Raw genomic sequence first — 72,089 nt, 5'->3', positions numbered from 1 at the left:
CGTGTATACGAGCCAGTTTCCCTTAGAAAGTCCTCCACGAAGGCATCCCTCCCTTAAGGCAGATAGCCCTCGAGTGCTTTGCCGTAATCTAATAAACCAAACCAAATCTTTCCGGGGGAAGAAATCTTTTGCTTCGCGGCAATAATGTGTTTTTCTTTAGGCATCTAGTTTTGTAAATTATGCCCTGCGGGGTATTTGTGAATATGACTGAAGAAAAATACTATACTTATGCTTATGGTGTATGTATGTGTTTATGCATCATAATACTTTAAAAACTCAGTATAATACTTTAAAACCCGCTATATGTATGTATATGTATTGTTATATTCAAGGAATATATTTTTAAAATTTTTAATTAGATCTATTTTAAAATCAAGAAAAATAAAGGAATTTATCTGCTATTATAGTTGACAGATGTTGGTGAGTATAGCAAACTTAAAGAAAATGTAATTCACCATATAAAGGCTAGCTTTTGGATAATTTTGGTGGAACTAAAAGGATTAAGAAACTAATAATATTTACCTATAGAAGATCTTCTTTTCTTCTCTCTCTCTCTCTATATATATATATATGTATATATATATATATGTGTGTGTGTGTGTGTGTTATTTTCAAGACTTGAATTTTTGTTTGAAATTTTTTTCCGGAATTATAATCAAATTTTAAATTTAAAAAAGTAAATTTTTTATCGTTTTAATTTTTCTTGAAAGGGCTCATTAAGAATTTGGAAATTTCTCTTCAAGGACATTAAAGAGATACTTTTGTTCGACTGAATAGTTTTTATTTGACTGCAATCAATGTATCGAAAATTTCTCAAATTGTTTACAAAGCTCATACCCTTAGCCTCAGTTTTATTTAAATGTTACTTAAATCTATGCAAAAAAATTGGTTTAGATTAGCTTTACTAATTAGATCTGAATCTTTTGAGCAGGCCTGTTCATGCGAATTACTCAATACATCATTATTAAGTTTGTAGTTCATATTTTCTTTTTAATGTAGCTTGTCAAGTAGCTGTACATAAAAAGTGCCATGACAAATTCCTCGGGAAATGCACCGGGTCTAGTTTAGAGTCTCAAGCTACATTAGTAAGTATGCTTATAACAAAATGCACCATTGGTTGATATATTAAAAAAACTCACGTTTTAAAATTATTCCTCTTCGTTTAAAAAACTTTACTTCAAAGCATGTACCTCTTTATTTACAGAAATTCACCTAAAGATATGTACTGCTATTTAGTCTTATGAAAGTAGCTAATATATTTCTTTTCATTGCTCAGAAAAAACTGTTTTAGCATAAACTGAAATTGTATATGCTATGATGTATGTATATGCTATGATTATATGACTTTTTTTAAATTCATTGAGTTATCTGCTTTTATTATTGTCATAATTGTCAATTAAGTATAAGTGAAATTGATTTAAAATTAATTTTATTTGTACATAAACCACGAATGCTTTCAGTTTGTTTGTGTATTACGTATAGATTAATCTATCTTTGCATTTTAGTTAAGATTTAGTGTAGAGGCAGGTGTTACCGAGTTCTGCTTACATTTATTTTTGATACGTATTTGATTTTTACCAGAAATCTTGTTATATTTCATTTAAAATGATCGAAAACTTAAGTAAGTTTATTTTTAGGTCAAGAAATGAAATGAAATAGGCGAATTTTAGGTGAAAAATTAAATGAAAAAATGTTATAAAATGAAAAATATGCAAAATTCTTTAATTGATTCGCTACGTTTACTTTTTTTTATTCTTTTCATATGAACTGTAATTATTGTTTCATAGTTTTACTGAAAAAAATGAATCAAATATTTTTTATTCTGTAAAAAGCCACTTTTTTCTGTTTAATTTCTTTTTTGGGCTTTTCCCCATGTGTAACGTGAATATGAGCCGATTTCCTTGAAAACGTCCTCCCCGAAGACATCTCTTCCCCTATCAGATAGCCCTCGAGTGTTTTGCCATAATCTAAATGCCCAGATTTCCTTATTTCCTTTACCGTTCTCTAAAAAAGATTATTGAGTAAAGAACATGTGTAACGAAATTTTATTTGCAAGGCATTTTGAATTGTAAATGGGTCATCTTCCATAAAAAACCGATTTGCTTTTTATTATTACGGACATTATATGTTCAGTATAATATGCGTTTGCTTCTATATGTCAGAAACCACATTTCAATTTGAGAACTATAATATGGGCAAAGGAAGTTCTCTTTTGTGTATTTTAAACGCCGAATGAAAGATCGGTGATATTTATTCCGGCTAAACGTTTAATAGCTATCTGCTAGGAGAGGGATACATTCATGGAGCGCTTTCTGTGGAAAACTTTGTCGTATTTACTTTACATGTGGGAAAAACCTTCCAGAAAATGAAGGCTTATGTATAGAGAACCCTGTTGTGACTACTGCCTCTGAAAATGCCCCTGCTATTTGAGAACATAAATATCAGTGTCAATAATTGTAATATATTTCTCTAAGAAGACCAGAAGCTATCAAATATCTTCAAATATGAATACTAAAATGTCTTAATTTCAGATATTTATACCCATTTCTAATATGTAATATTTCCAGATTTTACACTATTTAAGAAATCTTTCTCCAAACAAGAAAAGAGGGTTTCTGGTTTTTCATTTGTTTTAAGTGGGAAAAAGGTTTTTTATGTACTTTTGAAACGTAGATTTTTGTCCTTATTTTAACATAAAGTAATACATCTTGCAGTCTCATTTACGACATGCATTCTAAATAGTTAATTATATGCCTGAAATTTTATATTAATTTTTCCACATTCTGTTTGGGCAAATGACAAACTATAGCAAATCAATATTCACTGATTACCATGGCAGTTATTTGCTTTGAAAATCATTCCAATAATTCGCCTTTACTTTGAAGATGTAGCTTATCTGTTGCATATACTAGGTAAATTTCATAAATCCTAAGCGAGTAACTTTATATTAAGACGCTTGTAAAACAAAAAGTTAAAGCATGAAATTCAAGAACAAGATTTAAAAAAAAAAAAAAAAAAAAAAAAAAAACCCCTCTTTCGTAATGTTTACTGCCAAAGAAAGGTGGCTGAAAATTGCCAGTGTGGTATACATAAAACCCACATTTAAAAGATTTTAAAAGAAAAGAAAGCAATCAAATAAGCAAAGTTAATAAAGCTAATAAACAGCGTGTTTAGATTATTAAATAAACTGTAAAATCAAGCTTATAGTTTGATACAGTAATTCTGTTCCATTTTCCCTTTATAAACAAGACTCTTTTTCTATACTTCAAAGTATTATTCTCAAACTGTATTTGAGAAAACTAAAGATAAAATAAATCATTTCTGAATGTATTGTGCTATATTTTTGTAATTCATTTATAATTTTATTAATATAATTAATCTCTACATATAATAAAAGGAAAAGTCTGCCTGTCTATGTGTGCAGCTTTCGCTCGTGCTGCGCGTAAGCAAATAGATCCAGGCTACCAAAGTTGGTACATAGGTGCATCTAGACAAGAGCCAGTGCACCTCGAAGCGATTTTTTCAAAAGTCGAATGAAATTTTTTTTATTTTATGTTTTTTGATGAAATCTCATCAGACATAATGGGCATACCAGCAACAATGGCACGCAGCCATTGTTGCTGATATAGCACTGTTACTCACCTATTCCTGCATATTATTAATACATTTAAGACATTACGTCAATTGTTGGCCAAGACAGAATTATTGATAAGTGATGTAATTAAGCTTTGAAAAAATTATAGTTGCGTCCTGGCTTGGAAAACTTAACCGTGCTAATCAAACTATTAGAAAAATGTTCTTGCAAACGTAAATTAAATGTGAACCAGTTCGTCTGAAAAAACTTTTCCAGGAATGTATCCTTTCCTAGGTAAGTAGTGTCCATATATTTTATTGAAATAAATTGTTAGCCTAAGGAATATAGCGAGTTCAAAAGATTTTAGATGTTCCTTCCATTCGACCCTCATTACCGATTTGTAATTATTAAAGCAACGCATATAAAATATTAAAACGATTGCTTCTTTCTTGATATATTGTTTTATTTTTTGCTTCAGTGCTAAAACATTTGACTGTGTTATGGATATTTAAGATTTCGTAGCATGAGTCGGGGAAAAGTTTGATGAAATGCTCAAAGAATAATTCTTGTACTGCTGACCAGTTAATAAAGCAGTCGTTTATATTATAGCGATATTAATATTTGAGAACATAAGCATCTTTAAATAAACATTTGCCTCAAATATAATTTATCTTTTTATTCGTTAGTATCTTAGAGAAAGATTTAAGATCGATGTGCCTCATCGTTTTCGAGTATACAACTTTAGAAGCCCAACTTTCTGCGACCACTGTGGATCTCTTCTTTACGGACTTCGAAAACAGGGTCTAAAATGCAAACGTAAGTTCTTCGAAACTTTATTTATAACTTTTATTTTCTGAAATGCTTAACAACTGTTTCTCCTGTTTGCATTCTAATAATGAGAAAGTCATTCAGTTGCTGAGAAAATGTTCATTTTTCAGCTGAATGTCAGCATATTTCATAGTTTTAAGAAATTATGTGTTTAGAAATAATTTAAATAATTTTAGTGCAAGTTTCGACTTGGTTAATTTTTTATTTTTTTTATTATTTATTCTTGTTTTAATTTTGTTAACTGCCTTTAATGTACAATATAATTTTCTTATATTAATTCTTTCCAAAACTTTTGATGCTAGGAACATATTTCTCCAGTTCAATTGCTTTGTAACGACCGTAGTTTATTATATTTGATTTCTGACATGCAAGGCATTAATCAAGATGGATTTACTCTGAACTATGGTCTCAAATATCTACATTCGTAGAGTTAAAACTAGGATTTATTTGTGAAAAATCTCCATGAAGGGAGGATGTTCAAATTTATTTTTCTTTCATGGCTGAAGACTTTGTTGATACATTTCAGATTATAGACTTTTTAACACATGTATTTCATAGTGGGTGAACAAAACTCAGAACATCAAAATAAAACTCTGTCAAAATATGAAACTTTTAGGATTATTACAGATTTCAGTATATTTCAACTCCCAGATTAATAAATTTATCTGGTTTTACGATCATTATATACATATATGCATTCTGAGTATGTAAGTTATTGATATATAAACATTCAAATAACCTGACATTAGCGCTCTTAAAAGAATTTAACTATCTTTGTTACACATAGATTTCAATTCCAGTCTATGTTCTTATGAGTTATTCAAAATTGTATATAATTATATTTATAATTAAGAACCAAATAATCTTGTATTTTAAGTCTCTATCGTTGATCAGATTTTTATCCACGATTCTCTAAAATAAATTTAGAGGACAAAGGGAAAGTTGACATGTCAATGGGCTCTTTTGCTTCATAATATGCAACTTTTATTTTAACTTTGTTGTGTTTATTGATTTGAACTAAAACGGAAGAAATGTTTTTATCAAATATAGTCTTGACTGAAACTTGAACAAAATGTTCACATCACCTGCTCTGTTTCTGACATCAATAGCTTCATTCGAACACATCTGCCAACCTTTACGTCATTGCAATTTTTAGCGCACCTTAATCTTTCCCGGCGACGTAATGCTTAAATTTACTCACAAAGCTGCATGACATCACAATTACTTCGAGCTAATACTTTAACAAGTTTTAAGGCTAAATTGAGTGTTTATTGCAGTAATCTAATTCCTGTATGCGTGCAGCTCTTGATTGTTAACTGTAATAGCGTTTATTAATCGTTGATTAGATTAGTCTATTCTTATCATATTGCTGTAAAACACAGCGCGGGAATTTAGTAAGAGATCACCTTTTCCATTTTGTGTGAACATGGAAAAAATTCAGATATTACAAGATTAATTTTCGTGTTTACTAGGAACCTGGAGGATAGAACCTCTGAGATCTGCTAATTCATCCTAGATTCATCTCCTCTTAAACTTCTGGGTTTTCATGACTTTTACTGTAAGTGAACACATACGTAAACTTTCCGTTTCTAAGGCAGATAGTTTTCGAGTGCTTTACCAAGTTCAATAGTTAACAGAGATTAATTTTCAGAATTATAACATAAACAACTCTTGATAAGAAGCAGTGTATAGTGGAGTGCAAAAATTAAGAACAAAGTCGAGAAATTAACATAACATGGATGAAGAGACCAAACCGACTGAAAGGCCAGTCAAGAGATTTGATGAGATCCGATTAGATAGAACATGTGTCTGGGCGCAGTATGACGCACTGTGGTCACGGGGAAGGGTATAAAATAGAGGGTTGTATATCTTCAATGTTTCAATAGAAGCTTATGTTCAGTGTACATCAGTTTGAATGACATCCAGGTGCTATCGCAGTGTGATATGTCCAACCAATAGTCTTGGAGGAAACATCTGGGGGAATAAGATTGAATCATTAGGAAGTTAGAAAAAGTCATAGCGTGATTTCGTGTGACTAAGGAACTCGAAATCGCCTTTAGCACCATGTCACGAGAGAACTTGGTCTACATTTCGAAAGATAGGAATAGCCGTTCGAAGGTTAGTATTCATGAGCAGCCACGTTAACACAGCACTGGTATCTTGTTCAGCTGGAGAGGATAGCGTTAGGTAAAATCGCAACTGTAGATAACGGATGCAATCGCAAGACCTTTGTGATGCACTGCTAGACGCTCAAATCCCGTTTTATCGTGAATAAGAGACCACACGTAGATAGTTGATCTACATGGCCTCTAGTACGGTAATGTAATATATGAGAGAATCGACCTCATGGTTAACCCAGCACACCCAACACAGACCAAAATATGGCTAAAAGTTTAAAACACAGATTAAAACAGGATATTAAAACAGGCCTCTAGTACGGTGTGTGTCATTGAAGCTGCCCTTCGGAGACTAAGTTACTCGGAACACTAGGACTGAGGACCTGAGCAGCGGGTCGAGTGCTGTTTACGGATGGCAGGCTAGTTAGTTATCTGCATTATAACATCGAAATTCACTTACTTAGAGGTGGCTTGCTTGGTGGCCGTACCGAGTTCTACATCCTCCAAGACGGTTCATTCAAAAGTCACGGCTAATGCAGCGACGTTCTCCTTCTTTACGTGTGTCTTTTCAGAGGAGTGTTCTGAGCTTTAAATTCCTTTTCGGGGACAACAACGCTCTAAGGAATCATCTTATAATGATCTCGTTGTCCCAGCTGATGTTTCGAGGTCCTTAGAAGTAATTTTTTAATCGATTGAAGCTATTTGCACATTTTCACCAATGTTTTTCATCATTGTAAGCAATTTCATTCTTCTATCGCATTTCCTTACCGCCCCTCCTTCCGATTTTAAATCTCGGCCAGCGGGCTGACTGTATGCATATTTTAACTTTTTCCCATGTGTAACGTGTATACGAGCCGGTTTCCTTCAGAATGTGTTCCACGAAGACATTCTTTTTAGACAGATAACCCTTACGTGCTTTGCCATAATCATAAATAAAACCAAAACTTATCCCAATTTTTTTCTAGTTTAAATATAATTCACGCTCTTGAAAACATCTTTATAAAAAAATACTCAAATTTTTGACTAATATTTACATTTTTTAGCAACTTCCCTCTGGTAATACTTATTTTCATTTTAGAGTTTTAAAACCTGCAGTTTTGAAGTTAAAGATTTTTCCTCCTACCCATTAAAAAACTGGTGATAAAAATTAAACGTAAATGAGTAAAATTCATAGACAAAATGAAATTAAAAATTTGTAATAATGGCGATTTAAAAGAAGAGAAATGTATGAAATGGCTCTATCGCGGTTCCTAGTACAATTACCTTGCATTAAAAATATCAAAATGTAAGAAAAATATAATTAAATATAGTGGTAGGTAAATTGTTATATTAAATAATACTAGAGGTATTTTTCAAATATTATTAAAATATAGTTATTAAACATTTTTATTTACTTTAAGAAATGTTATAAGGAAAAAGCATGCTTTAAAATAACTTTTATTTAATTATAATAATTTTATACATAAACTAATTATTGTAAAAACTTTTCAATTTTTATTTTAACACTAATAATTTATCCACATCTGTAAATCCATTTGACCATCTGTAGGATGTTCTCGAAAGATGTCTGTCAACAGCTCGCCAGCCAACAGCAACGAATGCGCAGCTGTGATTAACGCTACAAAAAAGCAAGAAGGGATAACTATGCAATAGAAATGTTCAAGGAGACAATTTCTGTCATAGTAAGTGGATGCAGACGTCGGAAAATATCTAATCGATTAATTAAAACTTATTATTATTCGCAAGCACAAACAGAAAATCACGATTACTAATGAAGTTACCCTATTTTGGGGAACCGGGACCACTAGCGGGTGAGCGGTAAAATCGCTGAACGCTATAGTTGCAACCTGGGTTCTAATCCAAGCGAACGGACTGGCTGCATGTGTAAACCCAAGTAGCACATGACGTAGCAAAGACGTTGCAAACTGGTCCGGGAGGTTGTAAAATGGTCGTAGTAACGTCTTTGCTACGTCATGTGCTACTTGGGACGTGTATACGATCCAGATTCCGTTAGAAAGTCCTCCACGAAGGCAACCCTTCCCTTAGGCAGGTAGTCCTAGTGTGCTTCGCCATTATAAACTAAACCAAACTAAACCTTTTTTGGGGAACCTGTGCCACTCATAAACAAGGTTAGAGGTGACCATCAATAAGTATACTCGTGGAAATATCACATCATCAATGTGAAAGGCAAGGCTTATGGAAAAATTACCAAGCATTAATCACTGGTTGATGCGAATTTCTAGCGGCTAACACTGGTTGTAGATGATTTGGCGAATTATAGATGTGGATTCGCCCAGTAAGGAACTTTGCAGTCCCAGAGACGTGGAAGTGGAATATCTTATAAATCATTTTTAGGGAATCAATAAAAATTTTTCATGAGGCAAGAAATAGCGGTACACTAAATTAGAGATAAATTCAGTATCAGGAAGTAATTCTTCAATATTTTCATTTAAGATCATATGCAATACACCCGCTCAAATGTCCCATAGTAGTGTGATCTCCATCAGTTTCTATGCACTTCCTCTCAGATCTTCTAAGCTTCTGATTAATCGTGGACAGTCTGGATGAGTTTTTGCTCTTTTACCAGCTACTCTAGCGCAGAGTTCACATCTCGTTGTGATATCACTGCCAGGGCTTTTACGGCTAGACACTTGTTTAAGCTCTTTTAGTGGAATATTAGTGTAACAAATGTGTTACAGAGCCTCATAAGCTCGTTGCCGTAATATGCGTGCACAGACAATACACGGCTTCCTTCACAGTTAGGAGTTTTCATATGCCCTATCTTCTGAATGCATATTTCTTACTTGGCGCCTGTTTGGACGTTTGTCTTCTGATCTGTTGTCTCGGAACCTACTTTTAAGGTTCTCTTGGCATTCTTTTGTTGCTTCGTTGTTTTTCATTTTCCCCTTAATCCTGACAATGTTGTGATATACTTTGTACCTATTTGAAAGATTAGTGCTCGACGTTATATGTATCTCGTACTTAATTCTTTGCAGTTCTAGGGCGTGAAGCTTAAACATTGAGATCAGTAATTAAGTTTTTTTATTGTTTACATAGAGGTGAGGGTTTATGAAGTGTAATAAATAAAATTAAATATTCTGTTTTTCATCGCTTTGCTATTTTAAATATTAAAAAATATATTTTAATATTTTCTTTAAATCTTGACTAAATCTTTAACATATTATTGCATTTTACAAGGTATTTTCAGCCACATATTCTATAAGAAAATTCGCAAACGCTTGTAGTTTATCTCTAGAACTTTTTAAAATTAATTTGGATGCTTTAATTTCAGCATTACTAGCAAATGTATGATTTCACAAGTGCACGGTTAAGAGTAGAATATTTTCTGAGACCACCGTCAAAATCTGCATTTTATTTAAAATAGTTATTTAAGAATCAGGAATTCTTGAAAGTTCAAAAGTTAACCTTGAGAAGCACTTGTATATAAGATAGACTGTTGATGATTAAATTAAAGTTCTACTTAAAGTAAATTAGTAGTAAGTCTTAGCACATCCGGATAATATTGGAAGATCCAAAATTCGAATCCTCGTTTCATAAACTGATAGGTTTTTCAATAACATGCGCATTTTCCTTTAGGCTCATATTTTCTGCCCGTTAATCTGACACTTAATCTGTGAAGGAAATAAAGTAGATGATAATTTTGACATTATTCTTTTTTTATTTGTAATTACAGAGGTTCAAAATATCCCTAGGAACTTTAAATTACTAAGTACTATACATATACAGCTGCAAAACTACATTTCAATCCTAAAAGTAATGTAGCATATTTATTCACAAAGTTCTAGATATACTAGCAAGTAAGTAACTGATTTAAGCATGCAATATTTATCTGCCTCGCTTTTTCGTTGCCAAAATTTACTGTGCTATGCATTTAAAACTGACTATCTGCAAATATGCTCGCACTGCCGGAACAAGCTGGCTTTAATATGTTCTTACTTGATGTTCCTATGCGTAACATTAATACAAAACAGTTTCTCTTAGAAAATCCTCCATGAAGGCATCCGTCTAAAGTAGATAACTCTCATGTGCTTCTCTGTAATGAATGAACTAATTACTCGAATGAAACGTAAATTCAAGCCCCTTACTTTAGACATTTTTTTCACTTCATAAAGATTTCCTTACTAGACAAAGATCCCCCTCCCCGAGTTAACCCTTTCGTTCCCAGTTTTTTCTTTTCCAAAAATAAGGTAAATTAGGGTTTTAGTAAGTCAAAGTAAAAATACCAAGATTATGTCGAAATAAAAACAAATACTAACTATAGAGGAATTGTGGAGGTGGGACATACATGTCCGTCCGTTTTAGATAGGGGTCCACCAGCGGCCGAGCGGTAAAATCGCTGAACACTGGTAGTTCGGTTCGAGGTTCGAATCCCGCGAACGGGCTGGCTGCATGGGCGTTTTCGTTGTTTTCCCCATGTGTAACGTGTATACGAGCCAGTTTCCCTTAGAAAGTCCTCCACGAAGACATCCCTCCCCTTAGGCAGATAGCCCTAGTGTGCTTTGCCGTATTCTCAATACACCAACACCTTTTTAGATAGCACACATACGAGTATATCCCATTGATGTTAAGATGATGATATGGAATACAGTGAAAAGTTCACTTTCCTAGTTCTAAATTAATTTTACTATAGTTTTGAAACAATTTTAGTGCAAGACGCTTATACAACATTATTCATGACATATGTATGTATGGTCTATTGCAAAACAGTGGGTGATTTTAAAATATCTAGTCGACATAAATATCCCAGTGGGGCCAAAAGGTTTAAACACCAGCCAAATATGTAAATTTCTGTGTGACATCTATTTTACTTTGTATAATATACAAATGCTCTTAAAAATTAGAATGAAAATGAAAAAAAAAGGGGGGAAGTAAATGAATGAAGAATTGTGATATTGTTAGCCTAAATAATTTTAATATTTGCGTAAAATCATCATGCTGTTGCCTGTAAATAACTGTATAAATCGTAAATATTCTATAAGTTACCTTTCATGCAATGCAGTTTTAAAGCTGTAATGTTACAGTTTCATGTGAATGCAAGCCAGTGTCCCTTAGAAAGATCCCCAAGAGATTATCCCTTTCTTTAGGCAGATCTAAACTAACAACATTGGGCTTCATAAAATAATTTTAATTTTAATGGTATCCACATTTTTAGCGTCGTATTTATTGTTATTGCTGATTATACTGTATTTTCATTACAAAACATTTGATGACTTTGAAAAACATTTTAAATTGAAGAAATTTATGCCTATGGAAATGCTTATTTTTATGGCGTTTGCTTATTTTATATTTACCTACATTTATGGCATTAATATTTTCTGCATGTATACTTCAGTGTTTACGTTTACTTTTAAAATGCAGTTTTTCATATAGGAAGGGGGAGCGGTTGTTGATTTTTCTGTCGGATATTTCTGGAATGAATGGAAAACCAGAGTAAGGGAGGGATGAGAGGTAACGCGAAAAAATAAAAACAAAAAGAAATCCCCCTCTCAAAATTTATTCCTGGCAACATTTTCCCAGTGACGCTTTGGTTTAAAAAGCGACCTCTTTTATTCAGTAGACTCTCTTGTCTCCGGGAGATAGTCTGCTTCCTCTGTTGTCACTGTTAGAGAATTGGCATCTTCTTGGCTTGCGTGTTTCTTTGCACATGATGTGACTCGGTGTTTATTTTTGCACGTGCAAAAGGAATTTCCCACCTGCCTACTGAAGTGGGTGTTTTATATTTCATAAAAGCAGATCGCAGAGTAATTTATTCACTTGAATAATAATTCGAGAAGAACTGTTTTTATTTTGCGTTACTTTATTCCTATTCTTGTGCACTGCTTGTGAGAAATTTTCATTTCCAATTTTAAATGTCACACGTGCTTCATGCAGGAGGATTTCAACTCCTTTGGCACACATCTAGTTTTGGACAACGGACCCTAAGTCAGAGGTACATTTTTATTTCTTTATATACTTAATATAAGTTATTTCGATTAGTATAAATTAATGCATGAGACTCTCGTAATTAATTAAAATTTCTATTTTGATCGAAGTGCACTAAATGTTGGTTTTTTGAAAGTTTTATATTCTTCAAAATGTATTATAACAGAAGTCATTCACCTGGCCCCTTCTTTGAGGGAAGATGTAGTTCCGGAAGAGGGCATTCCTATAACAATTACATAAGCGATATAATAAGTTCTTTGCCACCTAGAAATCCAACATTTCAGAGAGTTATAAATTCTGATTTCGGGAGACAGGAACGTTCCAGAAGCCCAGTAAGGGATTACACAGGAACAAGATTGTCAAATTTTAGGCCGATATCAGCAGCACTATCTGGTGACACTTCGCCGGTTCTTCGGCGTAGAGATTTTTCAACCGTCTCTTCGCAGGCGTTAAGCGAATCTCGTTCTTCGCCCATAAATTGGCTAAATTCTGATGATTACAGTTATAATAATTCGAAACCAAGAAGTTATTATGATTTCCCAAGTAGCAATTCTCGATATAGTTCATACACTTCCCCAATTAGAAGGCCACAGAGGACTGATTATTCGGATTACTTGCGACCTGTTTTACAGGCCAGACCCATGTTAAAGAGCAATTTTGTTCCTAGATCCCGTGCTGAGCGAGAAAATGCAGGTATGCCAATTGTACGTGAAAGAAAGCTAATAAAATTTCGTGAAATTACCAACGATATTTTGAATAAAGTTCGGCGAAAAATATCGTGGGACTTAGATGAGGAAATTGACTCGCCTTTAATTAATGAAATGAGGAAATTAAATCCTGAACTATCTGATGACAAAATAGTAAATGAGAAAACTAGAAGTCGGGAAAGCAGTTTAACCAGATTTGGTTCCCGAGACTATTTATCGAACACTCGTGGTTCATCTCCTGCAGCTGGATCTCCTAGAGCATCAGCTTCTCGACGTTTATCTGATGATCATACTTTAGAGCCTAGGTCTCCTAGTTGTTCAAGACGCTTTTCTTCGCCGAAGACTACTATAGCAAGAAGAGCATCAAGGGAAAACAGTTTTGATGCTTTAAATTCTGCTAAAACAGCTCCGGAATTTAGAGATCCTCCCATACCTCCCCCAAGAAAAAAATCCTTTAGCTCAGCTCATAAAGTTAAGAAGTCTCGAAAATCATCTCTTGATGATCTGGATGAAAAGAGTTTGAATCATAGCATAATTGCAGATGAAATTAAAAGGCAACAGGGTGCTTCGAACCTCCAAAGGCTTCTTAGTTTGGCAGATTCATCGAAGGCCTTAGAACGTCCTGAATCGATAACACAAAACGAAGTAACATGTTTAGAGCATAGGCGGAGCAGTGAAGATCAAAAAAGCAATGAAGTTTCTCCCAGTGTTAATTCCAATTTAGTTTCTGCTGATAGCACCGTCGATAATATTCTAACTCATCCTCGTAGACGTCGTCGTCTTCACTGCATTTCCAATGATAGTTCCGATCAGAACGTTGAAGAAAGCAGATCTCGTTGTCGAAGTCGTGCTCGCAGTAGAGTTAGAGATGACTCTTTACCACAAACTGTATCAGCAGAAGTGACTGTGAATGATGTTTCTTACCCCATAAATAGAATGCACAGGAAATCTGTGAAATATAAAGCAGATAATTTAACACCTGTTCCTATATCCAATGAATCCGTGACCCCCTCCATTCAGAATTGTGAAGTTTCTCCTGTGATAAAAGATATAAAATCATCTATAACTAATAAAAAAGACAACAGTCGTCATCCAGGGTTAGAGGATCTTAAACTTAAAACTAATATAATTACTATCTCAAATAAGATGGATACAAATTTAAAAAGCCCTGTATCTCCTTTAAATAACAAAATGAACGCTGGTAAGGAACATAAATCGAATGATAAAATTTTAGATGTAAAGTCAACTGTAGATAAGAATCAAAAGGTAATTAATAAATATGATTCACCGTTGAATAGCACTTCTAACTTACACAAAATAAAAAATAAAAAGATAACCACTGGCAGTAGTTATGCCGATGAAATAGCGGATAAAAATATTATAGGGAAATGTGAAGAGAAAAGCGATATGTCGGAAAGAACTAAATTCCTGTCGAAAGCTGAATCTAATTTGGACAAAGTAAATAACAAAAAAGTAGTTAACGCTTCTTTTATTGAAGAAAAAATTTCTCATGAAGCTAAAAGAAAGGGACAAACGAGTCATAAGCAACTTTTGCAAACCAATATTGAACCCAAATTAACCAAAATTAAGGAAAAGAAAATTCCTCATGCTTCTATTTCTGAAAAAAGTGCTTCTAAAGAAACTGAAGGTATTATAAAAAGTAGTAAAACGAACACTAATAAAATTGCTACGCCTTTAGATAGTCAGAGTAAAGAATCTGAAGAAGTAATCGTAGTATGTAAACTGCCACAGCCGAAAGGAAAAGTCGAAAAAGCAAAATTTTCGGGTCATAATGCCTCCAATTTTTACAAAAACATTCCTGTTGACCAAGACATCGTTGTTTCTATTGTGAAAAAAGACGATGTTGTAGGAAGTGTGCATATTTGCGAGAAAAATAAATCGCGGCATGAAAATTCATCTGCGGTATTACCAATCATTCCAGTAAAGCAAGCATTTCCGTTTTCGGAACCTATACGTGAATCCCAGTCAGGTTCCTCAGAAATTTGTGATATTCAACCAAAAGCTAAAAATTCCTCTTCTACTGCTGGGAGGAGAGACAATGAAAATAATGAACTTCATGTAACTCATACCGTTGTTTTAAAACCCAAAATTCAAAAGAAAGATTTGTCGAAACAGGTAAAATTCGAACCACAAAAAAATATTAGTGCTGTTCGATTAAATTCCATTCCTGATGTCATTCAAACTACCATTAATGTAAATATGAGATCTGATGTGAAGCCAGATATTGCTAGTCAGGCGAAGCAAACGACAGTGTATTCTAATATTCCTGAAGATCAGTTAAAACCTGATAAATCTTTTGTATTACCAAACATTAAGGAGAACATTGTTAATAATGAAGTTGTTTCAACTGCTGCGCCTAAAGATATTTCTAATGAACCTAATGATCGAAAATGTTTTAAAGGTTTGCCGAATATCACGAAAAGTGACATTTCACTTAGTAAGGAAAGGAACCATAAAGCTGCTGGTGCGTCTATTCTGTCACAAGATGTGGCAGTGGCAGACGCTGAAAGCGTTACTACTAAGACTATTCTTCAGCCCTCTGTTTGCAAAACTCATACGGACAAAGATTTGGTCAAAATGCAAAACACAATTCTTACAAAACCAGATATCTTGACATGTACGAATGAAAGCAAAGCTTCACAGAAAGATCATGCTATAGGAAGCAACGCTGCAGTACCTAATAAAGAAAAGGAGGAACTACTAGAACAAAATAAAACAGAATGTCCCAAGTCCGACAAAAACATTTCGAAGTCTTACAATAAAGCGAGGGAAGAAACTCATTTGAAGCTAACTCCAAACCTGGCTCGTAAAAATGCTGAAAATTCGAAAACTTGCTATAAAAGATCTGCTACTACGCCTGATGTTAATGCAGTCCTGGAAGAACGTCGTCCTAGCTATTCAAAAAGCGATTCATTATTGTCTGGGAATACACATGATGAGAAGTCTTGCAAGAAATTTGATCATGTGATGCCGAATTCTAATGATGCACCGACTGCGTTATTGAGTAAAGAAGTTTCTTGTACTGAAAGTAAAGGAAAAGATAACTTAATTTCCCCTACTGACATAAAATTCGATAAAAATGGCAAAATTCCAATCTCTAGGCCAGATGATAAGCATATGGAGAGAAATTCAGCTTTGGAAGAATCTCGGAGAACTCAGAATTTGCTTAAGCCCTCACTTGCTGTGGAATCTAAAACTCTGACTGAAAATGAGCCCCTTGTGAAACAAGAACAGATCCTTAAAAATCATGTCGTGGAAAATTCCTTAAATAAATTATCGCCTGCCTCGAAATACGAAGAAATTTCGAAGGACGCTGATTCAGTGAAGTCCGCAAAAGTAGATGCTAAAGAAGGGAAAGTTTCAGAAAATGCCGAGAGTGAGATTAGGAATATAGCACAAAGAATCGATGATTCTTCTGCCGTCAGAATCAAAACTGTTTCAGCCACAACTAAGGAGAAAGTCTTTTCTTTAGTGAACTTACCTACTTCTGAAATGCAAAGTATATGTCAAGATGTAAATTTCGACAAAATTAAGTTAAGTAAAAATTCAGCACCCACTTCTAATATACAGTTAGTTTCGGATAATAAATCTGTTGAGAAAGATGTGTCTGCTGTTATACCACCGGTATCAGAAAAACTGCACAGTGCTTTAAAGCCTGAAAATGTAAGAGATGAAGATATGATCAAAAAAGTGCCTGAAACTAATTCTTTGGAAAATCTGAAAACCTCGTTTACACTGCAATTAGCATTTAATGAAAGCAATGTTGCAAGGACACTGGATGTGGATACAAAGTCAGAAGCACGTAAGCTGCCAGAAAGTTCGAATACTGATATTATGCAAGTCGGCAATAAAATAAGCAGTCATTTATTAAAAGATGAAAATTCGAATCTTCTCATAAGCAAAACTCTAGAAGGGGGTATTCTTCAAGAAATATCAAAGCCTGACGTTATAGGTAGTCATAAAGAACTGAAAGATGACGCCATTCGTAACAAAGAACTTTCTACGGAATTGACATCCAAAGAGAATATCTGCACTGCTGGTTCTAAATTACATTCTTCACATTTAAATGATTTCGAAGCAAATAATATTGTTTTTCCTAAATTAAGCTCTTCTTTTGAATCATCGCTTACAAATAAACTTTCTGATCAAGAGAATTTACCTAACTCTATAAGCAAGCAGACAGACACAAGAGAGAAAAAGGGAGATATATTGAACTATAGCAAAATAAATAAAGCGCGCAGTGCTGATGACACTGATTTCAAATCGGAGGTTGATCTTGAAAAGAAAAAGCTCGAATCTGCAAACATCATACACCAAAGTTTTGCTGAAAGCCAGAATAATTTGAGTGACAGTAAATCATTCTTTCATGTCCCAGAACCCAGTATTAAGGGAGCAAAGTACTCAGTAAATACAAACTCTTCAGTTGAGGCAGTGAACGATTCAATGAACTTTGGTAAAAAAGCAGTCAAATGTCCACCAGATTCCAATTGTGGAAGTTTAACTGACAGAGAAAATAAAGTAATGTCAGATGCAACATCAGAAACTGAAGGAAATATCTCTAATGGCATTTCAAAAGACTCTATAATTTGCACTTCAGATAACTATATGAAAATAAAGAAAACTTTATCTCAAAAGGGTGAACTGGAAGCTTCAGATTTAGTCAACTCTACCACTTCAGTTAGTAATAAGAAGTTCCTAGAAAAAACAGAGACAGAAAGTGTAAAAAAGACTGATGCAAATGGCAATGAAACTGAACTCATAAATGAAAATTATCCAAGTCTAACAAACAAGGCAAAAGAAGTGAAGCTGCTCCCTCGTAGTCCTCCACCAGTTCGAATTGGATTATTTATAAAATCGGATCCAGAACCAATACCAGAAAGTTCCTCATCCTCTGAAGATTCTTCGGACTTGTCTGATGATGATGACACTTCTGCAATAAGGCAATCAAGTGCACAACTGTCTAATCACTGCGAAGCACAAGGAAATGGTGAGTAACTTAATCACCGGGTGAGTAAAACTTAGCATGTTAATTAATAGACTCTTAATTTTAGTAGTAAGAACCGTTAAAGATTAATTTTCTAACAAATTACATATTCTTTAAAGTAATTATATTCTTTGTGTCTAGGACTCTTGTTTATTATGTGTATCCAGTTTCCAAACTTTCATTGGTGATTAATTCTAACAACTAATTTTATCTACTCTAAACTATATTCCAATTCGTATGAAGTCATTGTAGCAACTATAGTTAAGCAGTTAACATTATGCTTTTCATGCATTCACACTCTCAGACTGATGTTTCAGTTTTTCTGTAATTAACTGAAACTAAAGATTAATTGGTTGGAATTGTTGAAGGCATAGCAGAGAGGACTATCGTATGAAGTCATGGTAGCAACTATAGTCAAGAAGTTAACATTATGCTCTTCATATAGTCAATCTCTCAGACTGATATTTCAGTTCTTCTGTAATTAACTGAAACTAAAGATTAATTGACCGAAATTCTTGAAGATATAGCAGAAAGGGATATCTGACTAAAGAAAAGGTATGCTTCCTATGGAACTTTGTAAAGAAAATTATATCTCATTTGGGTTGCACAATGGGGGGGGGCGAATCCTGAACAACAACTCATGCAACTAGTGCTTTGGCTGGGGTTTGAATTGGGGTCGAACTACCATTATTCAGGGTTTTATCCATTCGACCATTGGTGAACTGGAATATAAAGGGAATATTTCCTAAGCGTTTGAAATATTATATATACAGTGTGTTTCGTCATTGTTCTGAAAATAATTTGATTTCAATAGACTTCATATACCGCTTGTCCCTTTTCCACCGAACTAATAAGATTACTCTAATATCTTTGCATTAGGAATTTATTTTGGAGATAATTTATTTCCTTTCTTTTCGCCTGTATTTTCTTACGTCGTTGTTTCAAAAAATTTTGTGTCGTTTATATAAGTTTCGATTTTCAATTAAATACCTTAAAGTAGTTAAATCGAAAAACAGTGAAACACATTAGAGAAAACCAAATTAAACATATTCGAGTTAACAGTGTCCCAGACTGCACTGGAAAGATGCTTCGATTTGAACTGTAGTCTTATATGGAAGTAATTTGACGAGGAAGAATGAATCGCCGATTCGCGAAAGACTATTCTGCAGCACCTTAATGTTCCAAATTTTTTTACCAACATTCAGAAAATCTACATTTTGAATAAATTACGCATTGGTTGTTTCAACAATAATTTATATTACACTTTGAAAACTAGGCCGCAATATCAAGTTCAAATGTTAAAAAAAATGAATTTAGTAAACTGATAGTATGATTTTCCAGCAACGATGTTATTATGACAAAATTATTGAATAACAGTCAATTGTTAGGAATGAAAGAAAGAAGCATTTACTTTAGTGGTGATTAGGAGGTTTGTTTGACCTGTTTCAAAATTTAAAAAAAAAAAAAAAAAAAATCGAGTAAATAATTTCCAATACATGATATTTAACATTTGTTATGATTTAAGTCTTATGGACATAATTAAAATGCAAGCGTTGACGTATGATTGTAAGCATTCGGCATATAATCAATCTATATGCGATCTTAAAAACATCAGGCTGAAGAGGAGCAACAAAATTTTAAATTTGAAGAAGAGCAATAAAAAATTTCAAACTATAAAGGAACATGAAACTTAAAAAAATTTTATGGCAAACGATTTTGTACCAGTCACTTAACATAGGGCATTAGATGTGCCTTCTAATAGTAATTACAACAGAGCTGCAATTATTCCTGATATTTTTCAACGGATATTACAAATGAAATTTAATTTATATTTATTTGACGCACCAATTAAAAAAGGAAAAACTTAAGTTATTAATTTTTTTGCTTTTAAATCGCCCATTTATTTAATCAATAGCAGACTGATTAAATTTGCCAAATAAAATAAAAAATTAAAACCTTTTACTTTGGCAAATGGTACCACTCTGGGTGCATGAAAAGATAAATTTAAGGTCTTGTATTTCACGCTGTGGCTTGCCAGAAGTCTCCTTCTAAATTCCTTTTCTTCTTTTCCTTCAGTTTCGCCTGAGCTGTATTTTATATACTGAGCGAAAAAAATAGACCTATTTAGAGATATAAAAATATTCATGTAAAGAAAATTCACTTCGCTATAGTCCCTAAGGGAAGTATTCAGGGAAGACTTTCTAAGGGAACTTTGTTCTTGTTACATTTCAGATACGAAAAACTACGGGAAACAAATTCAACCATCCAATTGAACCGCTGCCCACCTGCGGCTATAAAATCTGAGCAATAATATCATTGGTAGTTCCGGACCTGGGTTCGATTACAGGCGAACGGGCTGGCTGCATGGGCGATTTCGTGGTTTTCTCCATGTTTAACCGGGTATACGAGTCAATTTCCCTTAGAATGTCCTCGACGAAGGCATTCCCCTCTTAGGCAGATATCCCTATTATGCTTTACCGTAATCAGCTAAACTAATCCAAACGAAATCAATTGAACCGCTGATAATAGAACTCGGAAAAATTAGGCTTATTTTATGTCTCGCGAGGGCTATCTTGCTGGAAAAAGAGGGACTTCGAGGAGGACTTGTTAAGGGAACTTGACTGACACGTAAAATAAAAGTAATAAAAAATGTGCCTTTATAACTGTGTACGTAAGCTATCGGCTTTTCTTTGTACCAGTAATGCAGGTTATTTATATTTGCATTTCCTTCGAAATTAAGACCATAGCTTATAGTATGATGAATGTTAAATTTTGTCAAAAATAAGTTATCGATCACTGCTAATACATAATAAAGCCAATGTAAGTATTAATAAGCCCTGTGTTTATAAATTAAAGAAATACTGTACAAGAGGTAACTTGTGCATAACATTAATTTCAGTAAAGCTATCAGAATTTTGTTAAATACATCAAAATTACATGCCTTATTGTGCACAATCACATTAGTAATTTTAAATCTCCGGGTAAGGAAGTGAATGTTTGTCCAAAAAATTATTTCTAGCTGCGACACTGAATTATACATTTTCAAATAAAGGTGTTTTGTTTTCAAGCGAGATATTTAGTTCCACAGCCATCTGAAATAATGTCGATTGCGGCTGGTTCATTTCTTATCTGACATCCATCTTGTTGACATAAACTGCCATAGCTTCATCTCTGTCTTCAGTTGCATTAGCATCTCTATAAAAAGCTCCCACCTTGCTTGCTGCTTTTTAACTGTTGTCAATTCGAAGCAATGCAAATGACCTTCAGGAAGCTATAAAAAGGGAACGTTTGTTTCCAGACCGGGGAGCGCCTCCTTATGTCATACATTGAGTTGCTTCATCAGGGCGTGTAGTATTACTGGAAACATTCTAGTAGAAAGGTTCTTTATGCAGAGAAAGGTTTTGTTTTAAATGTCTGTTATTAGTTGTTACGAGCATTTCTATGCTGAACGCTTTATTTAGATTATAAATATATAATGAATCATAAATGACATGAAAACATGAATGAGTCTAATGGTAGAAAAATGATGCATTGTAGTATGTGGCGTAGCATGATTTTTTTCTATTTCTCTATATGCGTGATTTTACTCATAGCGCTTTCGGACGCTAAATTTATGCAGTTTTATAGTTAATTTGGATTCGTTAAATATACGCTTGTAACATTAAATAAACATATTTGTAGTGTATGTATATAAAAGGCTTTTAGATTGTGCTATAGCAAAAAAAAAAAAAAAAAAAAAAAAAAACTCTCTTATAGGTTAGGCAAATTTATAAAAATTTTGTTAAATTGTATCTTTGTATATTTCATTTTCTTTGGAAACATGCTGACAATGGAAAGTTCATGAGGCTGTTTTATACATTTTCGATTTGGGTTTTCGTACTTGAATCCAACTTGAATAAAAATATGTAACTTGTATGCGGGCAATTAGGTTGTATTCATTACATTTTTTATTTAAAATGTCTCCTTTATCGGAGATTTAATATTCTGTTGTATTTGTTTCTATACATTTCCTTTCACTTAGCGAGTTTTCCTTCGCTTTTGCGACGTTTAATTCGAGTTAATTTCTATGACTGTCAACTGGATTCTGGAACAAACCTAATAACACAATGCAGCTTCAAAAAGGCGATTAAGCATAATTTAAGGAAATTATATTTTCTAATATGCACTATTGTAGCGTATGAATAATGAGTGGATTAAGAGATTGGAAGCTTCCTCCATTGGGACCAATATTTTGGGGTTATTCAGCTGAATACTAAATTACTACGAAGTTTCTTTTGAAGATACACACTTTAATAATTGTTTTTATTATTAAATACAAGCAAGCTGCTGCCAGTTTTCTCATTACTTAAAAAATGCTTTTTTTAGAATGTTTGGACATTAATCATTTAGAATAACAAGACGATTATTATTATATCCCGTATTCTGATTTGTGGCTCTAAAATCTAGAAATAACATCTAACCTTTGATAAAGGAATGTTCAAAATTCTAATTTGTAATCTAAGTATATTTAAATCATGCATTTTTTATCCGTAGTATTGTCTGTTGTTGAAGGAAGTTGCAAATCATCTCTTTGCTAATTACCCGTGAAAGTAAGTTTCAAGCCAAATACTAAACTCAGAGTTTGCCAAATTACTCTTTCTTTGCCTGTTTCATTATCCTAAAACAGTTATCTGATCAATTTTTTTTTTTAAATTGTGGTAAGACTTCTCCCCCCCCCCCGAGTTTACTGTTAAGTTTACGTTCTTGAGCCTTACATCCAAATGTATATTTATCTTTCACCGGCTAGCAAACTGAATAGCGCTGCGACTTTCTTTTCATTGAATTCTAGGTTTCAAGCCCTTTCCCATATTTTTAAGCGCACAGCAAACCGGAAGTTGCTTTAATTAGTCAGCTCCATATGAAGACCTGATATGTAGGAAAAAGTATAAAAGAGCGGAAAATTTAAATCTGAAAAAGAATCTCCCCCTTTCCCACCAATTATAATTACGTTATCCAGTGCACCAACTGTAATTACGTACTTTTTATACTTACGTGTTTAGATATTGTTGATTATAGGAATAATGTTTTTAGAATACTTGTGTATAATTGAAATTTTTAGAAAGCCGTTGTAAATCTGTTAGCAAAGAAGAAAGAACTGCTATGCTAAATCTTTAATCTTTGCAAATTGGTTTTATTCTGTGTCATTCTGCTGTCTACGTTCCTCACGAAACTTAACGATGGTATCCTGGCATCCTTCCCCTTAGGTAGATAACCCTTAAGTGCTTTCCGTAATCCAACCCAATATATCCGCATGCGAGTTATTTACGCATACTTAAAATCCCGTCTTTGTTGTTATACATACGAATGTCTTGATTGATACGTTTTCCTAACCGAGCATGCTACCTTCCTTAAAGGGCACAAGTATTTGTTCTGTAGCTATTTATAAAATTCTAGGTGAGGGGGTGCTGTGTTTTGTTGTCTATCTTAGTCGTTCGCAAACAAGAGCCTATTGTTTGCGTCATCTTCGTTTTAACCTGCTAGTTACAGCTGGGGAGAATTAAGCTCAGTTAACCCACTACAGGTTTGAAAATTTGAACGCCTCTCAACAAGTCAATCAAATAAGTATGTGTCAGCTGGCAGGATATGCAAGTCATCCATCTTACTTTTAGAGGGGAATTTCGTGCAGAATAAAAATGATCTATTTTGTTACGCAGAAGTACTTGAGAGGGACAGTAAACATATACTTATGACCTAAATAACTATCTTATTTTACAAATTTTTCATTTGATTAAAAAAATTTGATAACCTCAATTTTAATTTTCTATTTCTTTTTAGATGCCGCTGTAGGTCGGGACAAAATTAGCGAAATATTTGTAACTGTTGATATGCATGCTACGTACATATACCAGGTGATCCAAGAGTAACAGAAAAAATAAAAATTCATTAATTGGAAGAGTATAGTTGGTAAAAATAATTAATTAGAAACGCAAGTAGGATTACAAATTTTCCTATTCAACAGAAGTAAGATAACAAATGTGAAGGCCGTCATTCGTGAGAAAAGTCGTCATACGTTGCATGATATTGTGCACAGCATTTGACACTATTCAGCTGTAATTCCTCTCACAGGATGGCAAATACTAACTTCCAGTGTGATGAATGACGTCGGTCGTCTTTTGTACATTAATGACTTGAAGTAAAATTGTAGCTATTCAGGAATTTTTTATTTATTTATTTAAAAAACGTCTTGCATCTTTCTGTGCAGTTCTATCCAATCCGCAATTATCTATACTTTTCGAATTACTCAATTATTACTTTTATTGTTATTTTTGGATTACTCTGTATGTATGGGTAGAGATTAAAAATTTGTTAATTGCAGTATGTGAGGTTAGTTACAGTCAATCTCACAACAACCTTGCAGTGCAGATATTGAAGTGATAAACAGAAATCGTGTACATTTATAGTGTTAGTCATAGGAAAAGTAGCCACTAAACAGTGACTGTTCGTCCGGGACTAGATTGCCATTGATCTGTACTGGCTGTATAAGTGTTTTTCTTTTTGGGGGGCGGGGAATTCTACATATCCCATAGAATGGCATCTCATATTTGAAATGAATTCCTTAGGATGTCATCCCGATCCTTTCAGAGACCGATATCCATCCCATGCTACCTCGTAATTAGTTACATGTTTAACTAAATTGGAGAACTTGACACAAATTCAGCTTACTTTAGTTCTTTCGCTTAAGTGACGGAATTTTTTTTATCTTTTTCACAAAGCTATGCATGTTATTTCCGAATCTCACCGTATATTACAACATACTCATGATAAGATTCTTACCACAGGAATGAATGAATAAAGTTGTTCAGCTTTCTTCCGTAACTAATTTGTTACGTAAAAAAGTGGCACTCTTATTTTACAAAGGCGTCAGTTATTTTAAAATTTTACAGCGGCTTCGTTTAAATGATGATTAGAGTATCCTGGTATCGTTTAAGAATCAGCTGCATTCAGCATCAGAGGAAACAGTAGGCAGGCTTACATATACATATTATATGAAACAGTTTGGTTGTTAAAGATATATATCGATTGCATAGTTGTTAACAATGACAGCCAAAGTATACAGACGTACTTACGGTCATGGCCAATTTTCGATATTTCTTAGTCTCCTTAAAAAACCTTTTTAAGCCAATAGAAATAAAGTGGCTCAGAGTTTGTTCTTGAGGAACTTTTTACATTTCTGAAGATGATGCTGTAAGAAAAGTAGCGACAGTAATCTGTCTAGTAAGAGAAGCAGACAGCAAATGCGACGTATCTATGATGAAATCCCCGTTGAGTATGAATCGGTGTTGTCTTAGCTTAGTTGTCTCTTTAACTGGTTAATAATAACTTTCTGAACTTATCATTGGCTGAACCCTTACGCAAGCATCTGTTAAAAGGCTGGTGCAAATAATATCTAAAATTTTGATTTATACTTTATCTTGCACATCACCCTTCAAAAGAAAAAAAAAAAAGGCTTAGCCTCGGGAGCCTTTTCAGAGAAAAAACATTAAAAACTAGAAAATAAAGAGTAAAATTATGTAGAAAATATGAATCATAAAATTTTGAATTAAATAATGAAAAACTTAAATATTGTAGAACATAAAATCTGAGTATTTCTGAAAAGTCTTTATTATAATCATGGAACACTTTAATGTCACAAACAACACACTTTTTACATAACCATCACTTATTTTGATACATTATTAGAAATTACTAAATTTACATAAGATTTTTAGAACAGAAAAGGTAGATAGTGAAATTAAAATGGAATGTTAAGGGGCTATTACAAATTAAAGTTAGAATTTTTATTTACATAGTTTTATATACATGCTACAAATGGAAAAACAAAACACAAACACTTGAGGTGTAGAAAAGCATAATATTATTAATAATTGTAACAATGTATTAACAAAGCTTAATATTGGTAGGTAAAAGGGTTTTTGTGTGCCATTGCCACTAAAGATGAGTGGCACATCAGTGGCTAAACTTCGGTAGTTAAACGTATATTTGCTTGAGTATTTTGGTTTTTTTATATGTAATAACAATATAAGTGCATTTCCTTGAGAAGGTCCTCTACGAAGGCATCCATTTCTTTATTCAGATAGCACTTTTGAGTACTTTCCCGTATTTAGGTAAACAAACCAAGCAACCAAAGTGGAGTGAACCAGCTTTAGCATTTTACCTCTTCCTTCTGTATGTAGCTTCAAAAAGGGAAAGGCGTACCATCGAATTCTTTTCACAAATAATACTATATGTTAAATAGTTGTCATTTTGGATGTCTGCCAACCTTTCTTTTTTACTGCATGAATAGCCATCCTTTCCCTTAGATATATTGAAGTTAGTTTTGATTTCGACATTTCCGAGTTGTTTACAAAAGAAAGTGTGGTAAAAGTGCTAATTGCTGAATAATAATTTTAAATTAAAATTCTAATTTTAGATTAATATGCCATGGTTGTAGTAATAATAAAATCGTTGTGACAATGCAAAAATTCTTATAACGTAAAACCTCTGTCTTCATCTTAGTGATTTACTATTTTTCCAAAGTGTTTTGCTTCGCTTTTCTTCATTTTTTGGATGGTTTTCAGGAGTGAGCTAGTCATTATTGTCTTATTTTAAATCTGTAAAGAGTCTTTTCGTATTTTTGCTTTGGCAGCCGTCTGCTTTCTTTCTGTTTTTTCATTCATGCAAGAAATGTTTCAATTTCCTTTTTGTTTTTGACTGTGAAAGCGATGCAAATAGCTTCTCCTTTTTAATTCTCCATTAGTAGTAGTAGTTTGAAAAATACTTTTATTTCGTTCATTAGCTAGTTATTATATATGGAAATTTTCTTTATATATTTTAAATTTATTTCAACTTCTTGTGCTTAATTTTATTTTTAAAATGTTCTTGAGAAATTCGGTTATTTTTATTCATAGAATTTTTATTTATTTATTATGATTTTATTATTTTAGTATCAAAGATTTAATAACCAAAAGCTATTTTGCATACTGGTTAACGTTTCTATTCTATGTGTCGTAATGCAACGATTGAGTTACTTTCGCTGTCTCTTTCATGTGTGTACTCTTATCATTAATAATTCTGAACAGAAATTCGGAACTTTAATCTGTTAGCTTTATTTCTGTGGTGATAAATAATGTAAAATTTATTTATCTAGAAGGCAATTCAAAAGTCATTAAATATTTAAAAAAATTGTATTTCTTTAAATTTGCCTTGTATGCTAAAGACGTTAATAAAAAAGAATTTTTTAAAAATTTTATAGCAATTTTGTAGTTAGTTTTTATCGGACGGTGATTGACTAGAAAGTGCATGATAGAAGTACTACTTATACTAGGAACTAAAGCAAGAAAGCTAATGGACTATTCGAAACGTTGTGATTATCTGTTACAGCACTTTTAATGAACTTTAATTACTTTTACCTGGAACAGTAGCATTATAGCTTCTGTCAGTTCATGGCACGGTAAAAGACCAATGATTGTTGCAAGATTGAAAGCGGCGGTAAAAAGTGGAAAAATTTGGTTCTTTGAGAGGTCCTGCACTAAGTGCCAGGATGATGGATAATGGAGTGCCTGGGTGATACCAGAATGATGTAACTGCAGAGAGAGGGAATTGTGTACTTTTTTTATTAGCATCATCAATACACTGAGTAGATTGCTTGAAAATTTTACCTTGAACTGGTATTTTTTTCCCAAGATTAAAATGTACGCTATATATCCCTATAAAATTATTCATCATATTGCATTTGAATACTGAAATTACTGCCCCGTTATGGATCAGTAGCTTTCTAATGGATGTAACTGTAACTAAATTGATTTTTAGATACCTTGTATGTATTAGAATAAACTCTTTCCTTACCATTATATTCCTCATTTATATTGGCCCCCAGTACCCCAAATTCGACTCTTAATTGCTCTTTTGCCTTATTTAAAATTTTTGCTGACATTCCAAACTTTCTTTTAAGAGCATATATGCATGAAATACTAGGACGCTGAATGGTTAGTTGAAAACCTTTAATTTTTTCTAGTGCTCGATTTTTGACATGAGCTGCACATAAGCCTTATGCAAAGCAGACATGGAAACGATTTGCCACCCTAATTGGTTGCAATGGTAGTATAGTAGATGAAGTTAACCCCTTTATATATATTGGGGAACAACTGCTAAAGACGGATCCCAAAATGTTAAAATGTGTTAAAATGTGTGTTTCATTGCCAAGTGAAATAAAATAATGGCAGAATAGTAGGACATAACATTAAAGATAATTTATTGTGCTTTGAATTCCAAGAAGGCGTTGAAACGTATTCAAGAAACAAAATAGTCATATTGCTGTGCTGAATACTTAAAAAGGAAACCGCAGGGATTCTGGCGTAAGATGTCAGTCCAGGATAGGGTCACTATGGATGTCAATGTAAGATTCCACACGCCGTACCATACTTTCCACAACATTATCCAACAGCTGTCTGAGTAATGAATTCATTCCTCTATCAGTGCACGGATGAGGATGCCCTTATTTACTGGAGGGCACTGTCGACCAGCAACACTCTTTCCCAAAGCATCCCAAACATTTTCAATGGGATTTGAATCTGGAGAATGTGTTGACCATAGGAGGCGTTGAATATCCTCGCTCTCTAGGCACTCGTGGACAGAGACTATTCGATGACATGCTACGCTGTCGTCCATGAAAACAAATTTATCACTGACAGCACCACGGAACAAGCGAACATAAGGCATGCGACATGCGACGGGGGCACCACCCCTTTACCGTCGGTTAATTGGTGTAGCGCCACGTCCACCAATATCTAGAGTTGAACCTTGAGTCTTTCAAAAGAGCAATTACATGGCCATACAAGGGCTGTTAATATTTGCGAACATAAGGCAGCAGAACATCATTAATGTATCGTTGCCCATCTTGGTCCCAGTTGCAACCACATGTAGAAGCATGCGGCCATTGATCATAGTGCCGGCCCATACCATGATACTGCATCTCGGATATCGGCCCTTTCCTGAATATTGTCTGGATGATCAGCAGTACCACTGTCATGCCAGATCAGATAGCGTCTTTAATCCGGTAACAGACTGAACCTACTCTCATCTAGAAAACTACGCAAGCCCAATTTTATGGAATCCAATTACGGTGCTCGCGATACCATTGCAAACGAGCGGTACGTTGCTGTCTGGATAATGGAATGCACACAACGGGAAGGCGGGCGTATAGCCCTTCTTGATACAAACGTCTGGCTATAGTTTTTCGAGAAATTCGCTTCCCAGTAGCAGCAAGTAACTGATTTTTCCAGTTATTTGTTGTTACCAGCTGCGCCGGTTCTTTTTGTCAATAGCACTGTGTATCTATCTTCTTCCGGCGTCGTGCTTTGAATACAATCTCCCCGTGACGTTTGCTACATATCCCGTTTGTTTTAAATAATTTCCACAGCCTTGAAATAACACTGTGGCTGACGTTGAACTCCCTAGCAACATCTGTTATTTTTCGCTCTTCTTCAATCTTGCCAATAATACGGCCACGCTTAAACTCATCTAAGTGATGTAGTGAAGACATACCGAATATTGCAAGTTCAATTGATTATTTTCCATTAAATTTTGATTTTGAACAACAAAAGTCAATATGCATCAAATCCTTTACCTCGTTCATCAGCGTACCATGTGACGGAAAACTGCGGAAATCCAAAATTTGCATATGCACAACACGTCTTACACTTATGTTGTTTTCCAGCCTTCTATTTTGTGTTGCTATCACTACTACTTTCATCCGTCTTCAATTAATTGTCTAGCAGTGTAGTTTTGTCATCATCAATACACGTTGTAATTATTTGAAGCAACATTATGCATCTAGAAAGCTGATCATTGTCTTTATTACTGCGGTGTTCATAAAAGCTCTCGGATGACGTATGCACCAATTTCAAATTTGATTTTTATTTTAACAGTTCTGTTACCCAGATAATATAGTGTGTAATTAAGTATCATTGATCATACATATTTTTCGATATTTTTGAACTATTATTTTTCTATTATTCGGAGAAGTTTTACGTGGGGTATTTCGTAAATATTCCTCAAGAAATCAATTTTCCCTAGTTTTCATACTTATTTTAATAGCTTAAAATCTCTTTAAAAATTTCCATCTGTCTTTAAATTATTCAGGCAAAATACACATTTTTCTGTTTTATATTTTATTGACGATTTTCTGGTATCCCAACATAAATAGCCATTTTATTTGGGAATTTAATTAGAGAAAGCAATTTGTATGCAGGTGACATGAGCTTAATAGTGTTATCAATTACAACAAAGTACTCAAGGGCGATCTGGCATAGAAAGAATGCCTTTGCGGAGGACTTTCTAAGGAAACTTCACATCGTATTCATGTTACACATAAAAAAAACAAAATCATAGATTTCTGGTATCGGTCAGCCCACCAGCATTGAACATTGATAGTTCGACCCGGATTGAAAGTCTGGACTGGCTGGCTGCATGGCAATTCTCATGATTTCCCCAATGAAAGGAGGCAAAGCACACGAAGGAAATATGGGATATTTACTGTTAAGCTCTCCTTAGTTCGATAGCCACTACCCAGATTTAGTCCTTTGGTATCGGTAACATAACCGGTGATGAAATCAGCAATGAATATCAGGGTTAGTGGCCTTATCTGTTTAGTTAATAATGGGCCATGTACTATATGAAATGAGACGTTCGGCAATCAGGAAGAGCAAACGAAAATGTACTAGGATGTCATATTCATCATTAGTTTTTGACAATACACTGCGTGCTTAAGCTTGGTGCTGGGCTCCAGCAATTCGTTCCTGGACTGCTCTGTGCAAAACGGCTGGCTGTATAGTATTTTCTTTAATTCCTGTATGTCTAACTTGAATACAAGCTAATTTCCCTACGAAAGCCTTCGCGAAGTAATCTCTCATAAGGCAGATAACCTTCGCGCGCATTGCTATAGCAAATTAACCAACCATACTTAAAAATCTAATTTTTCATTATGTCATCATTCATTGCTTGAGATGGGAGAGACATTTTATCGTATATCACATCCCGATTCTTATAGAATTTGACAGGATACGAACAAATATATCGCATTTCTCGTTTAAATGTACTGTATTAATTTTTTTCATGAAGGGCGTAGGCATCATAAACATGACTTTTAGCTATTAAATAATTCTAAATTATGTTTTTGATACAAACTGTAGTCCATCAAGCTACCTTAATTGCTCTACAAACAAAATCCCAAACTCTGGTAATTTCGTCCTAGACTCGATTTCCAGCTGCTAACTAACTGGCTCCAGAAATTATATAAATGTAAGGTCAGTACCTTTTCCCAGCAGCTTCTTTTAAAATGTTCTTTCATGACTTCCTTCTTACTTGCCTTCGAGTTATTTGCTCTAATCAATTACTTGCTACAAGCTGTATTCTTGTATGGCAAATCCTGGCGAAGAAAGGAAATGTCCCATAATAATAGATTATTCGCATCATTTAATCTCGTCCACATTAGATCCAATAGCAGTGAAAGGATATTATTAAAATTTTAAAGACCATTCCTAGTTGATGTTTATCGCATTACAGAGTTTGTACTTCGAAATAATATTTGGATTACAATGGAGAAATGTGATTAGAGCATTTTATGTAAGGGAAAAATCATTAAAAAGAACTTTTTCATTAAAAACACGCTGGCAGTCATTATTTTGTATCAATATTCAGAACAGCGTAGCTCTGTCCAGTGAAGTTGAAGCGTATACTTCCTATGTAGAAGAGCCTATAGTGTGCAGAAGATTAATTATGTACAGGGCTGGCTTTTGCATTTGGAGAAAGTATGCGATCACGTAGGGCGGCAAAATACGGGAGCTGCTGTTTGACTAATTAACAAAGAAACGAGAAATCTTTCCGATTTTTTTATTCTAGCAAAAATCATTTAATTTAATGTTAAATAAATATTATCTTAGCATTAAAAGTAGAGTAAAACTTTTGAGGACCATCTTCCAAAAACGCTCACATCCGAAAGTAGCCATAATTTCTGAGAATAGCAAACATGGATGCATCACTTCAGCCATCATCTAAGGCGATCATTTTCCCATTTGTCTAAAATGGTTTGAAACAATCGGTGGCTATCTTTTCACTGAAACAAACTACGCAAGTGGTAGCAACGTTTATTATATTACAATGGAGAGAGGTTTAACAATTTTTGTACTATGAAATACCCAATAAGTCAGCTTTTGCTGATACACAGATATGTATGTGACAGTCCATTTCGCCTATACGTGTGTCAGATCACCTTTGTGGCAAAATTTCATTGATATACTCACACATCCTTGTGTTGATGTTGTGTGGTACTGAGATAGATAACCGTCTTATTGAAGTAAATAAAGTCGATAATTTACTGGGACATCAACTAGTCTTACGATATGTACAAGTAAATCCTCTCAATGACATATAGCCTATCGCAATAGCAAAAGTGGACATACTTAGTATTTGTAAATACAGAAAAAGAGAAGAAAAAGGCTTGGTGAGTTTGGTATGTATGTAAATTACTAATGTATTTGAAAGAATATTATTTTAAAGACTCATAGACGTTTGCTTCTTTAAGTGCTCAGAATTTCAATAAGAACATACAGCATTTCACTAAGCTCAGAATTTCAGCAAGAGACATTTTCATGTCTGCTCGAAAACCGCATAGATCTTATTTTAAATTGAAACCCTTTACTGAAAGTTATTCTGCTTCATAATTATGTAAAAATGTTTCAACGATTTTTCGCAACATGTAATCGGGATGTTGTACTTGTATATCATCGAAATTTAAATACATAAGCAATGCATTTTGTAGCAATGTTGTAAAGCATCAGGGAACTTTAGCTATTTAACTTGTACTAGAGTAAAAGAACAGTGAAGCAGTGGATAAGAGAAAAAATTCACAAAACATTATTAGTCCGTCGTGAATTATGTTCTTAATGAAACGATATGTGTGGGGCTTTTGTGGTGGTCCCCCTGTGTAAGATATAAATACGGATTAGTTTTTTCAAATATCCCGCGCAAAGGCAGATTGCTTCGTTGTCGGGTAATCCTTTTTACGCTTTGCCTGAATTAATAAATCTAGTCCAATGCATTTCAAATGAACAATAGTAAATATATATATATATATATTGATAACTGGTGAACCATTTGCTTTACAAATTAATATGCATATAAATTTTGCAGCTTTCAGGCACAAACATATCTATATGGAAAGGACAATAATTAGCATCGTTATATTAAAAAAATATTCGACCTTTTTTAACTAACGTTTGCCATCTGCAACTTAAAAGAACCTAAATTTAATTTCACATGCCATAACCATAGAAGAGCTTTCGATGGAGTTTTATTCACGACTAAAATTAGCTTCATAGCAAAGCAAGACACTGATGTAGTAGCTTAGCAGTTCAGATCATAATGCTGTACTGCACTAATTCTAACGATTCGTATCGTGTTTTATACCCAGTTATACACATAATTCTGGGGTAAGTGATGTGATTAAGAAAACACAGATTAAAAGAAATAAAGCGGCATAAGGATTTTAATTGGTTAATAAAACTCATATCTAAACTTTACAGCGCTATCAGAAATTCATTACATAACGCTGTGGGGTGAGCTAGGCTAAGCTATAAGCAGCTAAGCTAACCATTTTCTAAGTATCATAGAAAAAAAATAATACTGTCAACATTGTCCTATACACTCTGCTCTATTTTATGTATATTGTTTTACAGGGATTGGATTTTATGAACATTTGTGTTGTTATATGCTGTTATATCCAAGGAATTTGTCTAAATGCGACACATTTTGATTTTGTTAGCATTCGGGAGTTGTCTGCCTCCCAAAGCAAAACCCACACCCTGATAAGTAGAGTTGGAGACTTTAATACTTACTCTTATTCGAATAAGCCTACCTTAGCTATGAGTACTTTTATTTTAAACATGTCTCATATTCTACTATTAATGGAACTTCTTAAAGACTATTAAAAGTAATGTCTGTTTTTTTCATAACAAAGTACTCCATCCTTTTGTTAGTGCCCTGCATCTATTTTATAAATAAGATTTACGACTTAGATTGTATTTATTCCGAGGAATTAATTGTCAAAACATTTTATAGCTATTCAAAATAAAAATATATATTAAAGGCAGTTCAAAAATTAAAACAAATGAGACCTCAACTCAGGTAATTCGGTTGTGTTTATTTTTAAACATGTTGTATTGAACTACATTCATTCGCGGGGAATTCTTTGCATGTTAACGTAGCCGGATCATAAAAGTGTTTCTTTTCTTCTGTCAACAGAATGTAATGTAACTTGTCACCAGAAGTGTGAAAGGCACATGCCAAATTTATGCGGCGTCAACCAGAAACTGCTGTGTGAGGTTTTGGAAACAGTAAGGAAAGGTTAGTCTACTGTGCTGTGAAAGAACCAGCAATCATTTGATAACATAACCGTTTATCATTCTTTTAAATGTTCTTTTCAAGCTTACTTTTGCCTTTCCTCAGCTTTCTTTGACTGCTTTTATTTCTACTTTCTGGTATTCAGCCTTATTTATTCAGTATTTAAATAATCATTCTTTAATTCTGTTGCACTTAGTTTCATTCTATGAATTTGATCTATACCTAAATCATTCGATTTACTTTTCCCGGTTTATGACATTTTCAGCTCACTTTCTTTGGGATTAATATCTTGCGCCTTTGTTTTAAATTAATATTTTTTATGTGACTTTTCATATTAGTAATTTTCTTGTGAAATTTGAGCTTATTCATTTCTCAGTCTCATCTTTGTTCTGCAATTTCCTCTATCTAAATACATTTAAACATTGTATTATTGCATTTTTTTACAAGTGTGTAAAATACTGCTTATTCATATTTGTAGCATCTATAATAAATTTTGGTTACCAGCAAAGAAATCAGTGAGCATTAACATGCTCATTTTTTTTATGATCATACATTTGCTTATATATAACACTAGTGCGTAATTTGTATATCTCATATAGCTTACGTCATATTTTGAAAAAATTCATACTGTTGATTTTATTTAATTTCGATGCAGCAGTTTTATCGGTGAGCATTTCATAATATTTCTAAAGCCTTATTTTGCCTTTGAAACGGACTTTTCAAAATATCCTTAAGTATGTACTTTTATGTTCTAAGAACAAAGATTAAAATTTAAACTGAAATTTTTGGTTTGTTTGCTCATAATTCTCTGTAAAAAAAGCGTTTCGGAATAGCATGAAATCTCTAATTTTGAATTACTACACAATGTAAATTCTCTCCTTACATACGCGTTAAGAATTTATTTTACTATGTGAAAATTTAGACATTTGAAAGCGTAATATAGCATTATAAAGTTTATTTCACATCAGTTTCTAATGCTGGTATTTTTATGGGTTACTTTTAATTCACTTTGGGCTACCCACGCGCATTTCCTAACTCTAAAGAATTTCATTTGATTTTACTGTAGTATTGAATGTAATCTTTTTTCATTATATATTACTTTCTAAATTGCCCTTCTGATGTAGGAAAATCTCCTGATCGGGACGAAAAATCTCGAACGAGAAGTCAGACATCGAACGCCTCAATATATTCATCTCTTTCATCGTCAACTACATGCACTACTTTTTCGACATCGTCTCTTGAAGATGAGGGCAAAAGTCCAACAAAAGAAAGTACACCGAAAACGCTAAGGTTTCGAAAATATGAAATAGATGATTTTGTGTTCCTCAAGTTACTAGGAAAAGGCAGTTTTGGTAAAGTAAGTAATTCTGAGCATTTTATTTGTTTTGCTTTAGAATTTTCCAGTTTCAAAAGCCATTTATTATTTCTTTTTTGTATTATAAATGTTCTAGATTTAATGAACTATGAATTTCATGTGTGCCAAGGTAAGATTTTTAATATTTGTGAAACTGAAAGCTTTTGGAATTCTGTTTTAAGTGTGATCGCATGCAAATGAATTTTGCTTACTCTTAGTAACTTCTTAGTTCAGTAAATTAATCGAACGAAATTTATTTATTTTGCTAATATTTGGAATGCGTATTTTAATTTAAAAGTTGTTCATTTGGTATTATTTCTTTTATTCAAGCTGCCAACTTTGGCAAAGTTTGGATTAATTTTTATCAAGAGAAGCATCTAATTGGTAAAAAGTAACTCAAAATATTTAATCATTTTGTTATTTTTCTTACATTACAGTGACAGCTTGAGAGATGTTTATGCAAAATATTCTAGCTGGCACATCTTAAAATGAGATAAAAAATTACTTTATATCTTTAATTTCGCGTACCGATATTTGGTTCTTAATTTATAAGATATTTAATGTTAATTAAAACTTTTTGATGATTTGGATCATTACTATAACTATCTCCTTACCGTTAGCCCCACCAGGATGCAAATGAGTTAGGAGTATTTAAGGCTAATATTCAGATAGACCTTTTGGCAGCGACGCTTGCAACTTTACTTTTCCATCGCCCACCTTTACCAATTAATATTCCCGTATTTTCCAACTTCGACCTTTTTTAAATTGTAAATCCAATTTTGTTGTTTTAATTCTTGCATGCGGCGAAGTTTCGATTGTGAGCACTAGTTCTTTCTTCTCTTTAAGTCAAAGCTTAAATAAATAATGAAAAGAGGTTGTTTAAAACCTTCATAATACTTGGTCGTACGTTTACAGATGCAAGGATAATTCAATTGGCAGTCTAATAGAGTCTGAATAACTTTTAGTTAATATTACACAGTTAAACCCTACAGTTTATGTGAAGGGTCTTACTACTTAGATAAATAAGCATGTCATATTGTTACTGGTGGGAAAAAAAGCTTAAAAAATTTTAAACTCTACATATAAAGACGAACATACGAATTTTTTTTTCAGAAACAAAATTTTTATCGTCCCCTTTTGAATCTATTTGTCTTATTTGAATCTCTCCCAAAAACGATTGTTTTAGGGGGAAATTGTTGCTTCAGACTGTTTTTTTGGCTTAATTTTGCTGTTTAAAAACACATTGTCGCATTGTTGGTTTGCATTTCAAATAGATGAAAGTTTTAAAATCCCTGTTCATTCCTTATCCACCCTAACAAGGATTATTTTCTTTTGTTTACCTCATCTTGCTCACCATGCTTCGTTTAGTTTCTTTCAGTCCTTGTAAAAATATTGGTCTTCCAGATATAGATTCAAAGGTGGTCAAATCCTTGGTCTCTTAAAAAAGTAATTGAATAAATATTTGTAGAAATTGTAAAACAAGGAACAAATGGCCGAATTTCAAATTTGGAAATGCGTGGGGGGGAAAGGGAGAATCCAGTGGCCTTGGCAAACAGGCCGGTAGACAGGGAACTCAGATGAGTCATTTCTAAAATTCACTGTTCCTACTGTTCCCTGAAGTTAAGTCAAGTATGTAACATTGCCAAGGCAAAGAGTATAATTCCCTCTTTCTCCAGGCCTTGCAATGGAAATCAGCAACTGTTTTAAATTCCCTACTCAAGTGAAATCCTATTGCCAAACACTGGCGACGAAAGAAAGCTCCAGACAAGTTTATTGTTCTGCATAATAGTAGCAGTAGTGACTGCCCTTCTGTTTCTGCCTGAGAAGCGAATAAGCAAATAATTTTTATTTAATAGCGTTTCCCTTCCACAAATATTACGGTAAGTTTAAAATTTAAGGAGGAGATTGAGGAATCTTTTGCATTTTGAATTTAAAGGATTCTGCGCTTTACAAAGACAAAATTAATGAAGAAATGAGTAAAATAAGCTTTCTTTATTGCTTAAAATGGAATGCATTAAAAGTTTTAATAGGTATTTCTCATTTATATCCTCAAGAATCGTTTAATTTTTATGAAAATCCTTGAAACAATACTCATTTTTAATGAAAAAATTTAATTTTAATCAAGTTTTTAAAAGAAATATATGATTAAAATCACATGTATGCTAGAACTGCTGTCTAAAAACATAAAGAAATTTTACGGCCATGTTATATATGTTGAGTTTATTCCTGTTCAATATGTATCTTCCTTAAGGTTTTAGCCTGGCAGTATCATAAGTGTGAGATATATATAGCGAGATGCCTCAGCCGGTCATATTGACGGCAGCAAGTAGTACGGTGTGAAGTGCTGTTTAGAAGTACGTAGTTAAGTCATGATTACTGGAATTTAAAAAATTCGAAGATATGAAACATGCATTATTCTGTTCTCCCATATGATTTGAAAAATGTAAAATACATTTTTCTTACATCACAGTGACAGCTTGAGAGATGTTTATGCAAAATATTCTAGCTGGCACATCTTAAAATGAGATAAAAAATTACTTTAGATTTTTAATTTTGTTTATTCACGCAATAGAATGCAATAAAGTAAATTCTCCTCCTCGGATTTATCTAGAACTTCATGTTCTCAATAAAGAAGGCGCGCATGGCCTCTATGTGATTCGGAAACACGACTCATCATAGCAGCACAGATGCGCGCGCAGTCATTAACTTGAACCGTTCTCTCTCGTACGCCGTCAGCGACAACTCTGTACTATATCACAGGTTACATGGCTAAATGGCTGAGGTGCAGGTGCCGACAAATACAGTGATGCGAAGTGCGATATACTACTGAAGAACAAAAAATTTGAGTGCTTCAAATTGTCAAAAAATAATCATCATTCCAGAGATGCGTTCATAGTTAAGTTTACTGAGTTATTAATATCGAAATTTAAAAGAATGTTTATTAAGCAAATAGTACTTAAGCTTAATAAAATGTTTTCTTCCCAAGTTCTTTCATTAGCTTTATAAATGCTTAACTAGTTCTCCACTAGCTATTTATTAGCCTTTTTTAAGGCTCACCAGTAATCCAGTGGTTACACCTCAAAACAACAGTAGTTACTTCAAGTGTAACGCGAAAGGAAGTCATAAAAGTATATTTTCTTAGGAGGTAGCTCTGTGATGTTTTATGGTAATTAATTAAATCAGCCAAGTAACTATTATTAAAAGAATTCGTTTTCTTTAAGAGAAGACTTGCTTCTTATGTGCCACCTTTCGTCTCCAGCGCCCATTCTTTTGTGTGCATATTCTTTGCCTCATATCCCTGCTTCAGCGCATTCGCTTCGCAACATTGCTGACGTCAGACATGGTGAGCCATGGACTTTATAAGAAAGGTCTCTTATAAGGTCCATGTGGTGAGCCAACTTGCGAACGAAATCGGCGATCAATCGGCTCCCGCCTTCCCTTTTCTCTCAACGTCAAACCCTGCGTTATTTTCGCGATTTTTATTAACTAAACGTGGTTTGCAATAGCACGTTCCATGGCAATTATTATTCCTCTTGATGTTTATTGTAATCCTCTGAATTTGTCGTCGCGTTAACAGAACACCCTGTATATTTTAATTGCTAATAATGAGATGTTTGACTGATTATCAGTCATCTGTTGAAAATTTGTTATTGCATTCTAGAACACACAGAAAAAATTTAGTATGTAATCCAACTGCTAAGATGTCATCTGTTTTTATTTTTCTTTCGATATATTTTATACTAAGGTACATCTGTGGCGTTGGGAATATCTTTTATTAATTATAATAATCGAGCAAATACTCATAAAGATTATCAGTTGGATGTTTTGTAAATTATATCAATTAGATATATTATTTATAAGAATTGCGTTCATTGCTCTTGTATCGCATTTTCTTAAGCAACTGCAATAATGGTTTCAAAAATAAACTACAGAAGTTATACCCTGTCGATTTACAGAACTAGTAGCTGTTTGCGATGTTACACAAGTGATAAGTACCAGGTTAAGGCAATATAATGATATCAAAGATTTCACCGCATCCATGATAAGCATTTAACGCCCTCCCCCCCACAAATTGTTTCTTTTCGTGTAGATAAAGGTTGTAACCTAACTCCATAAATTCATTTATTTTAATAAAATAATTTAATAATTTTAAAATCTTTTTAAATGTAAACTTTAAAAAAAAGTGGTCTGAAAACGATTAAAAAAAACACTGATTCTTGACAGCGAAATAAGCTGACAGGGTGAGTGTTTTCACAAATGCCCTCCCTACGTAACGTAAATATAAACCATTTTCCCCTTAAAAACTCCTCTAAAGATACCCTCTTCTAAACTGGAGGCCACCGAGTGTCGCCTGCAAATCCACAAGACTGCCAAATACTAATGGTGTGGTCGCATTCGGTTTTTGGCGATTGAATCCTGGCCGCATAAGGTGTTTCTCCATATGAAACATGAACATGTTTCCGTTAAAAGCCCTCGAGCGCTTTGCCATAGTCAAATAAACCAAACCAAATTTTAGGAGGAAGGTTTGCCAACCTTAAACTGTCAAATATATATCTGTGACACTTTGGAATTTGTTGAAGATAGATATTGGAGCATAATAAGGAGAAGAAACTTACAGAAGTGGCTGAATTTTATTTCTTATTTCTCGTTGACACACATTTTTATAGCCAACACAAATAAACTGGAGCAGTAAACGCACCTGGTTTTAGAATCTTTTATATTTTTAAAGAGAGCAGACTGTAGCAAGTTGACAGAAGCGAAGAGGGAAAGCAAATTTGGCATATTCCAAGAAGGAAGTCTAGTTGAAAAGGAAAAGTTACGGTTTGCAACTTTAACTTTCAGTTGCGAATTAGCTACGTTAGCATCGTTAAGTAAAGAATAGAAACTGGAAATACCAAAATTAAAGAGTTAAGGGACTATGGCAAATAAAAGTTAGTATTGTGATTTACATATTTTATGCTATGTAGCTACTAAAATCCAGTTCAAAAGTACAGCGATATTTGATACTATAGTGCTATTTTGCGATTTTCTAAATCATCAAAATGTTATTTTCCTTGTTCCCAGATAATCGGTACTCCAGGAAAAAATATATACAAGCAGAACCTTAATTTTCATACATTTGTTCATGTACATATTTCATTCGTTTATATTTTATCAATTATCATTAACAATATATTCATATTCAAATATTATTTTCAGTCGGTATTTCATCAGTCTTTTGCAATAATTCAGACTAGAAGCTATTCCTTTTTTTTTTTTTTTTTGTCATTAGGGATCAACAAAACAAGGACGAAATTTAAGATTTTTTTTTTTTTTTAAATGCAGTCCGAACTTTTCGAATTTCTGAAAATCAGCTTTTTGGCGAAAGATTATGGATTAAATGCATAGGTGATGTATAGTGAAGAAATGATCGAAACAATATTTTACAACAGTTACATATATGAAACAGAATACGAGTATGAAACCGAGCCTCTTAAAAAAAGTGCAGTTTGCATTCCAAGAGCAAATCATTTACAAATAGTTTACTTTTATGAAGACGCGTATAATAACTAGTAAATAGTCACTGATCAAAGCAAAGCCTGAACAATTTGATTACTTTGTATCAAAGTTAGATTATGATTCTGAAAAAGCGGTTTCGATGAAGCAAATAATTTGTGTTTGAGAATATTATAAATTGGATTAATACGTAAGCAATACATTAGGAAAAATTAAAACGATTCTTCTCATTTAAAAATATACAAGGCTAAAAAAATTAGCTTCGAAATCTATATAAAGTGAAGGGGTTGAAAGATTAGGACTTGTTGGATTACGGCGTAGGAATCGAGGAATAAGAATTGGAAACACGTATATTATTTGCTATGCCGCTCTGTTTTGTTGACTTCCCAAAGTTTCAAAATCCTACTCATTTTTCGCCTTTGGCAATCAAAAGAATTATATTAAACAATTATGTCCAGATTATTAGCCCGCCAGACGCAGCAGCAAAATCACTGAACATTGGTATATTGCTACCCAGGTTAAAATCCCGCTGAATAGATTGGCTGCATGGATGTTTTTCTGATTTACTCCATGTGTTAGGTTGTAACATGTTCTCCTTTCCCTTAAGGCTAATTCACACCAACGCATTTACGCAGTGAGGCAGAAAGCGGTAGCCATTCAGAAGTGATTTCGGGGATTGCATTAACCGAATGACTCGAGAACGCGTGAATTGATCTAAATTCAAATTTCCACTGCTTCCTGCATCAGTTCAGGTATCGAACTAATAATTAAGCTCTTTTGCTTACCCACTAACTACTGTACCTTTTAAAAATAATTTTTTTTATTTAAACTGGATCCAGATTGAGTCAAGGAGACGTCTAAAAAGGCGATTTAATTGCTCCCTTAACAAACATCCCGCCGTAACAATCGCCTGAGCAAATTCGGGGATAGAACAAGAATCATGTCAATTCTACTCAATCTGCCGAAAATTTTCAGAATTCCATAAAGGAAGACAACAAAATAATACCACAACACTTCCACCTGTATCTAAGCTTTCTTTAATGAGTTGAGCAACAATAATATCACAGAAGACTGCAGCATGTGTGAATTAATTGCGTGTTTCTTCTTTTCCTGACACAAAAGTACCGGCTAAAGCTCATTTTAATTTAGTTTTTTCCTTAAAATTATTTAATCCAACATTTTCATCCAGAAATTTTCATTTTATTTGCATCTAAAACTTGTACTGTAAGGTACTGTATACAGTAGCTATGCTCTCCATCCCTTTGAGTGAAATGAAGTAGCAGTCTCTGCGGTCAATGAGTCGGAGATGATCCCACGTTGCAATTCCTGTTTTCTCGTGTCTTGGTCTTGTATCACTTTTAGCTGATTATTTTATTTTTACTTTTATTTATACTTTTGAAATTACATGTTTATTCCCTGTATGTATCTTATCATTTAATATTTCATTTTCCTGAGACCAGGACATCTTTTTTGTCTCTTATTTCTTGGTTTCTTCATCGCTTTGGTTATCTTGTATTTGATTTCTTCATCATAATGGGGGCCTGATTTTCGCAGAAGCAGGTGCCCTGAATCTCTACTAAAGAAAAACAAAAAAAAATTATACATATTCTAAATACATAGGTAGTATTTAAAACATATAATATTTGGGGGCTTTTTTTCAGGTCTAGGTTTTAAAAATATAAAACTTAAAACGGGAGATTTTACAAATCTTATTTTAATTTTATGCCTTTCTTTAAAAATCATAAGCAGAACCTTTGTTCAAAATTGATTTAAAAATTAATAATTCCAAAATTAATTTAAAAATTAATAATTCCAAAATTAATTTTTCAAAGTCTGGAAAAATTCCATGGAATAACCCATCCGACGAAATTATTTCATTGACGTTTGAAAAACATTTTTTTAATTCTACGTCTAATTTATATACTTCAACATTAAACTGATAACAACTTAATTGCATTAATTTTGTCACATCTGTTTTGAACTTGAGATTGGCAATAAAATTAATAAGAATTGTTTAGGTTTTTCTCATTTTCAGTTCCATTAGAAAGTCCTCCATGAGAGCAGTTCTTTAGGCAGAGATCCTCTGTGTGCTTTGTCTAATCAAACAAACCAAATGTGCAAATTTATATTTTATACATCACATATTAAGCTGAACCATGGAAATAACATACACAAGAAGGTAAAATGTCTTTTTCGTTTTGTCTTTGTTTAAATAACTTTAAATGAAAAATGCTGTACTATAAGGTTATTTCACAAAATAAATTATATCAAATGCACCTTAGATGTAATACAGTTTGCGTTAGTAACCTCTACTATATTAAAAACATTTGAATGTTAGTGGTCTTTGTGACATTTTCTCCCTTGACCTCTAGTTTTATAAAATGATCCCTGGTCGTAATGTACCTTATTTATATAAATTTGAGGGGCTTAAAAATAACGTGAGCCTTTTTCGTATCTAATCAAACATGCATATAGTCTGAAACATCATAGACTCTAAGCTGGAAAATTAAGACAAAAACGAGAACTAGAAAGTAATTCTTACCAGATATCTGACACGAAGAGCCGCATGCGCAGATTGCAAATTTTAAAGCGAAACTTTCCCCTCGGTTGTGAACTAACGTTCGCGGAAAGTGTCATTCTTCTGCTTTTTCTCTTTTCGCAATAATGCGTCAGTGGGAATTTTGTACAGCAGATAGCCCTCGAGTGCTTTGCGTTAATCCAAATATTCCATGCATTATCTTTAGGTGTTCAACATTTAACATTAACCCATGTCGTTCATTTTGAATGTGTAGAATCAGCTTTGTTTTTGCTCAAACATGTCTGGAATTAAATCAGATCTTCCTTGCTAAAATAAAACGTCCCACCAGCAGTCGAGTGATGAAATCGCAGAACAAATTATTCGACGCAAGTTTAAATGGCGGCGTACAAGCTGGCTGCGTAAGAGTTCTTTTTTCCCCCCATGTGTAACATGGATATGAGACAGCTCCCCTTAGAAAGTTCTCTACTCAAATATATGTCGCCTTAGGCAGATAGCCCTCATGTGCTTGACCGTAACCCAAGTAATTCAATCAAGTCCAGTCCTAGATAAAATACCTTTGCCAGAGAACATACCTTCTGAAGCAAGTAGTCTTCTTGTGCTTGCTGTAAATAAATAGCACTGTCCTCAGTTGCTTTGTCATAATTAATTAACGAGCGTTACGATCCATTTGATCTCTCGTGTAGAGGCTTCATTTTAATAACCTCGTGTACAGCAGATGGAAATCTGTAGCTGTTAAAAATGCATTTAAGCTTAAAGCATGCATGTTAATGTGTAGCATTTTTACTGTAAAGGTATTCATGAATTAAGTCTGAAGAATCTTCATCTCATGATTCGAAGTTCTGGACTGTCGACGTTGGAGGAATTTTTTTTTAATTACTTAGTCTTCCTAATTTCCATTCTAGCTCACTAAATAATTATTTCTGTGTGACCCTTGTATTATTCTTCATGTTGTACAACATGAAGAATTATTTTCGGAGCCCGCCGCTGATTCAAACAGAACAGCTATTTGAATTTATTTTTGCAAAATTTCAAGCTAAATTTTTCTAAATTTTACGAGTTTCTAGGAGAGTATGAAATGTGTGAATTCAGTGGACGTGTATATGAATGTATCCGAGATTCCGAATCATCAGCTATGAACGAAATACTCGAAAATCAAATACTGAATACCAGCTTTTCCGAGGCGAGGCTGGGAAGTGGATGTCGTTAGTATAGTCACTTATATGAGGACTGCGGGGCAGTAAACAAACTTTAAAACTGCATTAAAATTTCTCCTGATTTTCTTTGTGTAACGTGGGTCAGTTTCTCATATTAAGATTTTGACGAAGACTTCTCTACCCTTAGGCAGATATCCCTTCTATGTTTTACCGCGTTCAATACTATTCATAAAAGGGGGGGATTCTTTAATTTTTGTGAAATAATTAAACCATTGTGATTAACTTCAGTATGGAAGACGACGTGTTTATAAATTCTAAACTAATTAAATATAAAGAAATATTTAATTTTGAATTAATAAATAATCATACAATAGATGTAAAGACGTTTTAGATTAGAGAAAAAATTATACCTAATGATATATAACGATATGTACATTTTCACTACTTAGGTTATATTGAATGCAAAATTCACAAATTTATTTTGAAAACTTGCCCTAAAGAGATTTTTATCTTTCTTCCCTTTCTCAACAGTCTGACAGGTTTCAAACACTGATAATGCAAAAGAATTTTCCATGCTTTTTTTACTTTCTAAAAGTAAGGTGAATGCCAAGGACGAGATCTAAATTGAGCTTTCGCAGCCATGTGAGTAGAGCTATATTTATCTCCTGGGTTTCGCAGGACAGCTGTGGCCAAAACGTTTTATCTTTCTGGAAAACGGATAGCCTTCATCTGACACCCCTTCATCTGCTCCATCTTTCATTTCCGTCTACCGCCTTCACAAGCTTTACTAAATAGCTGAGTTATTAAATGTAAATATATCAAGACTCTAGTTAAGTTTAATGCTTCCATTTAAAAAAAAGGGGGGGCGAGAAATTTGTGGCAAAGTTACATTTTGAGAAATAACAAGAAGGGGGGGTAATCTGGCGACGAAACAAAGAAGTTTAGCTTTCGGGCGATAAATGTGACACTGTATTTATTTTTAAGAAGATACATTTTAACACGTTTTGTACAAAATTATTACTTTTTTTACGAACATGAAATAAATTTAGATAGAATCTAGTGGCATAACTGCTTCACTTATACTTTTGAAATTGTAAGAATTTTTCTTATTACAGGGAGGCATTTTTTAAGGGTCTAAAACATTTTGATCGGGGAAGAGGTTTTTTTTTTTTTAGTTTATTTTTTATTTTTTCCTAATTTTTATTTTGAAAATTATTTAATAATTTACAATTTAACAATTTAAAGAAAAGTTTTATTTGAAGGACGAAATAAACAGTTAATTTAACTTTTTTTTATGATCTCAATCGCGAAGCATCTTAAGCACATACTTATCAGTGGGTGTTCACAGAATGAGGAAAATAGGTTGCTTGTTCCCCTTAATCAAGTAAAACATCTGTTTGTATGTCAATGCATGTATACTCTGTCGTTTTCGTATTCATGGTGAAACATACTGTATTCTGTATAATCTGCCTGTGAAACTTTTACCAAAGTAAATTATAAAAGCAAAATTTTTGATGTAATTACTTATATGTTTCCAATGTTACTCTCTCCTCATCTTCGTAAAATTTTATACGGACGCCCCTTCACACAATTATGTAGGTCGAAAGACAGTTATGTAAATGGAAGGACGTGAGGAATCATTGCGGAAAATGCAAAATACTTTTGTGGGAAAAATTGAAAAGGTATTGTAATTATTTTTTCAGAATATATTGACTTTTAAGTGACGTTATCCAAATATTTTTGCGAATTTTGTGAAAAAAAATTAAATGTTTTAAACTTTTTGATAAACTTCAATGAAAGACATGTTTAAAATGCCGGAAACTCAAAAACACTATACGACAAAAAAACATACGACAATGCTCTAGTGAAGTCGTCTATATTTATCTGACGAAAGTCTGTTTCCAGGGCACACAAGGAGGAGATTTATGGACAAGCACCACATTTTTTACCTTATTCAGGGCTAAAGAAACTATCGATTTTAAAATCAGGCAAAATAACAATCTTATTTTGGCGTTGATTTTGAAAGTCATCAAACATAATCCTTCTACTTCAGAAGAGCGGAATTAAAATTTGAGTAGTCGGAGGTACTAAATGATTTTATATAGAAAGAAATGAGCGAAGCAAAGCGAAAGCGTATGTAACGTCATCTGTCTAGGAAAATATGAATGAGATTTGAAAAAGCTGAGATATTAGAATTTTAAAAGCATTGAAAGATCAATGCTATCAGTAAAGAAGAAAAATGTTTGCTATTGTGAAAGAGTTCAAAGAATTCCAATTTTCCAATTGAATAAGCTTCGCAGATAATGTTTGTAGATCCAAAGTCAAAATTATGGTTAAGTGTTTATTAGGGATTGGTTACCAAAGATATATTTCTCTCTCTCTCTTTTTTTTTTTTTTTTTTTTTAACATACCATTCATGTTTCTTGATGAAGAAATTTCAATGCACTTTCAGTTTAGCCGATACATGTCAAACTACAGTGCCATGATAGGCTAAATTTCCACAAGGATTAAAATTAAAGATGGGATCTTTGAGAATTGAGCAAAGAATTTTGCTGATAAGTGAGAAATGACTTCAAAGTTGAACTTGTGGGAAATCCGAGCAGTTTCGTAATTGATAGATTAAACAATATTATGGCAGTGATTTTAACCGCGAAACGTGTTTTATGATGACAGAAGGAACATTTTTGAAAGGTTTCATCGCTGTCCGTGGCAGAAAATCCTCAATGAAACTGATTTCAAATAATTGATTTCTCAGAAAGCAAGTATTCTGAAAAGCAAATTTTGAGCATGATATATGTAATAGCAAAAAAGGAGGCATTTTTTTTATTTGGCAGAGTGACATGATTTTGCACGGAAAGGCAGATAAACAGAAAAAGATTTACGGTAAATAATTTCTGTTCTTGATCAACTATTATGAGCAATGTACGAAAAGATTAGAAATCGAACTGGCAATTTCCACTGCCTGAAAATGAAACCCGTCTAGCAAATGGCGGCCGTGTTTGTGAGATCAAAGTATGCCTATAAGCCGGTGGAATGTAATGCTCCTATGGCTTTGTGTAAATAGATTTTTAAATAATAAGTTATAAAAATTTTAATGAAATATGAGGCTATGGCGAATTCTATGAAATACGATTTATGTGTTACCACTGAAAACACATCGCAGCGTGCAAACTAAATTATTAGGAAATGCTGTGATGCTTAATACTGAAGAATTTGAAATATTTTACAGAAAACGAGTTCTCCTTTTACTTTGCTTGCTGTATATCCTATGTTCTGCTGCTGAAACAGAGTTTTTTTTTTATTATTATTATAACTGTCACCATCTTGCAGTAACCAGCCTTTTAACAAACCGAAAATATATCAATTGTTAAAAATACAGGTTGTATCAATTTAATAACTTTACTTTATTCTCTTATAAATTTACCAAAGTTGATTAAAATATTTATCTTAAAATCAAGTTTGATTTAAAAAATTAAATTTTGTTTGCACAGTTTGGGATATATCAGTTGCAAATACTCAATTTTGGTAAATATTGCATTTAATTCTTAGCTTCCATATATAATTTTGAATCTTTAGCAAGCAATAAGAAAAGTTACATTTGGCGAAAGACGTTTTAATAAATACTTATATTAAGAAATTCTATCACATACTATAAAAAAGAAAAAGAAATATAGCGCATAGCAATATGCGCAACTTATTATGCGCGCATAACAACACTTAATAAACAGCTAAGAAGTACCTTTTCGCATCATAAAATACATTTGGTAGTTAAAAATAATCGCAACAGCACTACCATAATACTGTTTAATCTTTCAATCAAGTCCGAAATTGCTCGGTTACTCCATAAATTGAGGTTTGAAGTCCTTTGGTCACTTATCAGTAAAATTCGTTGTTCAATTCTTAAAGATCCCATCTCTTATTTTAATTCTTGTGGAACTTTAGCCTACCACGTCAATGTGGTATGACATATATTGAAAAGAGCTTTGATATTTCTCATCGAGGGAAAATAAATCGTATGTTCGAAAAGCAGAAAAAAACAAATTTTTGATAGCTAACCACTGTTGAAACTTTAATCATAATTTTGGATCTATAAAAACTATATGTAAAGCTTCTAATAAGAATTTTCTTTACTTAATGACTTTAATATTTCAGTTCTTTCAAAATTGTAATATTTCATTTTTTCCAGTTTCATTAATATTTTCCTCGACAGTTGACGTTACATACGTTTTCACCTTGCTCCTCTCATTTCGTTCTATGTAAAATCGTTTATTTCCTCCGACTGCTGAAATTTTCCTTCCTCGTTTCTGAAATAGCGGACCTTTATCTGATATCTCCATAAATAATTTTAAAACCTGTTCCAAAATAAGTCTTTTTAGCATTAAATAAAGACAAAATATGGTACTTGCTCATATAATCCTTCTCCTTTTCTTCCCTGGAAGCAGCTGTTAGCCAGATAAATATAGTCAAATTTTACTAAAAAATAATGCCGCGTGTTTTTGTCTACATGTAGTTGCTGTCAGACAAGCCCTTGTCAATTATATGCCCCTGTGACACAGACCCATAGAAAACGCATGCAGGTCGCCGTACAGCTTGCAGCGCCCGAAATTGGAATGAATTATCTGTATTCTATGGCTTTTGCCATTTTGCCGCTGGTGGGCTACGAAAAATTCACCTTTATGAGTGTTAATATAATTGTAGAATTTTATAAATGCTTTGTAAAAAAATTCAGAGCTTCAGGTTCTTCTGAAAAATTTAATGAAGATTTTTAGGTATTGAAAATTTTGTTCTCAAGGAAAAATTGAAAATTGGCTTGTTGAAATTACTGTAAGCATATTGGGTTTACCATTTACTTGTACAATTGTTGATAAAATAAAAGTGACTACATAAAATCTTCATTCCTCTGTGACATTTTAAATAGAGAATACGTTTTTTAGCATTGCAGCGTTATTTCCACTAGTTCATCCGGTATAATGCATCATAAAAAATTTACCTTTCATTTAAATAAGAATTGCGAGACCTGTTTTTAACTTTCTTAATGAAGTTCTTAAATTACATCTTAAACAGAGGTTGACGTTGCTTGCATTCTAATTTTAAAAGTTTGTATTTGGTTTTCGTCCTTTTGCCCCATTTTGCTAGGCTATTCGCTAAGATTTAAACGCGGGTCGAATTACTAGTGTTCAGCGATTTTACTGTTCTCTCGCTGGTGGGCGCGAATCCTGAAAAAATGTTTGTGTTTGTTAAATAAATGCTTTATTTTTTTCGTTCTTTATTTTTGTTTAATCTATAGGAATTTAGAAGTTAATTTCAACATAATAGTTTTCATTTTGAGCGCGTTGTATCAATTGTATTCCTCCTATCCCCTCCTCCCGAATCAGTTTGAAGTTCAAATAGGTGCAGATTGCAATTTTTGCTAAAAAACTCAAGGAAGCCTCTTTAGCAAAACTTTAAAACTGCTGAAAATAAAGCAAAGCCCAGAAAATTGTGAATACTGTTTGCTCATTTAGAAGCACATACTGTTAAATACCTGTATGAACAGTTAAATCGATGTAATAAGAAAAGTTACATTTAAGTAAGCATCGAACAGTTAAATCGATGTAATAAGGAAAGTTACATTTGTTAAAAGAACAGTTAAATCGATGTAAGAACTTGAAAATCTGTGCAAATTTAACTATATTTGTATTGTTTTGACAGATTTTGAGATTTTAAAATTGTCATTGAAAGAAAAGTTGGAAACTTCGTTAGAGGCGATCAAAAACTCTGTTTGTAACCGCTCTTCTATAAACACAAACGCCAGCTATCTCTATAAGTATTCATTAACAAAGCACAGAAACAGTTGCAAAGAAAATGTACCCAAAACAGAACATAACCTAAAACGGACCACCTAACATTTAGAATTAATGTTCGAGTCACGGAGACATAATATTGGGGGAACCTATCCTCATCGCAGCTGGAGGTCAACTGCTGTAACTGTTGTTCTCGTTGCCACTAGCTAGCATTCTTACATCCAAAGAGTTCTGTCACATATTTAATCATCTTTTTTGTATTATATACAAAATATTAGCTGCCATTTTTTTCCTTTAACTGTCATGTATTTCTAGATGAGTTGGTTCATGCATATTTTTTTGGAGAAAAATAGTTTATGGTTAGGAGAACTTCTTCATTGTTAGTCTTGTTTGTCTTAACTCTATAGTTACGAACTATACCTATCTTTTACCTCAGTTTTGCTCACATTTCCTCAGAGATCTTACTGTTTAAGCGTGTATACGAGCCGGTTTCCCTTAGAAAGTCCTCCACGAATGCATCCCTCTCCTTAGGCAGATAGCCTTCAAGGCTTTGCCGTAATTAAATCACATCACCTAACCTACTGTTTAAGCAGATCATGGCATGAGAAACTGCATGTATTCCATAAGCAGTACCTACCCAATGTCTTATGATGTAGAAGGCTACCAGCAGACGAGAGGCTAAAACCGTAAAATACTGGTAGTTTTCACCAATTTCTGTTACCGGTGGTTGAAAGGACTTTTACATGGAGTTTTCACGGTTTTTCTTATCTGTAACTTGAATACTGGACAATTTCCCTTGGAAAGGTCCCCGCAAAAGCATTCGTACCTTTATTCCTAGAGTACTTTGCCCGTATTAAATAATCAAGTACAACTACTCGTGGCTTGGCCCACCAGAGGTCGAGGGATAGTTCGACCTGGGCTCAGTTCCAGGCAAATGGGCTGACTGCATGGGAATTTTCAAAGTTTAATCATGCATTATGAAGTTTTTTTTTCATAATTATGAAACATTCATGCATTATGAAAAAAAAACTTCAAAATGCAGTTTGCACAGGTTGCAACGCTTTAAAATCAACGAAACCTCTTATAGCGACTATCTTTCATAGACAATCGTTTCTGAAAGTGATCATTATTTTATACAAAACAAAAGAAATCTGGTACTGAACATCATCTTTACAAGAGGACCATCCCTCTAGAAAACCCAAAACGGCTTTAATTATAAATGTTCTTCTTGGGGAGATTTAACTGTGCTAATTCTCTTTTTGTTCTTTGCTTAAACTTTTGCAGCTATTATAGCTATATTTATGAATTCAATGTCCGAAATTAACATCGGTGTCCTGAAAGCAATCTTGACATTTATGTACTCCGTCTAAAATGGCAACATATAATTCAAATTATATTTGATCATACGTGTGTGTACAATAATTAAAAACGTTCTACACGTTAATAAGACATTTTCGTAATCTTGATGCTTCCCAAATCTCCCAGTTTTTGCTTAATCCTGCAGATTTGCGCTGAACTATTAAATTTGAAAAATGAAATGTGATGGAAGTAACTGTTAAATAGTAAATAGAAGTTCTAATCATAAATTGAATTCTAATCGAGCGAATCAGTTGCTAATTGTAAACGTGGTACTAAACAGGAGAGTTACCTTGCTAGTTTTTATGCTAGGGGGTGCTTCAATCACTCACTCAGTAAATAAATTAATCAGTGCAGATATTCTCATAAAAATAAATAGAGGAAGAACTACTTGAGACTAATGGCCTGAAGGCAACTCATTTTGTGAAAATTCGTAAAATTATAGATCTGCTCTGTTAACTAACGCAGTGAGTACCCGGCTGCACAATCCTTTCTCGATGGTTCTGCTTCGTATGCTTTTAATTTGCCGCACAAGAAGTTTAAACTTCGGTGATAATTTATCTTGCAGGAAATAAGCATGGGGTAGCTGAACTAACTTTCTTTCCATATGAACCGCTTTGTTCTCAAATGATGCAAGGCCGTATTGACAAGATTTGGGTAAACTAAGGTTTATGGTTTGGTTCCTATGATGTTCACTGTAATTGGTGCAATTTGATGCTTCTTGCAATATATTTTTAAAACTGGATTTACGTACCTTTTCTAGCTATCGAAATTAACTATATATAACTTGTAAGATTCTAGCTAAATTAAAGTTCCTTTCTGTGGCTACTTGAACTGTGAAGCGACTATTCACCAAGTTCAGCTGTAGAAGTAACTACACAGGGTAAGGGTAAAAAGACCTTTTTATTCAACTTAAGAACAAATATGTACAAATGCCACTCTTGGTGCTTACAGGTCTTCACCAATACTTTTGGCGACAACTCAAAATAGAAAACGTAAAATTAAAACTAACCTATCAGCCGAAGCTGCGCAGAAATATCTAAACGCGTAGTTGTCTCTTAGCTATACCACCGGCGTAGGCTAACCGGAAATTAATATGCATAGCGTTAAAACAGAAAGCTTAAATAGCAGAGAAACCACGAGGCCGAAAGGAACGCTTTCTGTCTGAAGTAACTCAGACACCAGTTTAAATAGCAGGCTCCTTAATTTTCAGAATGCACGAAACTGAAATCTCATTCTGGCAAGAGAGTGTAAGTTGAAATAAGATGTACAGGAAAGTTTGCTTCTAAAATAAAATTAAATAAAGCCCCACAAACTTATGATGTTGGATTCTTATGACGTTGGTCTAAACTCTGAAAAACTAGATTTAAAGCATTTAGGAGTCAAGGGCCATATATATGTTGATTGCTTTTGTGAAGCAATTATTGCTTATCTCTTGCATTTAGGTATAAGGGTGTATTATGTTTTTATATTGCTGTCGTTTCATTATCTGAAACTCTTGCATAGCTTAGAAAATTTCATGTCCAACAGTAGACAAGTATCTTTTGTAGTTATTGCTTTTGCAAACAAAATTTGACTTGCATATGTAAAGCTGAATAAAAGGTACTTTGCTTGTCACTCTAAGAGGCGCTACATCTTTTAAAATGAAACACGTTTCAAAGTGATCGTAAGTATGGTGCTGAATGGGTGCTCTCCCATCGTCTTTGCTCAGTTTACCGATTGCTGTTAATGACATTCTAATAACGTCGCTTAACTTAGCCTAATATCGTTTCAAAAGTATATGACACTTGAATTTTCTCCTTCCATAGTACATCTAGTTAGTAGTAATACATAATTATTTGTTCCGCATATTGTTATTTTTCAGCGTTAAGTCTATAGTTCATTGTGAAACATGTTTTTGATCTTTCCAAAATTACTTATTTAGGGGTGGTAGTTATCTGCCCTGACAGTTTTCCATAATTTTACAAAATGTTTGCCGTAAGCTTAAATGTGACAACAGTGTTCACGTTTCGATTAAAGTGAACTCTGACGAACAAACCAGGGCTATTGTTGCAATGGCTTTTCCGTGTCTGAAGCTGTCTTCCATGCAACCCAATCTCTAATTTCACTACTTCACTATGTACGCAGTTTTCTCTTGCAGCACCACTGCTACCGAGTTTGTCTACGGAAGCTAACTGATGCATGCTTATGAGCGGTTACCAGTTAGCATATCCATGTAAATGACTCATGACAAAACTCTACGAGGTCGAGAAAGATTACTTTTGCGATGTCACAAATCAGATGTGAGAACAATAAAAAATATCCGAAGCAAAGTTTTATTTGAGATTTTGTATCTTCTACTGCTAAAGATTTCGCGATATATAATGAAATCTGCTTCGTTGCAATTGACGCCACAAGCGATCTAGTTGATGAAACAATTGATTATTTTGTAATTCTCCCGAATTCGATTCTGCTTGAAAGAGCAGGCTTGGGAGGAGGACTTTCATGGTTTCTAAATATAAGCATACATCCCTTGAAACGTCCTTCATGAAATTCAAAAGAACAAAATGGTGAAATTTCGAATTATTTTTGGAATTATATATTCTAAATGTTATAAAATTAATTTTACAACTTAATATAAAATTTCATACGGGATTACTTCCGGTATTTGGAAAAATATTATAACGTGTTTTTAAATTTACGAACATTTGTAGCCTGCATAGGATACTCGAAGCACGCGTTGCCAGCTGTCATGGATTAATATTAAAGCTGTCATTAAAGGTCAGCTGTCATACAGAATGTATATCGGGTATTTCAATTTTTGTATATTCTTTGTGAAGTACCTTTGCATTGAAATGATCATTATCTTACATCAATTCCTTATATCTTTGTTTAGGTGCTGCTTGCTGAGTTGAAGGGACATGATATGTATTTTGCCATTAAATGCCTGAAAAAAGATGTTGTTTTGGAAGACGATGATGTAGAAAGTACTATGATAGAAAGGCGAGTTCTTGCTTTGGGTACTCAACATCCTTACATGTGCAAATTGTATTGTACTTTTCAAACTAAGGTAAAACTTAGAAACTAAATACTTTATATGTGTTTTAAAAATTAATACTTCTGCTTGCTGCAATTTAATTTACTTTTTCTTTCAGAGTTATCTGTTCTTTGTTATGGAATATTTAAATGGAGGTGATCTGATGTTTCATATACAGCAAAGTAAAAAGTTTCCTGAGCAAAGAGCCATGTAATTATGCTTATTTTTATATGTATAGTGTAGGAGGTTTTTTTTTTTTTTTTTTTTTTTTTTAATCGAAAGCTTTTTTTCTAATGGATGAAATTCTAATCTGTTTGAATTATTTTCTGATCATTCTTGTACGTATACAAAATAATTCTGTGTATGCATATGCAGAAATGATGCGTTTACGAATTTGTTAACAAGTAAAGCGCCGTTTACAAGTCTGTCAAGTGACTGTTAAATAAAAGACATAATAATCTTAATTTTAGTTAAAGATGTAATATAGAACTAATGTATTTCATATGCAGAATTTTAATGCTACAACTATGTTATTGCAATTTTACAAATTTATTTTAGTCATCCAGTTCTTAATTTGCTTGAATTGCTATTTATATTTTAAAATAATTAAATATATTTTATCCTTAAATCATAAGAAATCAGATCATTTAACATTTGATATAAAAACAAAATGATTATGCCTTTATTTAAAATCACATTTTAAATAAGTAGAATTTTTCTAAGAAGATTTTAGGGGAAATTCGGATTCTAATATTTTCAGTGAAAAATATATTCAAATATTTTGTCTGACCTTAATCAAAGCAATATGGGTTTCAGTTGTTAAAAAGTTTTGTCACTAATATTATGACCAACAAAAACATTTTTGAGTATGTCAGCGTGTTGAATTCCATCTTGGAAAAGAAGATTGAAGTTATCAATTTTCGTGTCTATCCCGCTATTTAAATGTTTTTCCAAAATCTATTTTCAATCAGTTCATCGTTACACTGATAACACAATTTACGTATTCTATTAAAAAGGCTGTTCCTAGAAGCTTCCAGTACTCTTTATCTGTAATCACTTTCGTTGTTAGCGGTTTTGCTTGATCCCGGCTTTAAAAACGCTTTCTTAATAGCGTAGTTTTTAATTTTTGGATTTTGTTTGAGTCCGAGTCAGAGAGATAATAACCTTAAGTATGTTAATCTTTATCTAAGTACTTCCTACAGTAATATTCTAAGAAGCGCATTAAATTAATTTATTCTTCTAGAACATTTATATCACTTTGAATTCTTGACTCTGCCCATGGCTAAGAGTGCTGTGAATCCATGTAGTTTTCAGCTGTGATAGGGAATAACTGTTACATTTTTCATAACTCGGTCTGTTGGGAATGGATCCGTACACTGAACCTCGAAAAGTGAAATTTTACGATTTTTGACTCTCGTCACTTTTGTCTATTTTCTTGAACCATTATGAAAAAAATTCACCATTGCATACTCTTATTTCCGCTTCAGGCAATAATGATAGGATTTTAACACATTTGAAATATCATGTTGGCCAAATAGATAAACTTGTCTGGACATGACAAAAGTGTGATTTATTTTTTTGTAACTAGAAGCATCATCATTACTGTTCCTTTCTATTTTGTTAATCATATATTCTTGCATTTTTTAAATATAAAATTAAAATTTATATTTAAAAAAATACAAGAATATATGATTGACAAAATAGAAAGGAACAGTATAATTTAAATAATTGAGTTTTAACTTTTAATGAGAAACCATTTGTTTTGTAGACACTTTAACAGCAAGTCAAGTTGAAAAAAAAATTAAAAGGCAAACAGAACTTGAGTTAAAACGTGCTATCAAATTGTCCAGAAACAAAGTTGCTCCTATTAGCAAACCTGTTGATCAGCAGACTTCCAAACGATCCTCTCCGATTTATTCACCAAATGGATATAAATCCCTGTATCAATTTTAGATGTCCTACGGCTTTGTTCTTCCTCTTAACCGCACATATAACTTTCGAATGAAAGAAAAAAGTACGATTTAAGCAGGGGATAGCAACGTTAATTGATAAGAAAGATCAAAAGGAAAAACGGTATATACCAGACATTAAGCGTAAGTAAAATTAAATAAATGAATAGGACTAACTCAGGACAGGGAGAAAATGATAGATAAATATAAATGATGTATAAAGGAGAAACTTATAAACGGTGCTTCACTGTATATGCCATGTATAATCATTTAAAATAAGCGATACATATTATTGCTTAGCTGATAATTTAGTTTTATTAATTTTTAACTTCTATAGTTTTCACTCTATAAATACTGAAATAAGGCATAAATTTATTTAAGGTCTTTCAATGAAATAATTAGCTGTTTATTTTGCTTATATTTATTCAAATCATTCGCAGCTTGTTTTATAATATTCAAATTATAGTAATTTCCCTTGATATGAATTTAAAAAACGTGAAGTGACTTATTGAAGTAACCTTACACTGTTCATAAAAGGTATATACAGGCTTTATTCCCTTAAGTTTGTGTCTCGTTTTTGTAAATCCATTGTACTTTAGCATTTGAAAAATGAAATATTATGCATAGAGAGTTTGAGAAAGGGGCCCCCTTTATTTCCTTGAATATTAATCTTAGACATGTATTTAGTTGCTAAAGTTTTTCTCAAATTAAGTGGAGAACTTAAGAAAATAGTTTCAACACTGCGTGTAAAAGGGTTCTGCAAATGAAAAATGTAAGCTTTTGTACGATCTCTGCGCAGAAAAATAGTGTAAAATTTCCAAACAGTAAACGGTTTCATTGTGTTTTATCAGTAAGTTAAATGCAAAAGATTTGATATCTTTACCGGCAGTGTTCAGATGTATGAGGAATTGATATGCTTATTTTCATAAAGAAAGCTAGAAATTTATTAACGAGTAATTTTTCTGTGAAACACAGAATGACCACAGCTAGCAACATTTGTTTTGCTGTTGCCTCTTAAATTGGGTTGAAAAATATTAAATTTGGGTTTGTAGTAGCTACTAAAATGGGATCTAAGTCAATTAGCAAATATCTCTAAATTTTGCATGTAAAAATGAGGATTATTTTTTTTTCCTAGGAACTACTAACTGGAAATTTTACTACACAGAGACATTTATAAAAAGGTAGATTTTATATTTACAGAACCATCCCATATACCTCATTTTAATAAACTTCGTTTAAGTTAGGGACGTCATTCTTTTACAAAACTTGGGTTAAACCCTTAAGCAAAAACTATTTCTAGTATAGCCAAACTGCTCTTTATCTAATCTGGCAAAATGTGATACCGCTAGAAGGCTATTTAATTGTTTTTTAGTTTGGTTTCTCTGTATTTTTGGGTCAATGCATGAAATTAATTTTTGATTTCTTTCTATCGACCCGATTTTCCGGGAATTTTTCATACGTACTTTACAGTGCAATTTTCAATGAGAATAGTTATCAGAATTTCAAAGTTTAATTATTTAATGCTGAATTAGTCTCGTAGATCCTTGTCATTTTTTCGAGCGAATCAATAAATAATCTTCCAAATGAAAATTTTAAGAATTTCTGAAATAATTTTTTGAAATTTAGTGTTTTTCTGATAAATTCGGTTCTTTCTTTAGTCTGGAATTTTTTTATTTGAATCTTTTTAGTCTTTCGATAACGCCTGCTACGCCGATTAAATATAATAATTTTTCTGCATTTAGAAGTGGGGCCTTTTATTTTTCTGTATTCTGCAGGTTAAAAAGAATAAATTAAAATACATAAAATACTTCTTGTATAGTTTTAACAAAATGCACTAAGAAGTAAAAACTAAGTTTCTAATTTTCGTTAATATTTATAATCATGTGAAAAAAGTTCTTTATTTTATTACTGAAAGTTTTTCCTTCATATTTTATTTAATAATAATGCAATAAATGTATTATTGTTTAATAATCAAGGTTGACTATAACGAAATCATATGTCCCCTTAAGCACAAAAAAGGAGAAAGATTCTGATTATGAATAATAACAGTAGACTTGAGAACTTCTTCAGAATCTTAGTAATTTGTCTACTTAATTGGAAAGTCAGGAAGAAAACCTTTATAAAAGTTCTTTTCTTGAATCAGTGCAACGTCAGCGTCATTAGCCTTCATATATAAAATAAGTCGCTGAGTAGCACATTTTGACTTGTGTAAAATTTGTACAAAAGATATACGGATATGGAGAAGTGTGGTGGATACTCATTGTTTAACCATTGGCAATGTGATTGTTGTCCAGCCACACTAGATATCCAGATAATTACACCCCACAGTACTTATAGGAGACCCTACCAGGCGTTGCTTGCAATGCTTTGTATTTTGCCACACTGCGGGCAGTGCTTTTCTTTTTCCCTTAAATATACATTGATGTTTTTACAGTTGGTGCCTTTCGCACTTGCATGCTATGGAGGACAGCTCCAGGTCTGCTTACATAGAATGTTTTAAATAAATAGCTTTGTTATATTATTCTAGGCCGTGTTGCGTAGCTCAGTCCCTCTTGTGGACAGGAAGTTCGTTATAATTATGATTTTTTTTCGGAAATGGTTGTTCTTTGGTAGCGTATCTAATAAAGGGAGTCACTTCACTCTCTGAATTCGGGACTTTTAGATGATATTCAGCTGTTGAGGGGGCATTTGAATAAATAATGTTCGGGACTGCCTCTTTCTCCACATGCACACTGATCTGAAGTTGCTAATTTCCTTGCATAAAAGTGCGTTGGAAAAGGGCCATTCCCTGATAAGTACCACGTTATTTCTCGTTATTAAACTGGGTGCTGTGCCTACTTTTGGGAACAACTGTTAAGTCCTTCTTCTTTGTTCGGCGTTGTCCCACCAGTCCTGCCATTCAGCTTTAGATTTGTTGCTTATGATTTTTTTAAGGTGCGAGCCAGGCATTTTGTTGATCTAGGTGGAACTTCTGTTCTGTTGTTGAATTGGGACCTAGGGAGATTTTGATTGCGCTGCCTTTACCTTCCTCTAGGCCGGAACCGTCTGTATAGAGTCGGGGGATTTCTTTTTCGCTTACTTCTTTTTTCATGCTTATGATATTATTTTTCTTTCCTGGGATGTGCCGGTGTCCCGTAATTCTCTGCTAAAAGTTCTAATGATTTGTAATGGCTCTTCTTGCGTAGTTGTAGTACTGTTGTCTTATAGGATTCTTATTCAGTGCGTATAAAAAGTGGTGTGCTGTTAGGATTTAAAAGTGTGCGGCATTTGATGTTGTTCTGTAGCTTCTTGTGTAGTTAAGAAGGAAGGGTTGCTGGATTGTATGAAGCGGTTTTTTTTTTTTTTTTTTTTTTTTTTTTCCATTTCTTCTGCTCATATGGCTGCCTCGTATAGGGCAATCTTCTCGATTACTGTATGGTAGATGAGGTTTTGGATTGGCCTGCTCATTCCCCATCCTATTCCGTTCATTCGCTTTAGATTTGTATAAAAGAGATAGATGAACTGACGGACTTGGCCATAATAAATTTTTGAGGCCGTAATACTCATCATAAAAATATGGCAATGGCAATTCCAGAAAATGGCTTATAATTTACAACTTTCTTAGTTGCATTTTTTTTATTGAATCTTATGCAATTAACACACACTTGCACTTCTCAATGCTCACCAAAGCAGCAATAACAAGCCAAGGAATTTGTGCAATCAAGACTTCTGTGATAACCTAAACATTTATAAAACGCCGGCTTTAAACAACAAAATCTTCAACTTTACACATATTCCACATCACTTTAATACGCCTTAAATTTAATGTACACTTATGCGCAACAGGAACGCATTTTACGCTTAAAGAAATTAACGAAGTATCTTTACAGACACGGTTTTTGAATTTATTCTGAGCAATTGATTAGGTAAATTTGATCTTTTCTTCAGATGAATTTACGCAGCGATTTATCCAAACTTTTATTTTTCCTTAAGATTTACTTAGTTCTCTAACTTTTCTGTGCAATTTTTAACACTGCTATTGTATTTACTGAATTTATCTTCTGACAAATATTTTTTATTTAAGGTTTTATGGCGCAGAAATCGTGAGTGCTCTGAAATTTCTACATAAAAGAGGCATTGTATATAGGTAAGGTATCATAGTTTATTGAAAATATAACATTTTATGAAGTGATTTCAATTATTATTTAAGAATCTAAACAATAAAAATGCAAAAAATGTATTAATATGCAAAAACAATTTCGTAATAGTGTTATTTATATTGTCAAACTATTACATTGTTTTAACACTAATATTTTTACTACAGCGATAGTACATTTTTATTCATTAAGTATTTTCCGCTTTCTTTCCATAATGTTATTAAAGTGTGAAGTAGAAAATTATGTCATTAAAACTAAAGAATTGTCACCTTAGAGAAACTTGGACACACTTATGTTTTCAGAGACATCAAACTGGATAACGTGATGCTGGATGAACAAGGTCACGTTCGTCTGGTGGATTTTGGGATGTGCCAGTGTCGTATATATAAAGAGGAATGTATGCCGTTCAATTTCTGCGGCACCCCTCAGTACATTTGTCCTGAAGTATGTTTCCATGAATATCTACTGTCCATTATGCATTAGCTGGCCTGATTTCGTTACTACTAACTCCATATTTTGTGTGTCTTATTTAATAATATATATATAGGGAACTAGAAATATTTAGAGTCTAGCTGCGTACCTCAATTTTCCTATTTTAATCGCTCAGTAATCAAAAGCAAAATACTTTTAAAGCTCTGAAGGATACTGTTCTGAAGTTCCGAGAGCTATTACACACCTTTTTTCTTTATTTTATAAGCCATAATTCTTTTTTATTTATTAAAGATTTGCTTTTTCTTTTAAGAGACTAGTAAGGTTTCTTATATTTAGCATTATATTCATCCTTAATTGTTGCATATTTTAATTGCAACAGTTCTATGCCATACCTTGTCTCATACTCCTGAACCTGAGTTTCAGAACCTTAACCTCAGTTTTGTTTGCAATACAGTTTGTTTTTGGTTTTCCAGCATGAACTCTTTGTGTTTACATTGCATGCTCTGAAATCTGAAATTCATTTATAAAGAAGCATGGATGTTGAAACAGCATGCAACATTATATTTAAATTTATCATAAATAAAGGAATTTTTTATATTATTTTGAAGCATATTAATGATATGAGTTTCATGGTTTTCATGTCTTAGAAATGTTCTTTAATAGTGGGATAGTTAAAACAATTGTATAACATATTTTGATCCCATTTTAAAGCATGTTTCTTACTGCTGTATGTCATGTCTCTGTCATGATTTGCTTGGAAATCATTCTTTTGATGCATTTTGCATGTTGTTATCATACCTTAATGTAACCCACTTCTTGACACTTTGCATGTTCCTTAGAGATATCAAATTGGACAACATCTTGTTTGATAAAGAAGGACACATACATCTTGTAGATTTTGGCATGTGCAAAACTGGCATGTTTGAAAATAAGAGAACGTCTACCTTCTGTGGAACACCTGACTACATTCCACCAGAGGTGGGTAGGTGGGTAGGCATAAATTTAGTAAATGATGGTAATGCATTGAACAAAAAACAGCTTTTAGATTTTACAATGTAATTTTTTTAATACAGTCAAAAGTCGTTAATCTGGACTCGTCGGGACTTCGGCGATTCCGGATTATCGATTTTTCCGGATTATAGATCATCAGTTTAAATCTCGTAAGATGGCATGCACAAATTCTAAAATTAAAAATATGAAACTGTAATTTATGAAATAAAGAACAATTATGATCTAAAGGGTATCAAAATTTACAAAAAAAAGAAGCTTAATATTTATTTGTTTACTTTATTAAACATTTCTTTCAATGTAAGTTATTTCGTTTTATGTGATAATACTTTCTCTTTAATTCTATAAACAGACATAATTTCTTGTTCAGTTACAAGACCCGTAATTGCTGTGCCGAGAATACCGACTAACTTGTCAATCGAAATTTTTTCGTTTTCACTAACCTCTCTGTCACCTTCTTCATGTCTTTATCCATTTTTTTGCAGCAATTCCACTTTTTGTTTGACGGACATCGAGACATACTTTCGTTTTGTAGATCCTTTGGGAGCTCCAGAATCGGAAATTGACATAATCGAAAGTTCAAGTTTACTTTTATAAAATTGCTCTTACAGTCTGCAAAAAATAATAAGCCGCATCCAATTCGAAGATTAAGGAACAACGCAATCATCAACATTAACTGAAATAGATAATTATATAATTTTAGCTTGCACCGTCCGTTATACATTAAACGCGCACGCGTAAACGCCTATGCGCATGTGTCAACGCGGCGCATGCGCAGAAAGTTTTTAGCTTTGAGGTCCGGATTATGGGTGTCTGAATTAACGACTTTTGACTGTATAGCTGTAATTATATGTAAATGTTGCTTTGTGATTTTTTTTCTTCATAATTGTATACAGAAATAGAATTTAACAGTCCAGAAAATTAATTTTTACGAACCTGAAATTCAGCATTAGTAAATTCTCCAAGCTAAGCTTGAATGTAATTTAGATTGCACGATTAAATTAACATCTGTGAGATTTGATTAACTTTTTTTTAAATAATTTTTTATCATATTATATGAAACTTGTAAAAGTCGCGTGTTGTATTACATATTTTTTCTTAGCTTCTGAAAGTTTAAAAATTATCTGCTTAACATCGGTCAGTTTTTCATTTTAATTTTTCATAATAATTTTCTCTGTGTTCAGATAATCCTTGGACAGAAGTATAATCAATCTGTAGACTGGTGGTCTTTTGGAGTCCTTTTGTATGAGATGATAACTGGGAGGTCTCCTTTTTATGGTACTGATGAAGATGAGTTATTTTGGAGTATATGTAATGAGGAGCCACCCTACCCAAGGTATCTTTCAAAAGAAGCCAGGCATATTCTTGGTTTGGTAAGTTATATTCTTATAAAGTCCAATTTGTTGTTTGAATTGAGGGAATATAGTTTTATAACTATGTCTATTCAATGCAATTTAAATTCTTAGTAGCAGAAGCTAAATCCATTTTAAGAACTTGTATTTTTCATTCTTTAATTTTTGGAAATTCTTAATTTTGGATATTTCTCTTCACTGAAAATGATTCGCTATCTGTATAAATTGTGTTCTGTATATATAAATTAACTATATCCATATAATAGTAGTTTCAGTAGTCTCTAATTCATAATTTAATTATATAAGCAAATGCTGTAATTAAAAGTATAGCGTCTTATTTGTCGTAAAAATGTATTCATAACTTCCTTAAATACAAATTTTTGTTAAGAAAACTGTCATTTTCAAATATGGAAAATTTAAAGATATTGTTATATAATCATTTTTTTCAGGTTAAATACTTCCTGTCACTTTCAAAAAGATGCAGCGTGTGTGAGCTATATTTGACTTCTGTCTCAGTTATCAAACATTATTTGTAGAAAGTGACTTGAAACAACATTTCGAAACATGTCACGAATATGCCCAAATATGAATAAAATCTTATTTAAATTGATAAAAACTAATAAAAAATATATTGTACGAATTTTTATTCCCAGTGACTGAATCTGAAGTGTACATTACTGGTTCTCAAGTTCAGATTTCTTGGTAAGAGAGTATAAAATGAAGAGAAGTAAGAGGTATAAATCGCATTTGATAAGAGGTATAAATCACATTTAATAAATTTTTAGATACTAAATAATAATTCAAATGATATACAGCTTGAAAAAAAAATGTCAAAATAATGTAGGTATTTATTCGAAGAGACCTCTTTTATTTTGGTATATTTTTGTTCTAAAATTTGTTAGGTTCTTATAATCGGGTACTTTAATAAAAGAAATTCAAGAATAAGAATGAAGTCATTCTGTGTAAAATGATTAGTGCTGACTATTAACTGAACTACACAGGTGATTTCTGTATAAACTGAACTGCATTTTAATATATATCATATCTATTTTATTCTTCTTTTACATCTGACATCATCTGAGCTTTATGTATATCTCATTTTAGCATTCCTCTTTGTATTAATTTTTATTTATCTTATTTTAACTCTATACACTAGCTTTAAAATACTGTTCAGAAAGATTTCACATCTGTCTGGGGCATATAACGTTTCAGATTTTGCACGAAAACAAATGTGCTACTTCTCTTCCTAAAATGTATAGGATTATTTTTCGAGTAACTATGGTAATAGTTTAAAAGGAGACATATTCTGACAAAATTTGAACTGTTCTTTTTTTTTTAATAAAAGAAATGTAATTAAAAATTGCCAATAGCGTTATACTGAACTGACTTTTTTAAATTGCAAATAGCATTTTACTAATTATATTTTTCAGCAATTTTACATGTGTTTAATATTAATCTTCAAGTCACTATATTTTAATGTTTACATTAATATAAGAAAGGACAAGTTAGCATCAAACAAAAGAAGAGTTGAGCTTATTAACAACAAATCAATCACACACTGGCACACACTAAGGCATGTGAAACCACTTGTTTAAGAAATTTTTCATTATTCCATATTTTCAAAATTTCTCTCAGATTTTCCCTATAAAATATTTTTAAATCTGCCATGAAAATGTACCCAACAGGATTTATTTTCAGAAATTATTTTCAGAAATTTCTTTAAATGACTATTTTAAACTCAAAATTCTTTAACTTGGTATTTAAGAGCAAAAAGGTGAAAAATGTGGCAAGTCTTGTTAGGGTTTAAGATATTTATTGCAATTTCAAACATCAAAACTTAATCCAGTTTGCTATTTCAAGAAAGTATTTTGTAAAGCAAGTTGTTTTAATGAAGATTTTTCATCTATGCATTTTTTCAGCATTTTTCAGAACTCTAGAACAAACGTGAACGTCTAGAAATGTGAACTTCAGTATCTATCATTCATAATGAAATTTTTATTATTTTATCATTGTGATCCATTTTTCTTTTCTTCATTAGTTTAAAAAATGAGTTTTCCTATAATATTGAATAGTCAATACAAATATGTACTAATAACAACTAAAATAGATCTGTAGTTCTGATTTACTTTGAGAATTAGCAAGCTATGTTATGTTTCGTTACATTTTTATGATTTATATTTCATTACTTTTAAAGGTATATCAGTGTAATCTCTATCTTTTTGACATTCTCAAAGAGAAAATACGTTGACTTTTTTTGGTATTCCCACAGGTGTAATGGCCATCTCACTTTTATTAATTTTCAAACGAATTCAAAAATAATAATTTCAATAGCAATAATTATCTAAGTATATACTACAATGTGCCTCTGAATCTAATTTAAAGTATTAAAAAGAAATACATTTTAAAATTAAAGACAATAAATATAGTGTACAAAAGCTCATATTTAATAGCTTTTTTATTTGAAGATAAATTTCTCTAAATATGAACCTTTTTTAAATGTGTACTTTACGTAACCTGGTTTATTGTATTTAATTGATAATCACAGCATGCCAGTTTTTAAAATTAAAGTTTTTAAACAAATTAATTTTTAAACTAAATTTAATGTCCTACAATATTACTTCAGTTATGTATTAAAGTGAACTTAGGGCTAAGGAAAATACTGAAGAACAAAATTTTCAACATCAGTATAAGTAAATTTAATAATTATTCTCTAAGTTGCACAGTGTCAAATAAGCATAAGCTTTCCAATCACACTAAAATTTTCTTCAATAAGAATGAAGCTAAAATGCTTCATTTTCTTGAGTATTTGAATGCAAAATAAGATATGGAAAAAGGCAGATGCAAAAGTTTTGTAACTAAATATGATGTCCGTTGTATTTACTGTTGCCTATTCAGGAAAGAAGAAATGGACAGCATTTTGACTTATTTAAAGATGACTTAGACTAATAGCGAGATTTAAAGTAGAATTTTTAATGAAAGCAAGAAATATTCTTTATTTTTCCTAAATCCATGCCTATTTAAGGAATGTTTTGTGATAACTAAAATTTGTTGGTATGCATTTAATCACAAATATCAGGTATTTTTTATATATTATTTTATTTTTAAAAAAAAATTTGACTTGCAGTTTAATTTTATTTTTACTAGTAATTTTTTTTTTCAAAATTTACAGCTTTTGGTGAAGTCTCCTTCTAAGAGATTAGGTATGCCATCATGTCCTGCTGGAGACATTAAAGATCATGCTTTCTTTAGTACAATAAACTGGGATAAATTGGAGAAGAAACAAATTCCACCTCCTTTCAAGCCCAAAGTGGTAATTATCATTTAGATAATTTTAAGCCACTTAACATTACTCACTGGCCTCTATGTGATGTATTTGAGTTCTCCTCACCCTTTTTAATTTTTTATAACTTTTAGTTTATTCTATCATTAAACTCTGTTAAAAATATCTGCTTTATAATATTTCCTTGAGATTTGCTGTGAAATTGAAGTCATCAAAGGCATATTTTTTCTTTCAGACTCGCAGTTTTTGTTTTTTTTTTTTTAAATCGTTACCTTCTATAACATAAATTGAACATTTCATAATTTTTATTTTCATGATTGCACTTAAGTAAATGGGAATTCTTTTTAAATTTTTGAAATATGCATTGTTTTATATTGATAAAAGTTCAAAATTTTTAAAGGAGCTTAATTTTAAATTTTTTGTTAGTATTATTATAACATTTCTTATGACTTCACAATTTTTTATGAATGTTTTAGTTTTAAAGAAAAATTTTACAACTTTCTGAAATTTCTTTTCTGTTCCAGTTAAATGCATGTGATACCAGCAATTTTGACCATAATTTTACTATGGACTCTGCCACTTTAAGTCCTGTTGACTCTGAAATACTGGCATCGATGGACCAGGAACAGTTTAAAGGCTTTAGTTATACGAATCCTCATATTACTGGTTGACATTTTTCTAGTCATCTAATAATATAACTTATTATGGATATTTAAATCAGTTCAGTGCTTGGTGGAAAAGTCAGTGCATAAGAGATTTTCATAATACTCATTATGACACGTATTTAGATGTTATAGTACAAACGTCTTGCAGTCAATGACCATCGGTGTGTGAATTCTTCCTTCCTTCAGAAATGGCAGGAAGTAAAAAGGCAAATGAAATTTAGGAATAATTTTATAAAATGTCCGTGAGGAATGGTATATTTGATATATTCTTTCACATTTATCTGTTTGTAACTATCAGCATGTACAAAACTATTTCATTGCCAAAACATATGAAATAAAGTTATCATTAAGAAGTATTCACCTCTCATTTTTTAGTTACTATCATTCAGTGCTTATGCCTTCATATTGTTAAAACTGTTATTATTATTTATTAATTTTAATCTATATACAATGTCCTTTGCACTAGGATAAAAAAATTTTCAAGATTTTCTTTCTCATGTACTCCTTAATCAGACTTTAATACAGAGTACCCTAACCTCCCCTTTCAGAACTAAGACCCCTTCTGTCACCCTCTACAAAATTCCCGCAATATGTCATACTACTGTATTATTTCATCATAAAATTAATATAGATTGTGAAAAATAAGTTCAGAAAAATATATACTGAAACAAAGATTATTATATTATTTCAAATAAATGCTGTTATAATACATGTTTTTAACAAAAATATAGTGTTATTAATGTACCGCAATTATTCTGTATATTAGTTTTTCTGAAACGAAAATGAAAACAAAGAGTGAGTTCCTGAATTTATTGATTATTGATGAAATCTAGGCTTATAGAAAATGCTAACCATTCTTGAAATAGTGTTGTACCACAATAAAATATTAGAACTATGATTATTTTAAAAGGAATTAATATACAACTTCGTATGTACTAAATGTAAAACAAAAAGGTTTATTAATTTTTCCTTGTAATCTGAGTGCTTGGTTTCTAAATGATACAGTAATGAAAATTTCATAATTTCAATTGATGAAACATATTTTTATAATTATACAAACATGACTGCTTCAGTCATCTTTTATGCATAAAAGTCCATACTAAACATTCATTAAAATACATTTTCTTCTTTGAAAGAACTACTCTTTAGAATTTTTATACTACCTGTTAGCCTATCTCTTGCCAAAATAACCACTTTATCCTGGCTTTCAGCTGATTCTCTGGAAATGTTTTATGCAAATGTCGAATCAGAGTCAATATCCATGATCGTTTTAGCTCTTTGCAAAAGTCTATTAACTAGTTATTCATTTTTGTTTACACAAACTTTACAATTAACAGTTCTAAAAGAACATAATTGGTGTAAAATAACACTTCACCATGAACAAATTTTAATGTAATATAAGGTCAGGAAAGAAATTTGTGCAATTAATTCTTGACATTGATGATTCCTTCAAAGTCAAAATATTAGTTGCTATTCGTTTTGCATAATGTGAAATGACAAAGTTTCCACTTTGCACCACAAGGGGGTAATTACATGTTACAGGTAATTAATCGAACAATATGAATAGTGGGAACACAACTAGTTACAACAAGTTACATAGCTCTTATACATATTTAGATCAGTGACGATCACATTGTAATTATTTGCAACTGCTTTCCCTTTTATTCAAGGTAAATTCAAGCTTTTTTAACATTTTTCATCAGTATTTTTAACACTTTTTTTGTTTTCTGCAATTATTGTAAATGTACCATAGATTGGTAATCACTGCACTAAAAGAAATATCTATTTTTTAATGCTTAATTTTAATGAAATGTTATTCTTGAGAAACTGAAAGGGAATTGGAATGTTATTGAAATAATTTTGAATCTTAACTCCAGTCTTTAAATAAAGATTTGCAATTTTTCTTCATTTGTTAACAATGCTAACCAATGTAGTAAACTTTCTGTAATAAAGTATCTCTGTAGTAATGTAAAACTCAAACTCATGACACAAATATATTTATCTTTCTATGTTTGTGCATATCTATAGATGTATGCACACATACTAAGCATTAAATGTGAATATGTGCATAGTTAGTGTGATATTAAATGCAAGTTTGAAAGTGTTATCATATACAAAAATTTCATTTGCCACCAGAATAATATTCCCAGAATCTTTGTTTATAACTTTTATGAAATGTTGTTGCTGTAAAATATCCTTTTTATAGCTATAAATATTAATGGGAAAGTAATTCACAAAATAAGATGTAGCAAAGTAAAATAGTAGATGGATAAATATAGCAGATTAAGATTCTAGCCCATAATGTACATATTAGGAAGTAGAAGAGTGGAAACTGTAATCACTGTTCAATAACTTGTAGCTAAGAACGTATGTAGTAGCAACTGCATTCTCTGTGAAAGGAATTTTTTTTTTTCTTTTATAAGGGTAAAAAAGAAAAGCAACAGAATAAGCTCAGTTCAAGCTCATTTATTTCAACATTTGATTTATATTTTCAGAAAAGTGTTTTTTATTTTTTTGTTTACTTTTTTAAACTTTTATGTTAAAAAGTTAATTCTTTTTACATATACACAGCTGTGAAATTCTTAAGGCCTTAGGGGAAAAACTGCAATTAAAATCCCATGAAAAAAATGCTACCTGCTGAATGACAGTGTAGGTTATTAAGCACAACTACTTAGCAACTTATTAATATAATCACAATATCCATTATCTTTGAAGAAAAAAGCTTTAAAAAGTGTGTGTTTGAGTATTAAATCTTGCAAAAATAGTTCCATTTTTAAGATAGCCATTTATATTGGAAGATTCCATTAAATATATAATGCAAAAGTAAATCATTGTTTTTTGGGGAGGGCAAAACAATTCACTTGATTAGAAGCTATTAGTCTATACATTGGGAAAATATAATTATGTAATCAAATAACAATTCAAGGAGATATTGAAAAGCGCAATTTTAGAAAATAATTTGAAGTTACTTTTACAGTGGCACACACTTTACCATAGAATGTAAAGCAAATGTTACTAATAAAAACCATTTTGCTATTGATCTAAAATTTGAAAAAAGAATTCAGCTTTTTTCACATTGTGATCATATTTTATTAAAATGCAGTTACCTATAAATAAAATAGCTGCTCTAACTAGAAAGGAGGTTTAAACTGATTGAATATTCTGACACTAAAGTTTAAGCCATTGAAAAGTTTCTATACATATCCTAAACAGAGAATTATAACTGAAAATTTTAAGTGAGTAAATTAATATTGTTTAAAATTAACGAAACACAACTTTATAAGCATGTATTTCAATATTTTTATTTCAAAACGTCACATATATCTTATAAGTCTATAGGGAATGTTTATTTACGAGATTAAAGCAAAGTAAACATTTTAAGGGGGGGGAATCTGGGTGTAACTTGGAGTGAAATGTTAAAATTATTCGTTCATATTTCTAGAGCTAATTCATCAATTATTTCTGAACTATTAGAATTTATTATTTAAAATTTCTTTTACTGTATACAACAATACTGTGACAATCAACATTTCCTTTGTTAGTAAATTTACACATTTTATATCCTTTTTAAAACAAATTTCCTCTTCATGAATTAAGTGGGATTACTTAAAAAATAAAGCTTATAATATGGAAATAAAGCATTAAATTCGAAGATTAGAAAGAAGATAAGAGAATTCTGTTATTCTTTAAAAAATAATTTAGTCTCTGCATTTATTAATTTTAGGCAAAACAAGTTGACAGATAGCAAAGTAAGAACCATGGACTCCAGTATTTTTCATTTCTGTCCGAGTTCACGAGTTCCTTCGAGCTCAGACTTCAGGATTCGCTTGAATATGCAACTTACGAGTATTCAAAACTTTTTAGTGGTTATATTAATTCGAGGGTTAATAAATAATGACTTGTAAAAAACATTAAATTTATTTGTAGTTGAAATTATATTTGAAGTTGGAGATTCTGTCTATTTGTCTCATACAGTGGA

General features: G+C 32.4%; 1 protein-coding gene across 6 annotated transcripts; it reads left to right on the top strand.

Annotated features, from left to right (window-relative positions):
• The first annotated feature begins 12,475 nt into the window (after nt 1-12,475).
• LOC118203737 (uncharacterized) lies at nt 12,476-68,466 on the top strand. Of its 6 annotated transcripts, none has more exons than XM_085807537.1 (9): nt 12,476-18,177; nt 35,715-35,947; nt 55,148-55,321; nt 55,407-55,498; nt 61,301-61,363; nt 62,645-62,783; nt 63,998-64,186; nt 67,335-67,475; nt 67,970-68,466. In XM_085807537.1, exons 1-9 carry the CDS (start codon nt 12,615-12,617, stop codon nt 68,114-68,116), a joined length of 6,741 nt encoding a protein of 2,246 aa, XP_085663663.1. In that variant the 5' UTR covers nt 12,476-12,614; the 3' UTR covers nt 68,117-68,466. The 6 variants fall into 6 exon arrangements, 4 of the variants coding, with proteins under 4 accessions (XP_085663663.1, XP_035231916.2, XP_085663665.1 ...); XM_035376025.2 differs by lacking the exon at nt 62,645-62,783 and adding an exon at nt 61,676-61,817; XR_015038480.1 differs by lacking the exons at nt 67,335-67,475; nt 67,970-68,466 and adding an exon at nt 61,676-61,817 and having other exon boundaries at nt 62,645-62,791; nt 63,998-64,136.
• The last annotated feature ends 3,623 nt before the right edge of the window (nt 68,467-72,089 follow it).

Source organism: Stegodyphus dumicola, chromosome X1 (assembly GCF_044657685.1).
Source record: "Stegodyphus dumicola isolate Sdum_Otavi_A_Nest chromosome X1, ASM4465768v1".
NCBI classification, from domain to species: Eukaryota; Metazoa; Arthropoda; class Arachnida; order Araneae; family Eresidae; genus Stegodyphus; species Stegodyphus dumicola.
This window is presented reverse-complemented; position numbering and strand designations above follow the sequence as displayed.

Excerpts from the sequence above, each read along its gene's own strand:
- LOC118203737 (XM_035376025.2), top strand. The coding sequence starts at position 12,615 with ATGTATTATAACAGAAGTCATTCACCTGGCCCCTTCTTTGAGGGAAGA. Across the intron at positions 55,322-55,406 it reads ATTGTACTTTTCAAACTAAG|AGTTATCTGTTCTTTGTTAT; the intron begins GTAAAACTTAGA and ends TTTTTCTTTCAG. Across the intron at positions 67,476-67,969 it reads CTCCTTTCAAGCCCAAAGTG|TTAAATGCATGTGATACCAG; the intron begins GTAATTATCATT and ends TTTCTGTTCCAG.